A 63,907-nucleotide genomic window follows, 5' to 3' on the forward strand; every position below is an offset into this window, starting at 1 on the left:
TATCGGCGAACTGCATTATATACAGGACACCAGTTAATATCGAATATGGATATTTCGGGTGCTTTGTAGTGTATGCCTGTCTATTGTTTATGCAAAACGATTGACAAAGTTAATTTAGAATAATCGAACTAGAGTTAAATACTGAACATTGTTCAAGAGTGCTTAAAACGAAAGCTACTATGCCAGCTTCCAGTTCTGGCCTCAGAAGATTCTTACTTTGTTGTACAATTTACTGAATTTAGAATTTTGATGTTGTCGGATTGCTGCAAGTTCAGCTCAGCCTCCTGTGCTGTTTCTGCTTTGAAACTACTGTATGCTGCTCCTGGAAATGTGCCTTTTTTCTCCCCACATAATCACTCTTGCAGCTCCATTACTTGTAACCCAGTTAAACGAGGCATCAACTGATATTGCAATTTCATTTTGATATTGGACTGGCAGAAATAGAGTTTTTTTGTAGAAGAGTTTGTTCTGAGTTCGAATTATCCCCTTGACTATCCAAAGCTTGTGCGCGTCTCTCCCATTGTGATTCTCTCCCATTGTGATTTTCTTTCTGAGCATAGAGCACTGTCTGCAAAGCGTCCCACCTTCAAACTCATTAGCATTCCACTGTCAGTCTGAGCGCTCTTTGGTTTACAAGGATGCAGACAAAGTCCTAGTTACAGTTATACATGCTTTACTCAAATAAGTGCATCAGAGGTTAACAAAGTTCCTCTCAACGCATTCACATTAAAAATAGATATTGGGAGATGTTTCTTCAACCATCTGGTAGAATGGGTATTAAAATCACCACTAATTAAGTTTCCTGGATTCCAAGAGATCTATAGTGGCCCAGTGGAGAGACAGTTCAGATAAAGCCTTCTGAAGGGAAAGTTGGCCTCTGGCAGTGCGTTTAGGATACAAATCTTCCCAACAGTTTTGTAATGTAGGGTGCATCCTTATCCATCCCAATTCTGATCTGAAAGTGAATTTGCCTCTGGGCTTTCCAGCCCACACTAATTAACTTACCAGGTAGAACAGAAGGTTTAACTTGAATAGCTCAGATGCTCTCTACCACGGGCCTTGGTAACAATTAGAATTACTAGTTTTCATTCCAACCCTTTTTTGCGGTTCATCAGAGCACTCACCCTAAGCATGGGGTCAAGTGGTCAATATTAGCACTAGTTTACATGGTCAATTAGAACACTAGGTTTTCCAACTGCACAAACCCAGATATCATTGAATTTGACACCAAGTTTCACTCCATCACCAATATTCCACATAAGATCATTCTTAATGAGGTCAAAACTGTTCCAATTCCCTCTTTAGAAAAAAAAAATATATATATATATATGAGAGGGTAGCTTGTTACCTCTACCGTACCTCCTAGGCCACAAATGCTGATAAATTCCTCTAATTATTCTGGCCTAGAGTGAGGTATTCTAGTAAGGAGTCTCCCACTACATTGTTTTGCTAATAAGCATAGTTCATGACTTCATGGCCATAGAATCTCTCAGACCAAGCCCTCCAAGAGCTTTAGGTCTACAGATAGATTGGGAATTCATTCTGTGGATGACTCAATTATCTTCAGTACCATTCCGTCCAAAATTAGAAATACTAAGTAACATATGCTATATATGGTTGAGTCTGGATATTTAAAACTTGGACTTCAAGCTTCTGTTTCTCTTCACATTCAAAGAACAATTATTGAGGTTAGCCTTCCATTTTACTTTCTTTTGTAGAAAGTTGTAGAGACTTTTTAGTGTATAGAGCGCGACTCGCACTCAGATAAAGGTATGATGGAGCGACCCGCGCCTCGGTATTACTGATGTCCAGTACTTTGAGCGCGACCTGCACTCTTCTCCAGTACAAACGTGTTTCTCTATATAAACAATTGTAACCTATTTAGAATTCAATCAAGTAAATATACAACTAAATTGAATTGAATTCTCTGGTTCTACATGGTATCAGAGCCAAACCATTGAAATCCACTATGTATTACAACCTTGAATCCTTGAATCTTTGAATCTCAAACTCAAATTTTTCGTTTTTTTTTCCTACAATGGCTGAATCTGACAACAATTCTTCAAACGTCATTCATCACCACTACACCCTACAAGACAACTCCGTGTTCCCAAAAACTCTTTCATTAGATGAGTCCAACTATACCATATGGGCTCCTCTCATGTGGATGCGTATTGGAGCAAGGGGAAAGACTGGTTTTTTGACTGGCACAAAGGTTGAACCGGATATGAATTCGCCCGAATATGAAGTTTGGGCAACAGATAATGAAAAGGTGAAAAGTTGGCTTATTGATTCTATGGAGATTTCTGTTATGAATCGATATATTCGTCTTCCTACTGCAAGAGACATTTGGGAGGCTGTGGAGAAGACCTTCTATGATGACTCTGATAAAACTCGAATTTTTGAATTGAATACGAAGTGCTTTGAAGCGAAGCAAAATGGGAGACTTATTCCTTCCTATTACAACGAATTGGTGGCCATGTTCCAGGAGATTGATCAAAGGGTGACCTCATAGAATAACAATGTTGCAGTTGTCGTCCATGACACGTCAACAATGTCCAGATTGTGGGTTCATATGTTTCTGCGTGGACTAGATTCGGAGTATGATTAGGTGGGTGGAGAGATTCTTTGCAAGGAACCTAAATTTTCCTTGGAACAAAGCTATGCTTACATTCGCAAGGTGCAATTGGAGAAACAGGCTATGGGGCGCTCTGGATCATCTGAATCCTCTGTCTTGGCTGTTCATAGCAAGACAATTACTTCACTCGGTTTCTCTGGTCCATCACGCCATCCTAAAGGTAAATCCAATCCTTATGCAGATAAAAAGTGCAATGGTTGTGGCGAATTGGGTCATAGCACGGAGAGATGTTATGAAGTGATTGGCTATCTTGATTGGTGGGACTTCGCAAAGAGGCCACAAAAGAATATAAGCAAAGCTGCCATTGCTAATGTTGTGCATGGACATCCAGACCATGCTTCGGCTAATGTAACTCAATCAGGTATGAATGGTAAGGTTATTTCGAATAGTACATGGATAATTGATTCAGGTGCATCTGACCATATGACAAATGACCCGTATTACTCAGGGGGAGTTTCCCAATCCTCCCTTTAGGGGGAGAGTGACGGTGAAGGGAATCCTGATGTCTTTGGGGAATTGGAACAATTGGAGGAACGATTTGAAGTTCCTGAAGCAGAAATTGATCCTGTAGCAGTAGAGACAGAAGCACATGATCCGGATGTATCTGAAGTTGTAGCACACGAGCCGGATGTATCTGAAATGGTAGTATACGACATTTCCCCTTCTACATCAATAACTGAAGATCTCGATCAGCATGATCCACCTCAGGTACCTCCTATAACCGTTAATGAATCTGTTGGGTTAGAAAGTCTTGAACCTAGACAATCACAAAGAGCGAGTAAGGGAGTTCCTAAGAAACAATATGAACCAGACATCAAAGCCAATGCCAAATATCTTATAGCTAACTCTATGTCTAACCATAGCCTTTCTGAGTCACATGCACTTGTCATAAATCAATTATCTACTGTATCTATTCCTAGTAACGTACATGATGCTTTGAAAGATTCAAAATGGAAGAAAGCAATGAATGAAGAATTGGAAGCCCTTCAAAAGGATGTAACATGGGAGGTAGTTGATATGTCTGTTGGAATGAAGACTGTTGGATGGCGTTGGGTGTTTACTGTGAAGCTTAATGCAGATGGAACTATTAATAGATATAAGACGAGATTAGTTGTCAAGGGATACACACAGCGTTATGGAATTGATTATGAGGAGACTTTCACACCTGTGGCAAAAATCAATACGGTCCGAATTTTAATTTCGCTTGCAGCAAATAAAGATTGGCCCTTGCACCCGCTTGATGTGAAGAATGCATTCCTAAATGGGAATTTGGAGGAAGAAGTATACATGGATATGCCTTCAGATGTGAAGAACCATCCTAAAGATGTTGGGAAGGTGTGTAAACTGAATAAGGCTTTGTATGGCTTTAAACAGTCTCCAAGAGCTTGGTTTGGAAGACTTACACAGTCAATGATAGTTTTTGGGTACAAACAGAGTAATTCTGACCATACATTGTTTATCAAATACAAGGATGGTAAGATTACAACTCTAATTGTGTATGTTGATGACATGATCGTTACAGGGGATGATCTGAGGAAATAAATGAATTGCAGAAGTATTTGTTGGCAGAATTTGAAATAAAAGATCTAGGACAACTGAAGTATTTTCTGGGTATTGAAGTTGCAATGTCTAAAAAGGGGATTTCACTCTCACAGAGGAAGTATGTCCTAAATTTGCTTGCTGAAACAAGAATGTTGGATTGCAAACCAATGGAGGCACCCATTGAGATGAATCATGGACTCGCTATTCATCCTGATGAAGTTCCTACTGATAAAAAAAGGTATCAGCGTCTTGTAGGAAGGTTAATTTATCTCTCTTATACGAGACCTGATATTGCTTATACTGTGAGTGTGGTTAGTCAGTTTATGTATTGTCCTAGTGAAGAACATATAGATGCAGTCTCTCGTATCTTAAAGTATTTGAAGAAGACACCGGGCAAAGGTTTACTGTTTGGAAAGTATGATGTATTGGATATTGTCGGATACACAGGTGCAAGTTGGGCTAGTGATAGAACTGATAAACGTTTTACATTAGGATATTTCACTTTTGTTGGTGGAAATCTTGTAACTTGGCGTAGTAAGAAGCAGAAAGTTGTTGCCAGATCGAGTGCAGAAGCTGAATTTCGAGGTTTGGCACAGGGAGTATGTGAATTGCTATGGATCCGTACTGTCTTGATGGAATTGGACTTCAAGCTTCAAAAGCCTATGGATTTACATTGTGATAATCAAGCCGTCATTCAAATTGCACATAACCCAGTTCAGCATGATCGAACAAAACATGTGGAGGTTGATCGTCATTTTATTAAAGAAAATCTTGACAGGAAGGTTATTCGGTTTCCGTTCATAACCTCAGAGGAGCAATTAGCTGATGTTCTTACCAAAGGTGTATCTCACAAGGTGTTTAACAGCTCAGTTGACAAGTTGGGCATGATTGACATCTATGCACCAACTTGAGGGGGAGTGTAGAAAGTTGTATAGACTTTTAGTGTATAAAGCACGACCCACGCTCATATAAAGGCATGATGGAGCGCGACCCGTGCCTCGGTATTACTGATGTCCAGTACTTTGAGCGCGACCTGCGCTCTTCTCCAGTACAAATAGAACGCGGGTCATGCCCCGTGTTTCTGAAGTCAGACCGACTGTTTGTAAACTCTATATAAACAATTGTAACCTATTTAGAATTCAATCAAGTAAATATACAACTAGATTGAATTGAATCCTCTGGTTCTGCACCTTTCAATGCCAATTACAACTTACATGTGTGCCTATGGAACTTAATATAATTCTGAAGGACTTCAAAACCTAGCTATTTGGTATCATATTACATGGAGGTAAATGTTGTTGCCAATTCATTAGCAAACCATGCCGTTGAACCATGTAACAATAAACATTCAAGTATTCAACCGGTCATAAACTTTCAACTGGACCCAAACCCAAACCAAAGTCGGTTTAAATATCTACAACCCGTACCCGACCTAATTACCTGCCCTACTTAAAAAAACACACCGACTCCAAACAAAATAGAATTGACACCGAGGGTTTTTAGTAGTAGGTCTCATATTCTCTCACCAGAAAAAACAAAAAAAAATGTTAGTCGGCCACACATAAAACAACCGAGAACCATGCCCAGACCGAATCCTAGATGATCTAGGTGGAGCCTTTAGCATGGGTTGCATCGGTGGCTCGGTATTTCATTTCATTAAAGGTGTAAAAAACTCCCCAATCGGTAACCGTCTATCCGGTGGATTTCTTTTAACATCTAGAAGTCTTGTTAACAAATCAGACTTATATTTGGGATAGCTTTCATTTCTTCGCTCAAATATGGTCATCTCAGCAAACTCATGAACAACCTGAATCGCCCTCTTTAATTTCCTCTCTGACCCAATGTTGAAAAATTTCATGAGTTTCCACACAAATGGAGGCACTAGGAACCTAAATAAGGTAAACTCAGTAGCCTCTTCAAAGGCCTTAGTGAAAGGAATATCAGGCATTTCAACAGCCAAACAACTTGGATCGACACCAAATGCAGCAATGCATATATTGCCAAACGTAAACCGTAGAAGCATATCTTGAAAATCAACGTTTTTACTTGATTTTACATACTTCTCAATCACTTTTAACAACTTTTGGTGCACCAAATAAATTGTGTATTGTTTGAAAAGAGAACTCAACAAACCGACCACAATGCATCTCTTGAGGAGGAAGAGAATAGTAGAGGTTACGAGAGAGTTAAATATATATATCACAACCATGGCAAGTGGTTTGTACTTCTCTCATCAACTCCATGAAGGTTTATCTTTAGGGGTTTTTTGTAAATGTGATTCTCAATCAGGATGCTAAACTCCTTATGGATAGATTTAGTATCATGGCTACCTATAGACAAAGTACTTATACCAATTGTATCTGGACCGAGCCTGATGGAGGCACAGTCAAGCTCAATTCTGATGTTTCTGTGACAAATGTCATGCTGGAACTAGAGGCACCATTCGAGATTGCAATGGAGATGTTATTCTTCTTTACTTAGGTTCATGAGGTACTAGGTCAGTTTATATCAAGAACTGAAAGTCATCTATGATGGGTTACTTAGTTATGAGATATTGCAAAAAAGGCAGATCTTAGTTACTTCAGACTCTTTGAATGCAATTCATATTTTATTGGGCAAGGAAATGGCTCCTTGGTGTTGTTGGGATCTAATCTTATAATGTAGCTACTTTGTACCTCCCTTGAAGCTAGACTCCAAGCCAGTGTGGGTGAGGACAAAGCAGGTCATATGTATTTTAGATTTTAAACTAATGAACAGGGAGTCTATAACCTCAAGCTTTATTCAAAATGTGTGTGTGTATATATGTGTATGACAGGGCGAATGAGAAGACAATGCTGAAGCAAAGGGGCAAAAAATTAAATTTGTGATAGAGAGCAGCACATATAAGTTAGGAAAGACTAGACCAACAAACAACCATATTTTTTTGGTCATTATATAACCCACCCCAAGTGTGTATACAGCTATTTGACAACAATTGGTTTTCTTGTACTAGCCCTTTATATGAACTCCACCTTATACGAACTCCAAATGAACTCGACCACCAAAAGTGGATTTATAAAATGAATTGAGGGCTGATTTTTTGTGAAGATAGTTTTCTCATAATAGAGAATTTTCCTACAAAAAATCAGCCCAAACGAAAATGTTTAACCTTGTCAAAAGTTGTTTTGAAATTTGAAAAATTTGAACCGTTGGATAATTTAATTTTATAAGACTGTAAGCAAATTTTGATACGTCTAGATATTTTCAAATGTACTGATTTTTTCTAAGGATAATCTATATTGTAGGAAAAATATCTCCAGCCAACATGAAAAGTGTGGAAAATAGGCTTTACAAGTTTACAACAAGGGGGGAGGGGGGTTCAACAAAAATAATTGTACTATCTATTGTTGTTTTGACTTCGGCCAAATCCAAAAGTCCTTTGTAGCACAAAAGTATATTTGGCATGTTTACTAGGATACGCGAACTTTGCATCCTTCCCTCTTCCTCCCATTTTTCTTGGTGATTCCATCGGGCACTCATCAAATTGGATTGGGCAACCCCTAAAAAAATATTTTTTACAAGTTTGCCATATTATAAGTTTGCCATCAAATCCCAAGCCCATCAACCAATTCAACCGGTCTCACCAAAACGATATAGTCACGTCGTTTTGGTATACACTCAAACGATATGGTCACGTCCCATTTTGGTATACACTCAAACAATATGGCCAAGTCGTTTGAGTGTATACACAAACGATATGACCACGTTGTTTTGGTATACACTCAAACGATATGATCACGTCGTTTTGGTATACACTCAAACGAAGTTTTGGTGTATACTCATGGACGTCAGCAACCAATGCTCCTGATAAGAAAATGAAAACCAAGGCTCTACCATCTCCGGTAAAACATGGAGGAGGAACCAGGAGGAAAATGGTTACTAACAAATTTAGAAGATCCCCTCCTCCGGATGATGATCCTATAAGCAGTAAGGACGAAGAAGACGCTTTCTCTTCGCATCAAACATCAGCAGCAGACAAGAGGGTTACTCCCTCTTCTAAGCACAACAAGAAGCAGCAGCTTAAATCACAAGAGGGTACAAATACCAATGATCTCACTGTTGACGACCTTATCGCCATTGCTCAAGAGGTAACTGAATTATAAATTCTACTACCTCTTCCATTAATTATTCTTCTGATTATGATCATGTACTCGACTTTGCAACTTCGTATGCACTGTTCACAAATTCACAGTAGGAAGCACTTTACAATTATTTCAGCAATGCCAAATGCACCTTTCCTTCCCCATTTTGATCAATTTACTTTTCAGGATTTAAGATCACAAGATAAACTACTAGAGATTGAGATTTACCAATTAGAATACGAAAACGTGAACCTACTTGATCCATAATAACACAGCTTACGAGCCTGTACTACTGCCCCCCTTTAATGGTTCACACACACACTCCATATGACCTAGGACCTAACACAATAACTTCCTTTAGGGCCTATTTGGTAGTATGGATAGCCCAACATGTACAATGTGCAAGACCCTTGATAGTATATCTTGTTGTTTGGTCCATTTATTATGTGAGTATGGGCCACAACTTAGTGATTAACCAGCACACATAAAGGCCCGAAACCGGGTTAACGAAATCCATTGGGAAAGCTAAGATACGGTTATACAACCTTATGAAACTACAGGAAATCAATTTAAAAAGGGTAAGTTAGAAAAAGAGGAAAATACTGTTCTTCTTCTTCTCTAGTGAATTTTACTCTACCAAAATTTTTAAAGTATTGATCACAATATTTCTATCTCACCACCCATTTATCTAAAAGCCCATCTCTCACCTTACTCCCACTTCTCACAACATTTTTTAGTTAAGAAGTTTTGAAAATGAATTGTTTAGAATTTGGGGTTCTTGAGCCCATGTATTAGTTTGTTTATCTGATTTCGATTAATTGGAGGATGATTATTCATTTTGAAGCTCTCAATATAAGTACTATTTTCAGTAATAAAGAGTTTTTTTTTTTTTTTTGGGGGATTTAAATTGGGGTTCTACAATACCAATATGCAATTTCAAATGGTGATTTTCTGATAAATTTGTAATACGTGTATTTCTTGATCCTACAGTTATTCAATTTCAGTAGTTAGTTAGTTAGTTAGTTTTTTTTTTTTGGAAAAATAATTATTTTGTGGATTGTTAAGAAGCCACAGTGAAAATGATACCAAACACCTTCCACACTATTTTTTATTTTCTAATACAATCTACACACTTGTTTATACATCTACTGTGTTGGATCACCTAAATTAGTTTGGCTAATACAAAAATTCCTACTACCAAACAGAGCCTTAGTGCTTGCATTTTGGGCCTCTTTGCCCTTAGCCGGTGGTATTCACCTCATGTTTAAACTATCCATAAACTGCACCTGGACACGTGGACTATGGGCTTAAAGGATAATAAAAGGCCTGTGGTGGTGAGCATGATGGTTCTGTTGCATGATCTCTAGTTGTGTGTGTGATTTCAATACCTTGGATGACGAGAGACCATAGTTTCTTCATTTTACTACCTATTTCACTTTACGTATGTCATCTTTTAACTAGATTATTTCATCAAGAAATTGGAATTGCAGCACGTTTGCGTGTGTGATTTTACGTTGCTAGTATGTTTGCAATATGTCAAAGCTAATGATGAAGAAGAATGTCTGAGGGGAGCAACAATAGAACCTGAATCAAGGAAAGCAACAATAGAACCTGAATCAAGGAAAGGAATTGCAGCAACCTTGTTCTCTTGTAGAAATAAGACAGGAGGATCAACCTTGAGTAATGAGGTGTTGCCAACGCATACTTCATTGGGATTCGTATCTACCTTATCTAACTTAGACTAGACTAAATTAATGGATCAGGAGAACTCCGCAAGTGAAGACTTCATCCAGGGTTTCTAGCAGAATGGGGGATCCTGCCGAAGATATGTTGGATCTACTTCTGGGACCCCTGCTAAAAAAACCTTAGATTGAACCGACAATGCATGAAGCTGTTTTAGATGAGATTCCCTTGGACAACAGGTTTCAAGAACGGCATCAAAAGGAGGAGTTTGGTACCCAGGTGTTTCCATTAATGAAGAAGAAGAGCAGTCTTAAAGACAAAGTGGCCATGTTTCTAGATTGAATATTTCCATGAAGGCAGTCAAAGGGTCAAAGACTCTTTACAGTGAAGCTACTTCTAGTATTCACTGTTTTGAACAAGAAAAATAGTGAAATTCTAATTATTTACCTTGAGACTGTAAGGAGGAGGTCCATTATGTTCACTGCAAACAATTTGGAGCATTCTTTTACAATGTACTAGAGTATGCGTCCTCAGTCCTCACTCTCTCTGATATTAGTTGTAATGTCGTGTTGCTCTTATTAAGTTATTTCTATGTAATGGGCGTTAATTGGATTCTTACTGAAATGTTATGGTTTGTTAAATGAGCATGGATGTATTTCAATTGTAGATGGCTAAGATTTGTTTGGTTTTGTGGTTATGACTTATGAGTACTGGTATGGTAGTACTGTTGTAGTAGGTATCTCAATATTCAATAGACATACGGTAGTACTGTGGAAATGTAGAATAGAAGAAACCGAAACCGAAAGAACCGCTAAAAACCGAAACAAGCGAACCCGATAGGAACCGCTAAAAATAGACTCAGAACCGAAACCAATAAGAACCGACCCATAAACACCCCTAGGTTTCACTAAATAAAATGATTTAGAAAGAGAATGAGTTAGATCTTTCTTAATTAGTTAATCAATAGTTTAAAAAGTGAGCGTGTAAGAGCGATTTTTTTTTCTCGTTGGATGCCTATAACTGCTGAGTGTTTAGAATTCTAAGATGACGTAGACTCCCTCCTAGGTGAGAATTAAATTATTATTATTTTTCTGCTCGAATGTATTTAATTTTATAAAATGATATTTCTTGTGATAGTTAATATACTAAAAAGTAGGCCCGTGCATACGCACCGGCTCTTTTGAAAACATGTTCAACAATCATAACTATATACATATAGAAATTTTCTAACAAATCGTGATTCCCGTTTTAATCGCTAACCTATTGTAATTTCATAACAAATCATTTTAATTAAGTTTTAAAAACCTATTTAAATTTTCTAACAAATTGTTTTAATTAAGTTTTATAAACCTATTTTTTAACCCCATTTTAATTGTTGACTTAATTTAGAAATATGATTTCCGTTTTAATAATATAATGATTTTCGTTTTAATTAGATATGCTATATTTTTCCTTTTCAATAGGAAAAGAATTTCCATTTTAATAGAAAAAAGATTCCCATTTTAATTAGAAGTGTTAGATTTTTTTTTTTTCTAATAGAGGAGGAGTTTCTGTTTTAATAGGAAATTGATTCCCATTTTAATTAGAAGTGTCTAATAAATAAAAAAAAAATTCCCGTTTTAATATGAGATGATGATGTGAAATTTTAATAGAGCTCGAAAAATACCCTTCGTGGGAGCTTTAATATTAAGACTAGCATTTCACCCGGCCATGCCGGGATTGTTTCATTGTATGCTTTAAACGTTTGGGTTTACCTGTATTTTAGGCTTAATTTTTATAAAATTATTAGAGTCAACTATACTTAACTGGCTTAGTCCGTTTTGGCGACATGGGGATGTAAAAAACAGGAAGAAAAACAGTGAGATGGAATGATAGATCATTAGAGAACCTTTATAGCTTAAAAAAGGAAGAAAAAGGGAAATCTGAAATTTTTTGAAAAAATATAAAAAATAAATCATCAACCTCACATTTCAACAATCTAAAGGAATAATAACTACATAATATCCGTTTTTAATCTTACTTAATATACTACTCAAATTATGGACAATAGTAATTGGTGGATTTGAACCACCGCCTCTTGGGATGTATTTCACATTCAAGTGCTCTTCCATGGAGCTAAAGATCCACTTTAAAATGCCAATTTGCAACATAACCAAAGCTAAAGATCCACATTCGGTTTTTTAGTTAGGCAATCGGCCTTGGTTTACTTGCTGGGTCTGGTGAAAACCTCCATCACCACAGCAGTTGTGAGTGAACCTTGTTTGTAATATTAGCCCTTTTCTAAAACAAACAAACAACATGAATTAATTGTGAACTCTTATACTGGAGTCCTACCAAAGCATGAAAGCTTACGAAAAGAAAGAATGAAAATTATACGTTCACCTAGTAGTCGAGGACATTCGAAAAAACACTCTTTGAAAACTATACATACATTTACTTCCAAAGGATTATACATGAATGATAAATATATACATTATATGCGCCTCCTTTGAAGACCAACATTATACTTTTATATATAGACTCCATAATATGTACATACAAAGATACCCAAGCTTGATACTGCCTTTGTCCAACTCATTTAAGCACGTGGTTGATACACTCAAAAATTAAGTTCAACATGTTGCTTTCCTCATTCTTGTGGGTGAAGAACGATGGTAGCACATGCCTTTTCCTTCGAGATGAACGATCCTTGCACATATGAAAAACCGATATTGAGTTCAAGGAAGGCTTCTTCTCGGTCGGATCACCCAAGTCATCTTGGTCTTCCGAGATGACTTCCCAATCTTCTTTCAATGAAATTATCTTTTATCGCCTTCTTGGTGCTTAACCATTTCAAAGTTGGTTGGTAAGATTACATAATCGTTCTTGGGTCATAGAAAGGATCCGGATCACCAGCCCTAAGCCGTCTTTTTTTATCTGAAATACATGTCTATCGCAGATTATCCCTCGGTGGTCACCATGGACTCCGACTCTAGCAACCGCATTAAGCCCATCTGCACCGCAAATATGGGGAAACCAACTCGTTTTATAATGTTCAAGCCGCTAACGGAAGACAATTCTATTTACCTAAAAGTAGCAAATAATTCAAATTTCATTAAACCATGTAGATGTCATCTAAGAAGGTTTACTTGGAAAAGAATATAGCATACCTTTGTTTGTTCCATGAAGCATTCCCATCACCATCAACATATATGTAATTAGCCCGAATGAAATAACAACACTTTAACATGTTGAGAATTGACAATGCCAAACATGAAATGGGACCTAAAATATTAAACACGACAAAAATTTCAATGAGTCAACACTTGTAGGAGAACAAAAGAATGGAATGATATTATACTATGGATTCAAAATGATAGTATACAAATGAGTCCTTGAGGCTAGTGTATAAATAAACAAATGAATAATAAATAATAGATTACTAAACTCACAAAGACCATTAGTTTTCCAACAACTTATGTTCTTAGCGGCTTCAACATGCTTGGTACTCTCTCAAAAGAACCAACTTCAGTTCTAGCAATGATCAATGTAACCTTTTCGCAAAACAAACCAACATCAGTCCTCCTAGAATAAGATAACCTTTCCGCCGAATCCAAAACCACTTTCGATTGGTGATCAAGCATTGAAGGCATCACCCTCATCAGACGTAATTTGTATTGATGGAGAAGAAAACGAATACCCTTCCGCCTTCTTAGATATAAATCACGCTCCATAGCTAACTTGGTCCTCACCTCTCGCTTCAAGTTCTCGCCTTTGAATAATCTCTTGAGCAATAATCTCTTCTCTTATTCTTTCTTTCTCTACTTCTCTTTGTATTGCTTCTCTTAATGATGGATCGAATTCATCATATATTCTCGATCTCTTAACTTCACCTCCTATAAAACCCCCAAAGAAGAAACAAAACAATAAATCTGAAAACCGGAAAAAACAGTAACACAAAAGTGACACCCTTCTTCGGAGAATCAATACCTGTAAAACTCTACATGACCTGCGATTTCCTTGCAAAGCAACTTTGCCTCCGCTGCCAACTTCAGACTCTTCGCAATAATCGTCATAACAATCATATGGAAACTAAAAATTTCATGATACCATGGCAACGAAAAAGGTGAATGTTCAAATAGTAAACCTGCCCCTGCCAAACCTACAGGAAATGCCTAAGAAGGATTAATGACGACAAATAAACTATCTATCGATCGATTATCGATTTTCCGGGAAAAAAACGTTCTACTATCTATCTATTATGCTTGCAGCCACAATCTTAAATATTATCACATCATCGATGAACCGAGCAAAACAACTATCAATGAGAGAGAATCAATTATAAATGCCTTGAACCCATATAAAAGGCTTTAAAATCCATCAAAAACGTCAACTCTATTAGTAACAGGTGCACACTATTGTTAATTGATATTGAAGAAGAATCAATATGATATGCTAGCCAGATGTTCATCAACCAAAACAATCTTTTCCTGTGATTAAGACCAGACAGAAATGAACATATTTCAAATTCATGAATAACTTTGCAAAGTATATATTATTGTATCAACAGAAGGATTACCTTTTTAGCAATTTTGGCTTCGGGCTTTCCTGCTCCCACAACAGTCCATAAGTTCATTAGAAACAACACACCACGTCTAATGTTAAACACATGAATATAAACTTGTAAGAATTATTAATGCTCCAAACATTGTACCTGTTTCAGATGTAGAACTAATATGATTTTCTCCAATTTCAGTAACAGAAGTGTTGGCCTTCTTCGAATTGTTCTTTTTTGGATTCTGTGTTGGTATCTTTGAAGCCTTCCTGCCCCCTTTGTTATTCACCTCCCCTCCAGCATCGACTTCTGACTTGACGCAGCTTCTTCTTCATCTTGTTTATGGAGAATTACAAAACAATGAATATCAGATCAGCGAAGAACTCGTGGGTTTTGGATTTTGGGTGTTTTTATTTATTTGGTTAATAGTAGTCCAAGGTATTTTGGGTTTTAAGGATTCCTAGTTGAAGTCGAAGAGGTTTAAGGATTCCTAGTTGAAGTCGAAGAGGTTTTTTTTTTTAAGATTCAAATTTTGTGTTTGAATGATTCGTAGTTATTGCGAATTGGTTTAGAGATCGGGCGTGTAATTGTTTTGTTCTTATAATATGTATCTCGATAACATCTAGATAATCTCGAGCAAATCCAACGTCAGATGTAATTTGTAGTAGGGACCGATTTACAAATAATTAAAATATTGTCCTGACTTTTAATTAATTTTGTGTACCTACTTAAAAATACTGCTGACGTGGCCTTCTGAAATCCATTATGAGCATTTTCGCCCACTGTGCAATAATGGTTTTAGATATAGATATGTTGAGACAATTATAATCCAATTTTCTTATACCATTTAGAAGCACATGTACACTGTATTATAAAACCTCATATGTATTATTTCTTTTTTTCGTCTTCGATTAAAAATACTAATTTTCTTTGTGATGACATTGAAGATTGCAAACAACCAACAAACTAGAAAGATTACACTGTAACTATTCCTTAAAGCTTCGTCCACAATCATCCATTGATCAAAGAGATATTGAATGTTTTTTTAATTGGAAACATAAAGTAGATTGAATTGTTTCTTTCCTCATTGAAAAAGATATATATTGAATAAATTTTTATCGAGTTATCTTAATTTTTGTTTACTTCAATTAATACTCACCATGTGATTTTCGTAGGCTAGATAAAATCACTAGTAAGTTGTTTGATATTGATTACATAGACAGGAATAATAACAAATAAATACACAAATAATGCAATGTGAAAAGATTTTTGTTCGAGAGATGTTTGCGTATATAAAAAAATGAAAGTCGAATGGAACTAACTTTGTTGAAAATATTTTTGGGCGGGAGGTATGTGATTTTCGTAGGCTAGACAAATCAATATTAAATTGTTTGATCTTGATTATATAAAAAATAATAAAAATAGATAAATAATGTGATGCGGAAATATTTTTTGTTGGAGAGGTATTTGTGTACACAAAAAAATAAAGTCGAATGGAACTAACTTTGTTGGAAAAAAATTGTGGTGGGAGATTTTGTGGATCCAAATATATTTGAAATTAACAAAATAATAAAAATAAAAATATATCTTATATCAAATAGATTTCATAAATTTGTCGTGAGAGTTCATCAGCTCATTGTTTATATTTAGCATATTTTATACCTTTTATTGTCTTTGTGTAAATGAAGATATTATGCCCATACATAAAAGAAATTGAAAGATCATTCCACTAGTTTTTTTTATCTTGTTAGTGCGACACACACTTTTTGCTCGAGAAGAATCACTCAATTGCTTGTACCCTAGCTGCCATGATACCTTTGTACAGGGTTTTCATGGTCTTTGGGGAGCTTGATAATTCTCTATACCCTACCAATGTTTTTGCTAATTTGGTGAACGAGTACTCTATTGAAAAATTTGAGGTTTGTATAAATGAAGTTTGTTTTGCTTAAAATTTATCGTGACACTTCTTTCTAACTTTGGATTCAACAATTTTCTCACATATGTAGCACTCAGCTATGGAAGTTGAGTCAACGTTCAACAAGCTGAGCGCCCATATGGATGTGCAGACATTGGAAATGTTCTATAAACAAGGAATTCGGATGTCGGTAAACTTCTTTTCTCAACAACTTATGTTGTAGCCGACTATTGCTCCTGTATGGAAATCCGGAAGTCACTTCACCATGTCAATCTTTTCTGAATTTGGTACCGCTTGCACATCACTTCCTCAAACTTACAATGAACTATATAATGCTTGTGCAGAAAACACTCTCCCAAGTGAGAAAGGTAAAGTTGTTTGGTGCATTTTACTTTTTTAGATTTATGATAGAATATAAATGTCTAACGTGCGTGCATTGAATCTTTTGATCGTTTGATCGTGATGGACTATATATAACACTTGAAGAACTTGGAAAAAATCTTAAAGAAGCCAATGAAGAGATGGTATAATCACAAAAGTTAGAGGGTATTTCTTTGGAGAATCAACAGGATTGTCAAAGAGTCCTAGTTCATGACCATTGTCAAGAATTCTATAAGAATATTACGAGGAGTGAAAAGCTAAAGGTACACATAATATCCTCAAACTGGTTTTCTGATCTCATTAGTTCAACACTTTCTTTACTTTTTATTTTTATTGTTTTTTTAAAAATTATTATTTATATATTTTTGCCAAATTAAAGCTAGAAAAAAAAAAATGAGGGAATTGAAAACGAGGGATAGAAGGATATACTGGAGTCTCACAAGATATACAATTTTGATGGGAAAAAAAATGCAATGTTTGTGAACAAAAAATAAAATGATTTAGAAAAATGAGTTAGATTTTTATTAATTAATTAGTTAATGAATCAATAGGTTAAAAGATGTTAGAAATGAAGTGAGCGCGTAAGAGCTCTCCCCAGTTCCCAACACATGCTCAACGCGGATCAGGCAATCAGCAGCACAACAAACAACAAATATGAGAAACGGTCTCTCACACCACACCAGAGACCAGACCGCCCCATGTTCCTAAACCCAACACCAACTACTCCCCACCATTCCCACTTCCCACTCTCTAGTCCCCCGAAAACCCTATTAAAAATTTCCTCAAACCCCCAAACCATGAAAGAGAAATCCCCTTCAGCCACTCTCTACGTTCCACCTCACCAACGTCTTAAGTCCATCGTCGTTTCTTCTAAATCAAATGCCACGTCATCACCTACTCATTCCCCCCTCCACTTAAATAATAATAATTCTGTTATAAAACCTTCTCCTTGTATTCCTCTACCTCATTTTCCACAACAAGAAAAGCAGCAGAGGAAGAGGAGTTGGGAGGACGATAATAATAATGTGGAAAAGGAGTATGATATTTTCATGGTTAGTTATTTATTTATTGTATAGTAAATTTGTATGTTGGGAAATGTTAAGTTTGGTGTTTGTTTTTTTTTTTTCAGGAAACTTCCAACTTTGTCAGCCCTCGTGAGTGGAAGTGCAAGATAAACATGCTGGATCGCAACGAAAATGAACAGGAGGTTGTATTGAAAGATAAAAAGGACAGAAACGATTTTGAGGAAATTGCATTGTTCGCAACTAAATTGGGTTTGTATAGGTATATATTCCTTTTGTGAGCACAAATTGTTTATGATTTACTGTTTGCATTATGAAGAAATGAAGTTTTTTGCAGCCAGAAATATCCGAAAGCTGTTGTTGTGAGTAAAGTACAACTGGCAAACTATAGATTTGATTTGGATGATAGACGCCCACAGAGAGAGGTTATTCCTTTTAACTTCACATCTCACTCATGTAATGAGCAACATATGTTGGAACTTGAAATAATCTCTGCTTATGGACAATGTAGTAGCGTAAGGGACTTGAATAATCTTTGAACATTGGTATCAACTAAAAAAAAATCCCCAGCATGTAAAAGTTTATCGGCCCTCCTTTTTTAAAAAGGATGCTGTATACAATTTTTGAAGCAGTGCTTTTTTTTGGTGACCATTTTCACAGCATACTTTCTGTAGAATTATTGACAATATCAAGAATTGTCAGGTGATCACAAAGCTTGGTCTACAAAGAAGGGTTGATGCTTTACTTATAGAATACATGCGTAAGGCGCCTAGAACAGGAACTCTTCCAGACAGTTCCTTTGCAAGATCAAGCAGTGGTGGCAGTATTTCCAATTATGAAGGATTATTTGAGCAGCAGGAGCCCCAAACGAGTTTTGGGATGGAGAAAATCCTTAGGAGGAGAAATTTGCAGTTGCTTGATCAGCAACAAGCTTGGCAGGTATATTCAAGAAATAGGAAGAAACCCAATTTATCTCAGGATTTCCTTTGTCTATTTTTGTTAGTCTACGTGTCTATTTTTGTTGGATTGTGTTATCCTTGTTTCCAAAATTTGCACGCCCTAGTTATTCTGTTATGTTTCAAATGTTACTTTGCTTGTTGGAGATTTATCACTTGATAAATAACGTGTGACCATCGGTGGCCTCAGTTTGACCTTTTTACCCTCCAGGACTCTCATTCATTTTGTGAAACCTCCTTTTTCGAGGACGTTGGCATCAGAAGAAAATTCTATGGTTTAATTTGCTTGTAAATGGGGTTGTACTGTCACCCCCTCTGTCACACTTAATTGGTAAAAAAAATAAGATAATTCTATGGATTATTAGCCTAGGGAAGTTCTTAAATGTTTGTTATTATTTCCAATATTACTTACTAGTCAAATCTGATATCAGTGCTGGGTTTGTCATCCAACCTTTTATTTTAATTGCTTTTATCTTTGTGGTGTGGGTCCCCATTACTACCATCTTCATAGGTGTCGTGTTTTCAACTTATCAATGCCGCTTTAGGACTTAATGCTTAGAGCTGATTAGTCAAAGGCAGCATAGGTGATGACTAACTCTATGCTCTAGTCTCACCTTTGGGCTTGAGTGGAATATGCCTAGGCTTTCCGCTTGCCCCTAGGCTCACCGAAACATATAGCCTGTGCCTGCATCTATGGAAGAAAGTTCCCCTCTATTTCATTCTTTCCCACTTCACCATATAATAATATTTGTGAAAGTTACAACTATATCTATCAGACAGACACACACACATTTAGTCTAAATAAAGTTAGACATATATAGATAAATGTACTAGTAATACAACACTACCTGCAAGTGGTCCAAAGGTTTTTTCGACGTTCCTCAGTGAGTACACCAATCAATTGCTATCTTGTATTCTTGAGCATATTGTATTCACTAGGTACAACATGTCTTCATTTTTTTAATTATTTTTTCAATTGTGCATTATTGGAAACTTTCCTTTCCCATCTGCTACTATTGCTGTAATTGTCACTATTTGATAGGAATCTGAAGAAGGTGAAAAAATGCAAAGATTTCGTAGAAGTTTACCGTCATACAATGAGAGGGATGCATTATTGACAACGATTTCACGAAATCAGGTAATTTCTTGATGGCTGAAATTGCTGTATTCTGTTTCATCATTTTTTGAATTCCCTTCTATTGTTTTGTTTAAATTTCAAGAGATTACAAAGATGATACATGTGTAACTTTGAACTATTACTGATACCTAATGATGGGCACAAAGACGTAATGTCCATTCTCAAATAATGTTGCTAAATATAGCCTAACTATAATGAAAATGATGGTGAAAACTGATCCCCCCTCCCTCCTCGTTTTGTAAGGACCAGCTTATTATCCCAAGTAAAAAATGTCGATAAAGTTTGGCTTCCTTGACTGGTTCTTGTAAGAAAGAATTTGTTGTAATAACTATCAGTCTATCACCTTCATTACCTCAAAGCGAGAAATGGAATGATTTAGGATACATGATATTCATAACCATTTCCTTCCCAAGAAATAGTCTTCACTTCTCATTTCTCTGGATGTTCTTGAGGAAGGGTGAAGACTCAAGAGCAGTCCCAAGTGGCCAGGCTTAGTTCGAGGAAACTTTCCTTCAGTTTGGTCTTCCCTTGGCCACGACAACTTCTGGTCCATTTTCTGAAAGAAGAAGAAGGCAAATATTTTTGATGTGCCATATCACCGCCTATCATTTCTTTTGTTCTTATGGTGGAAGGGTTTCGTTACTTTTCTTGATAAGTAATATGTAGTGATGGTTGGCTACTTTCTGATGTTTTCAGGTCGTTGTCATCACAGGTGAAACTGGTTGTGGTAAGACCACACAGGTTCCTCAATACATTTTAGAAGCTGCAATCAAAGCTGAACGTGGAGCCGCCTGTAGTATTATTTGCACACAACCAAGACGAATATCTGCTATGGCTGTTTCTGAAAGAGTAGCTGTAGAAAGAGGGGAAAATCTGGGTGAATCTGTCAGTTTCTGCTTCATGATTTCTTAGAGAGACAAAGTAATTTTTATCTCTCAATAAATTAAATGTGTATTCTTTGTTTTTCTTTTAAAAGGTTGGTTATAAAGTTCGTCTAGAGGGTATAAAAGGAAGGGATACAAGGCTTCTTTTTTGCACCACAGGCATTTTATTAAGAAGATTACTAGTAGACAGAAATTTGAAAGGTGTATCTCATATTATTGTGGATGAGATTCATGAACGGGGAACTAATGAAGGTAGATCCCTGACACAATTCACGTTTAATGCTCGAGTATTTTATCGTGAATTCTTACTCTGTCTTTGCTTGATGTCAGATTTTCTTCTTGTTGTCCTAAAAGACCTCCTTCCTCGTCGACCAGAACTGAGATTGATTTTGATGAGTGCAACTTTAAATGCTGAACTATTCTCATCCTACTTCGGTGGTGCTCCGATGGTATACATCCCTGTAAGTTTTAGATGCTTTGATAAAATGACAAGTATAATTTATGTGCAGAAGTAACCGAATATTTATTCCTCAGAAATCTCAGTAATTAATATGGTTTGAATTCTTCTATTACCATTTGTGTGATAGGTCACTATGATGATGTATATATTCATTGTAACTGGATGGACATGGGTTGTGCTTTCTTTCTAGTTATCCTTCTCTTTTTTAGTGTCGTTGCTCTTTTCACAGGTTACTATCTGAGACAAAGGAGAGATGAGTATTTTCTGTGTGCTAGGCTGGTAATAGGTTCATATTGGAGAAGAACACTAGATAGTATAATACATCGTGGCTGGTGAAAGATAGAGATTGGATAGGGGTTTTATAGATGCAATTGACCTTACCACGAAGCTGTTACTAGTGAACTGATTTTTGGAGGTTATATTTTGAAATGTGTCTGAGATGTCTGGAAACTTGGAAAGCATCATCTTGAAGTTGTAGGGCTGTCCCACTCACTTTACATTTAATGGCATCAGATACATATATACAAATAATGTTAGAAGAAAGCAAAAAAGGCACACTGCAGCACGTGAGGAGACAAAATTTCTTTTTAACCCCAGTTGATTGACTCAATAGAGCAGTAACTTTTGACGGTTGTAGCTATTACTTCAAATAGAGTCCACTTGTCTTTTTTCGGTCTGTTAAATGCATAGCTAGCTTCAACATAATGGAAAATATATTGAACTTTAGTTTTCTGCTTCATTTCAGGGATTTACATATCCTGTTCAAACTCATTTTCTGGAGGATGTTCTGGAAGTGACTAGGTATGATTTGACTCCATATAATCAAACTGATGATTATGGTCAAGATAAGTCATGGAAGACGCAGAAGCAAACTCTTCGGAAGAGGAAGAGCCAAATCACATTTATTGTTGAGGTATGGTAAACATTTAAGGAAACATGTTTTCCATTATCTGAATCTTTTGTTTTTAAAATAACTAAAAACAATTATACTCTTTTAAACTTTTGAACAGGATGCACTTGAAGTTGCGAATTTCAAGGACTACAGCCCACAGACCCAGGATTCTTTATCCTGTTGGAATCCAGATTCTATTGGCTTCAATCTTATAGAAAATGTTTTATGCCATATATGTAGCAATGAAACGCCTGGAGCCATTTTGGTTTTTATGACTGGGTGGGATGACATAAATGCTCTGAAGGATCAGCTCCAGGCCCACCCACTTTTGGGAGATCCAAGCAGAGTTCTGTTGCTTTCATGTCATGGTTCAATGGCCAGCTCCGAACAGGTAACATAGTTGTTTAATTGGTGATTGCATCGGCAATCATCATCAGTAGTTACTTATCCCTTCAATTGTCGAGTTTTTGTACGTTAACTCCAGTGACGAGTTTTTGTGTGGATATGTCGAGTCCACTTGAAGATACAGATGTTGGTATTTGGAGGAGATGGTCTCCACATGTGAAGATCTATCCTCTCCAGTAAGATCAGTCAATTTTATGTTTTCAGGGATTTGAAAACTGATCTCTAAGTTAAAACAATCTAAGTAGTCCACGCCATAAACGTCCTTGTTAAATTCTACCGTCCTAGCAGCAGCTCTTCACTTTTTTCTGAATGATTTCTCTACATCTCATGCCTCAAAAAACCTCCTGTATATGCTTGCATCAAAATGTATGGAAAACAATTCACAACCTCGAAATATACATGCTTTAAACCACACAGCCTCTAGATAAGGGCATGCGTGATGTGCAAATCCCACCTGGCCTGTGCAGTTTCCTGTGGATGGAGTATAAGTATGCAGGATGACACATCACACAGCCTCTAGATAAGGGCATGTGTGATGTGTAAATGCCTCCTGGCCTGTGCGGTTTCCTGTGGATGGAGTATAAGTATGCAGTGTGTGCATTCTGTTTGTATCTTTGTCATTTGTCAAGCTATATCATCCTCTTCCTTCCCCTGAACCTGAAGAAGAGGATGACACTGGGTGGCAGGGTCGTTTGTTAATATAAGGATAATGTTGGTATTGTCAACATACTAATGCATGGTTAACAGTTGCGACGGAATGGGGTGTCAAATTTTATTATATGACCATTTTTTTTGGGGGGGGGGGGGGTGAGGTTATAAACGTCTTCATCCAATATTGGGGGTAAAACCCATAAACAGGGTGGGAGATTAAGAAAATAACTACCACTTAACTATTATTTTATTTTTTATATATGTATAATCAATGGGGAACTTTACTAGTATTTTAATATGTGAAAAAGTCCACCTAGTGACCTAGACAGGGAGGGGGGTGGGGGTGTAACGAGCCCGACCTTTCATTAAGTATAAGCCTCCAAGGACTAATGCCTGAAAAGAGGACCATAAAAATCACACTGACAAAGTTAGATCTGAATAATCCCAGTAGGCGAGTACCAGTTCTCTCGTGGGACGGGCCAAGGCAGATTGATGACTTTATAAAACCGAGACACGTGAGTCTCTGAATCATCAGAGATTTATAGATCTCTATGATTTAAGCAAATATCATACCAATCCTAAAATTTAAAAAACAACAAATGTGAGGAAGACCATGTGGATGGCAAAAGCCCTGCAAGTGAACATCTGAAGAGTATCATTGAACACCTCTACAACTCCACCGCGTCCCAGCCTCTGATATAAGTAGTGCTGTCAAATGGGCCGGGCCAGCCCGGCCCTCAAAACTTACAACCCTCACGAATTGAGGGCCGGGCCAAAACGGGCTAATAGAAAATGTATTAAGCCCTTGCCCGCCCTTCAGCCCATTATAGAGGGCTGAGGGCCGGGTTAGAGATCTTTTTTTCCTCATTGTAATCTTTGGAGCAGACTAGCAGTCTTCATTCAATATTGAAATACTGATTTTATCCCATACTACAATACAAACACTTAGACCCAAAATAGAGTATTGATTTCTGGTTACAAATACATGTTTAATGTTTGGGATCCAACCATACAAAATGAGGAACAAATACATAATTCTAAGTCTCAAGTGGTTTATGGCCCATCCACTGTCATGACTGGCCAGTGGGAACCCATTCTATCAATAACGAAGAACCTGAACCACCTATAGATCGACCTAAGACAATATAAACTTGTTATATATCTTATGAAAATTGAGACATCCTTTTTCTGATAAGATCAGGAAAATGAACGAATCTATATAATTAAAATGAAATGAAAATATGGTTGTGGACTTTACCCAATTTATAAAAGGATAGATACTATAACCCTAAGGGTATTTTAAGTAAAACAAAACTTTGATATGGTAATAAGGTAATTATAGATGAGGGCTTACTGCAGGCCTGAATGAGGGCCTAATTAGGGTTGGATTGTGGGCTGGGCTTAAGGTTTGAACTCTAGGCCCTTACCCTCCCCTCATATGTTTGAGGGTCGGGCCGGCCCTACCCTCAAATCAATACGGGTCTTGTTTTGAGGGCTTTTTCAGCCCATGGGCCGGGTCAGGCGGAGGGCTTGAGGGCTGTTTTGACAGCACTAGATATAAGTATAGTTTATAAATTAGAAATTTTTGTTTTCAGTTTATGTTCAATTTCATCGTGGAGCAGATTATCATTCTATTGAAATTGGTTTCAAACATCTACAGTGCGACTTGTTATTTGCCTTCTAATGCTTTGTACTTGTTGTATTTCTCATAATTAGTTATTCCAATGACATGCAGAGGTTAATATTCCATAAGCCTGAAGGTGGAGTGAGGAAGATAGTGCTATCTACAAACATAGCAGAGACAAGCATTACCATTGATGATGTTGTCTTTGTAATTGATTGTGGAAAAGCAAAAGAGACGTCATACGATGCCTTAAATAATACTCCTTGTTTGCTCCCTTCTTGGATCTCGAAGGCTTCTGCTGGACAAGTAAGATTGCTTGAATGATCTCCAGGATCTACTTTAGTATTACGAGATACCTTGAAGTATACTTTATATCCATCCGTGACTGTTCTCTGACTCTTGAAGTTCCATGAAGTTTGATGTTGAATATATATAGATTAATAAGCGTATCAATATAAATCAATATTCATTTACCTCACCCTCCTCCCTCAATCTCTTGCATTCGATGTTTCTCACTTTACTTCTTGAGGCTATTTTTTTTTTTTTTTTTTCTTGTTGTACTTGTAGGGTTTTTTGACCTACTTATTTCTAACGAAAAATTTCGCTTTAGCGATAAAAAAGAAATCAAGATAAATGGCTCTTTATAAGCCAGACAAGTCTCTTACTTTCACATTGGCCTAAATTGCCTTGGGTATGGCTGACTTTTTTTTTGGTGATGTGATATGTTTTCTGTTCGTTTAGAGAAGAGGAAGAGCTGGTCGTGTTCAACCAGGTGTATGTTTCCGTCTCTATCCCAGATGTGTATATGATGCCTTTGCAGATAACCAGTTGCCTGAACTCTTAAGGACACCTTTGCAATCTATTTGTCTACAAATTAAGAGTCTGCAGCTTGGAAGTATATCAGAGTTCCTTTCTAGAGCCTTGCAGTCTCCAGAGCTGTTATCTGTAAGTTAGTATAATCCTCAAATTTTTACATGAGTCTGGTCCTCTTGTTACTTGTAAGCATTAGAACAAAATGCATACAATTCTCTGTATCAGCTGAAAATTTGAGAAAATCAATATTTGGAATTTCTGTAAAAGTTTGCGAGATACCGGTGTTTTATCTGTCACTGTCCAAGTGTTGTAATTATGAAAATTTCGCTTTTTACTTTTTTAGGGTGCCGATGTTTCACCCCAGAACGGCATTTTGTACTATTTTCATATTTGTTTCATTATGTTCAGATAAAAAAGGGTTGTCTCATTATGAAGCTTTGTTTTATAAAACTTATAGTTGCCAATTATTTTCCCGGACGTGAAATTGTCACAATTCCATCATATTTTTCTTTTAATAATCTTTCTTTTAGATTCAAAATGCTATTGATTATTTGAAAATTATTGGAGCTTTGGATGAAGAGGAAAAACTTACTATTTTAGGTATGAGACTCTTTCTTTTATCTCTCCAAGTTCATCATTCAATGCATAACATCACGTATAGTCCCCCCCCAAAAGAATCTACCTTATCCCATCTAACTTCTGTAACAGGACGCCATTTGTCCATACTTCCTGTTGAGCCAAGACTTGGAAAGATGCTTATAATGGGGGCTATATTCAATTGCCTGGACCCTATCTTGACCGTTGTAGCTGGTTTAAGTGTCAGAGATCCATTCTTAATGCCAACTGACAAGAAGGATGTAAGTAAAGCATTCATACATACATCTTAGTGTATTCATTTGATGTCTGTCAACCAGCTATTTATCTATTGCTATCTATTTGTTTTTACTTTTTACTGTGTGTGGCTGGGGTAGGGGGAGAGGGAGTAGGTTACCTTTTAAATTCATTTGTAAGTTTTATTCAGCAACTGAATTTTACCTGTCAGAAAGGGTTTGCTGTTTGCTTAGTGTGGTTACCATCCAATCAGGCGCTGGCACGTTTACACCAGTACAAGACAAAAAAGCTCTTTCAAATTTGGTAATGCCCCCTTTCAGTTGTTTCTTCTGTCCTGTTCTAGACGTTTCTGCACCTAATTGGGTCTTAAACAAACCCTCCTGTCAACAATACATTCCCCCCCCGTCATGTCCGGAAAAACATTTGGCAAAATGATGTTCTTAAAGAGTCAAAACTCAAAACTTAGCTGTTGAAGTGGGATAAGTTTCGATGTGGGTGCACAAAGCTGTATTTTGAAGACAGGCTTAATGCATCTTAAAGTGTTCTATAGAGAGCGTACACGCTAAAACAAAACAGTGTCTGAAGGAAAGAGGAATAGGGCCAGAGATGTAAATCTGGTGTAGGAGAGAGAAGATAATGACGGGTGTGAGGTTTAAATCCTGAAATGGCACACTATAACTATCAGAAAAGGATTAAGCAAAAAAAACTGAAGAATACAACCTGAAAATATTGTGTTTGATAACTTTGATTCAGTTTATATGCATAATGCAATGTATTGTACAAATATGGAGGATGTCAACGTTTAAATGTATTCTGCACGGGTGGAAAAGTGAGATGGTATAATGTCATGTGGAGAGAACTATGTTACTTTTTGAATACCAAATGCGCGAAACTTGGGATCCTGAATTTTTATCAGTATACCGTTTTCCTTGTTATTGACTCCCCTTCATCTAGGATTTATAGGTACCAGATTCATAAACCAATGCCTAGTGTGTGGACTGTGGATTGTCCCTGGAGATGCTTGTCTCGGTTCCAAGGGTGTTGAAGCAAGGCCCAATATTTCGATATCGGAAGATATATCGGACCCCCCAAAACCGATATATATCTATCGATATATCGGTTGATATATATCTTTTAGTTGATTTGTCAATTTTTTTAATATGTCAATATATTGTAAAATATCAGAAATATCAATGATATAAACTTATATATTTCGGAAATATTGGAGATATTAACAAAAAATCGGTCAAAGTCAATGATATATATCAGATATATCGATGGATATATCGATATATCAGAAAATCCGATATATATATCGGTTCAAAATTGTGTCAATATATCCCACCGATATATCGGAATATATCCATATTGCGTACCCCAAACACCGATATATTGCCGATATATCGATATATCGGTCGATATTTTCGGCCTTGTGTTGAAGTGCATTCATCTGGAGAGCATTAGTAGCTTGTACATGTTTGATTCTCTAGTAATGTGTGGTTGGTTGCGTCGTTGTATTTTCACTTTTTCAGCACAGTATAAAATAAGTAGGAGTGGTGTTGATTCTTGTCACAATCTTTCTTTGTAATCTCATTTCTTCTTTTCTTTCATTTCATTTGAAATTGCTATAGTCAAGCTATCAGGGACTCTGTTAAAATTCACTTTTGCAATCTTTCCCTCTTTTAATTTGTTCCATTAGTGCACTTTGTGTCATACTGTATTTAGTGGAGTCATATAGAAGTTGCCTTTTTTTTAGAGTAGTTTATTTTTGAGGGTTTCTTTTGAGGATATTACATTATCTTCTATAATAGGATAGTTTGAGTTGGGTTTTCGATTGCTACAAAAAGAAATATTGATGGTGAGTTTGTAATGATTCTGTCTTTGGGATGGTTGTTTGCTTTAAATTTGAGTTATGCAATGGTGCTCTCATAAAAGCCAATCCACTAAAATTTTATGCTTGAGCAATAAAGATTCCTTATGTTAATGGTACAATAAACAAGTTGTTACCTCTTCTCTTCAGCTTGCAGAACATGCGAAGGCCCAGTTTGCTGCAGGGGACAACAGTGATCACCTTGCACTAATTCGTGCCTATGAAGGCTGGAAAAATGCTGAAAGAGAGTATTCTGGACCTGATTATTGTTGGAAGAACTTCCTATCATCTCCAACGTTAAAAGCTATTGATTCCCTTAGGAAAGAATTCATTTGTATCCTCAAGGATACTGGCGTGGTAGACGACGATCTTCACATCTACAATTTGTGGAGCAATGATGGGTCTCTCATCCGTGCTATTATATGTGCTGGTCTTTTTCCAGGAATATGCTCAGTTGTGGTGGGTCTCTCCCTGTAAGTTTTTACTTTTTGTCTGTTTGTTCTTGCCTGCTGTGTGTCGATACTGTTTACTGACTGTGGCAAATGGCAATGCATTTACTTTAGTGAGCTTTTAGATGCTTTATTACGTTTTCTTAAGTTACATGAATACATGATGGGTACTTTTTTAATAATTTTCTGTGGTTTCATCTTCCACAAAGGTAGCTTTAGTGAGTGTAACATCAAAGAAAAGTATTCAACTGACTTGGGTTCTTGCACATCATTAGACTGCTATATGAAAATAGGAATTTGGATTTCATTTGATGGAAAAATACCTGTTATATTCAAGCAATAGCATTTTGACTTATGCTCCAAACTGGAAGAGTGGAAGTAATGAATGATGGGTGGTTTATTTCTCTTAAAACCGAAGTTCCATGTGCAAATGTCTTGTTCATGATCTTAGACTTTTCTAGGCATTGTAGTTAAGGATTGTGTTTGAAACCAACTTCTGGAGTTGGGATTTTTAGGTACATTTTTAGCTCTTTTTAACTTGCTCAAGTTCAAGTTACATCCTAACTCTACCTCTACTCCCTACTTTTAGGATTTGAAACTTACCATATTTCTACTGATGAGCTGGAACTGCTCAAGATTAGGGAGTTGGAGTGCGAAACCAGTCCTATCAACTCCTAAATCAGCTTGAAAGTCTCATATATTTTGGGAGTATACAGAAAGAATATGGAGACACTTTATGAAAGTTGAACTTCCGGCTTCAAACACGTGCTAAGAAATATTGGGTTCATTTGAAGAGACTCATAATAGACCATTCAAAAAGTAATAAAATAAGTCAGTACGTCAAGTTACTAGTTCAATTCATAGATAAACAGCAAACTTGGTGAATTATATCTGTCTCAGTTTCTTGCATGCCTTGTTAAAAAAAAAGAAAAGAAAACGGAATTTGCTGCATCTAAATTAATTTTCTATTTCCTCATCCAATCCATATTTTTTTTCTATACACTCATTTGAAAATCTGCTGCAATAAAATTCTGATGTGGTATTTTTTACAGAACAAGGAAACTTCAGTATCATTGAAGACAATGGAGGATGGGCGTGTGCTTCTCTATTCAGTACGTTTCTTTTCCATATTTTCTTCCAGCTGTACTGTTTTTCTTTTCCTGTGTGTTTATCCAAGGCACATTGTGTGCTTTGATACTTGGGACATTCATTTTTTGGTGGTTACTCAGAAATAGGTACGATTAAGAATCGATGGAAAGAAATTCTATGTATGACTATTTTGTTATGTCAAGCTGCAATTGTTTATTTATTTATTTCTGCATGCTTATCTCAAGTGCATTACTGCATCTCTTAGATATTCCTCTATCTTCTCTTGCCTAAAGTACTTAAATGCAAAAAAGTGGGTTCTTTTTTTCTCAAGTTCTTAATTTTGAATGCCTTCTTTTATTTAGTAGAACTCAGTTAATGGTCGGGAGTCGAACATTCCATATCCCTGGCTAGTATTTAATGAGAAAGTGAAAGTAAACTCAGTCTTCCTGCGGGATTCAACTGCAATATCTGATTCTATGCTGCTACTATTTGGAGGAAAACTTTCCAGAGGAGACAATGTGAGTTAACTTCTAGGAGAACTCTTTATTGCTGTCCTGTGATATATTGTGCATGTTTGTCTTCGTTCTTCTTTTATCATTTCTTTTCTGAAATTCTTACATTTATACAGGATGGGCACCTGAAAATGTTGGGTGGATATCTAGAATTCTTCATGAAACCTACCTTGGCAGAAACTTATACAAACTTAAAGAGAGGGCTTGAGAAGATCATTCAAATCAAAGTATGTGAAACCATGCACTAAGAGATGGACATTCAGGAACTAAATAAGTCTTTTAATCGTTACATTGCATATTTGCATAATGCCCTAATCTGTTAATGCCAAGTCAAGACTTTGCAGTTTCGGGCTAGCTGTCTTTACTGGATTTTCATGTTAAGTATATGTTTATCGTGTTCTATCTAAATGGTAATTGCTCACTTCAGATTCAAAGAAAGAAGAAAAAACAAAACGGGTATATTAAATAGGTCTACCAGAGCTATTGCTCATGGACTACCAGAAGAAAGAGCTATTCCACATGTAAAGAGTGCAAGTCTGTTGACGTATACCTTTTGTATGTCCCTAAGACACCACACGGTGATAGGTTGTCACTTTGTGATTGGCCTGTTTCAACATTTTACTTTATTTATTTGTTTGAAAACTTAAACCAAGCAATTTCTTAGAGACATTAAAATGTATGTCATAAAATCTAATCTCCATGTCACACTGTAGTGTCAGTTTGCCCCTCCTTCTCTTCCCATTTTGAATCACGCTAGTAACTTGGTATGATGAATTCCTGCAAACTTTCTTCGCCAGTGTCCTTATCTAGTATTGAATTTTTATTTGATACAGAATATTTACTGATGTTTCAACTATTTTATACAGCATATTTACTTTGATGATAATATTTATGCAGCTTTTGAATCCCAAGATGAAAATCGAAATCCACAGAGAGCTGTTGTCAGCAGTGCGGTTACTGATAACTGAAGACCAATGTGATGGTAGGTTTGTCTTTGGTCATCAAATCTTGAAACCCTCCAAGGTGACTCCGGCAGCAGCACCATTGCCACCAGTTGTGATTTCGAGAAATGGCTATGGTACTGGCGGTGGCGGTGACAATGCTAAGAACCAGTTGCAAACATTGGTCACACGGGCTGGACATGAAAACCCAGTTTACAAGGCTTATCTAGTTAAGAACAACCAGTTCCAAGCAATGGTGGAGATCAATGGGATGCAGTTCACAGGACAGCCTTGCAACAATAGGAAGCTTGCAGAGAAAGATGCGGCAGCTCAGGCTCTGCTGTCACTAACTGGTCGTCTACAAGCTTGTCCTGTTGACATTGAGCGTATATCATTGTTGCTGAAGCAGAAAAGGAAACACCATCAAAGCACTTAATTTATTCCTGACTAAGCCGTGGTCTAGGGGGCTTACTGGATCCTTTTCACCAAGGACACAGTTTCAGATGCAAATCTACATATGTTGACTTCAGTGCTGTCCTGCTTTCTCTCAGACTTCTTAATACAACTATACAAGTCCCACTCAGTTATTTGTTTTTTTTTTTTTTTATTTTTGTGAAAGAAATAGAAGTGGGATTTCTATGAGGCCAATGATACAGATATAAACTGAAATTGGGATGATACGTATATCTCGTGGCATCACGTTGGTTGTAGCCTGCTTTATCAGGCCGCTTTTATGTATCAGTCGTTACTGATTGTGAATACTTAAGTTCTCATGAAATCAAGAGATAGATACAATATTACCTATTAAAATGAAATTGCCTAATCCTAGATTGTTTGCCATTCTTTTTTCTCGCACTATGAAACAGAAGTTTTACCATCACAGAAGAAGTAAAAAAATTAGACTATTGTTTTTGGAGAGGGATAAATGTGGACTAGAAGTTTTTCCTAGCCACCTGATCCCCTCCTTAGTATGAAGTTTGAATAGAATCAACTGAATGAGTTGCAAATTGTTGATTTAAGTGGGCACTGATAATCAACCTTTGGTTTATGAAAACATGTGGAGAGCAGCACTTCCAGGGAGAAAATTGAATGAAACTAACTTAACTAGCAAGTAATATGTTATCTTTGAATTCATTAGTGAAATCACTTCAGTGGTTCATAGAACCTCTGAGGAGAATATGGGATCTCTATCCTGCATCGTGGTTTGACGTGTTAAGAACTCCAAAAGATAATGGATGTTCCTTTTAGTGTAAAAGTACTTCATTGTTGGTGTCTCTTGGCCTCTTCGAGCCAAAAACGTTCTATTTAGATGGTAGTTTGGTGCGCATTATGCCTAGAAGAGTTGAAGACTTATGACTTATGAGAGAAAAGTTGAGCTTTTTGATGTTTTTAAAGTACGCTAAACTGGTAAAGTACCTCGTTGGTAAGAACAAGACAAGATGCACAAAGAAAAGATTGAAAGAGAATAGATAGAGAATGCAACTTGTACTCTCTAGTCTTTACTTCTTCTGCACTTGCATGGAACAAAGCTGAGTAGAGAGGCTTTGTCCCTAAGAAGAATACAAGTGGGGGTAATAGTAGTTAACCCGAAGGGAGCCTAAGAAGAATTCCACAGCACACTCACAAACCACAATCGAGTAGAAAAGGAAGAGCCAAAAAAATCCACCAATAAGGATCCACTACCAAAACCAGAGCTACAAAGTTTGTTGAGAATCCAAACTTTAGTAATATGCTTGTTCTACTTAAATTAATAACACCTTTTCACAAACTTATAAAATGGAGAGACATGAAGGGATAAAAAGATAGTTGAAGACCAAGCCCGAGAGCCAATTGGTAAAATGTGGTACTTGTGAAAAATTCTACCAAATATCATCACGCTTCAGATGAAAATTCATGTTTACAATTGGACAGTTGGTAGTTGAATACATAACAAGTGCCGGCGCCGAGCCGACCTCTACGTCTCTAACTAGGGTCCAATCTTTTTAGTCAAATGTCACTCGACTTTCTGCAACTCATCTATGTTAGATATTGATTACTGCACTATGGTCCCTTATTTCTAATTTTCCATCACCATATCCTAAAGATCACTCTTTATCAATAGCCTTCAATAATGCATTCTCATTGCTAACTACCAACAAAAACCTAAATGGCTGAACGGGCACAAAAAGTCATTGCAAGATCCCTGTGTCAAGATCTCCAAAACATGTGGAAATGTATAATGGTTTTATGGTAAATATAGGGAGAGTAAAGCTTACCCAAAAAAAGACAAATGTATAAAAACAAGAGAAGGCAAGACTTTCTAAGACTAACAACAATCACTTCTTATTTCCATGGGAAATTCAATTCACATTATCACTATTTTCTCATTGGTACATTGTTCACATTCTTTCAACATCCTCAATCTCTAGAAATACCAGAATTTCTTGGTGGCCATGGCAACTTTGTAACTTGTTTCTATGTTACATTCAACACAACAATGTATAGCGGGTCTTACATGACACATCTCGATCAAATAAAATTCTGAAATAAAGTAAAAACAAAAGACATGCATGAACTCCATGCTTAAGTCATGCCAGGAGACTCAATATTCTTACCTAAATAAATTAAGATGGTGGCTATCTAATTATTTAGAGGCCATCAAAAAATCTCATGTAGTCATCAAAAGTCTCCCCATGCCTAATTTTTTCCACTGATCCATCTTCTTCCACCTGCATAAATTCCAAAAAGAAAATGTAAGTACGCATTAAGAATAAATATCTTTTATGTATCTACGGAGATATACCAACTCTAACTGAAATAGAAGAAATTTAAAGGCAACTTATAAACATCATGCAGATGGAAGAGCATAAAAGGAGAAATGTATCAAGGGGCATCAATTTAAATAAATAAAAGAACAGTAAGTGTAAAGAGAGCAAAATGCCATACCCAATACTCAGGTGGCCGCATTTTGAGATGCGCATCAATTTAAATAAATAAAAGAACAGTAAGTGTAAAGAGAGCAGAATGCCATACCCAATACTCAGGTGGCCGCATTTTGAGATTGTAAGTGGACGCCATGCTCATGCAATAGGCTCCCGCGTCATGAACCACCAAACCAGCTCCCTAAAGAATCACTGCCTCATGAGCACCGAATGAAATTTTCTTTCTTTTCTATCAGTAGAAGCTAAATAAAACAAGAAGGTAATAGCTAACCTTTCCTGGTGTTGGCAATTCTCTATCCTTCCCCAAGAAATCTGCTGACTCGCAAACAGGGCCAACGACATCAAAGGTAGAAACCTCAGCATCAGGCATCGAGGGGGAGATCAGCTCTATGTGCTGCACCATATACCAAGTTTGAGAATCAAAGAATAAAGAATTTTTTTAAGCAAAGGTCTTCTCTTCTAGATCGGTAAAAATAAAAGAAAGATGGACTTTCATGTACTTGACTCTGGATTTTGGGCGAGAAAACTTTCAAGAGCATAAATATAAGCTGTCTATTTCAAAAAAAAAAAAAAAAAAATAGAACAACATCAAAGCAATGGACTTTAAACAATTGACTTTTTGCTCTTATAGAGGAACCTTTAATTTTTCTGCATGTAAGTAAATCTGAAAACTCTTCACCTCATTCCGACTTATGAGAGAGCTACTAAATCATGTCACGGTGCATTTACAAAGTTTGCAGAGCTGACTTGAGCTCTTCCTTTTTCTTTCTACTTTTTTTAATTTTATTTCTTGGTCTTTTTTATTTGTGACAGAACTACATAAGTAGGATTGACCCAGCTAAAACATATAAAATAATACATCCAAATTCTTGGACCTTACAATTATACTAATCTGATAAAACTTTCCAACAACCAAAGAATTTCATAATGAGTAAATGACATAGCTCCTTAGGCTTCGGTAACTTACTTGATATGCTCCGTAAAGACTTGGTCTAATGAGTTCAGCCATGCTCCCATCAATAACAACAAAATTTTTCGTTCCATTTGTCTTGACCCCAGTGACTCGATTGACCAGGCAACAAGTGTTGGCAATTAGCGACCTTCCAGGTTCAATGATTAGATGAAGATTACGAGAAATAACTAACTCTCGGACCTGCAACAACACTGATATATCAAATGCCAATCACCAAGATACCAAAAAACAAGAAACAGGAAATTTCAATTTCAAGGTACAATTACCGACTACCCTACCAATTTAATACAGGGGGCGGGAAATAAATTGGCAGAATGTAAACACCATATCTAAGTGATCTCATCTATGAAGCACAGACACAGACACTTAACTAGTTATACGCTTTGAAGTTTGAACTAGGAATATAAATTAATATCGTTGTGTATCGCAGGCATAAAAACAGAAAAGAGTGCATATTAAATGAAATATAGCTCACAGTATTGATGAGATCCATAGGCGTAGGAAGGACTGCGCCAGTGTGATGATAATCTATCCCAAGACCACCTCCAATGTTCAAGTATTCAATTTCAAAACCTTGGGCTCGGATCTGATCAATATAGTTCACCATAAGAACTGCGGCATCCCTGAAGATGTCCACCTAGACAAAAGACAAGTACCAAACAGTAAAAAAATCATAAAAATAAGTGCTGAAAAATGGAATTAGGTGCAAGCCCAAAATGTAAACTATTTGATCATCTCATGGCCCCATATCTATATAATAAGCTAGGGTTTTTTGGGTACTAGAAGACAAAATAACAAATAGGCAAATACAAACAACGGCCTAGATTAATTTTAACACCCATCGGATGGCCAATAAGTTTTTTAATTTCCTGAGATGTTTGTTTGTAGATACTAATTTAATGTGTGCCGTCAAATTTCATGAAGTGTAATGAGGCCGGCCCGTTTGCATGTTTCTGTATTCGTCAAGTTGGTCAATGGTTCAAACCATCCCATTGTCCATTTTGTTTGTTTTATTGTTTTAAGTTGCAGAAGCTTAAAATCAAAATAAAAAACTGCTGATAATAGCCTCTATATGAAACTGTGGTGACTTGAACCTAAACTCAAATTGTTACTGATGCATGGTCATTCCAGTTTGCACAATTTTTTCAAAGTTAAGGTATTAGTGTATTACGCAATAAAATATAATACAATGGAGTTTATAGGCCATTTTCTTCTTGGAGCCTAGGTAGCTCTGGTGCATGCCAAAGCATGAGCGCCCTAGGGAAACAAAGTGGAAATCATAAAGACCATTCCTCTATGCAACTTTGTTCAGAAACTGTGCCAATGAGTGCCTTAAGGCACGGGGACATTATCTAGTTTATATAATAAGGGATAAAAATTTGTAAGTGGTGCTTGAAGGTTGACGTATGAGTGGCATCAACTCTCCCAGTCGCCCAATCAGTCCCGTAAGCAAAAAACAAGTTATAGGTGCTAATGAAGAAAATAAGATAGCAATAACCGCAATATGCACAAGGGGTAGAGAAAATATGTGCATTTGTCGAGATAAAAATGTCCTTTTTTGTTCTCAAATTTAAAATATAGCACCATTTTTATAGACAAGTTTTTTTCCATCAAATTGTGAAATAGAATTTGAAGAGGAATATCCTTTTATTACCAGAATATGTACTTGTTCAATTGTATACCACAGATGAATGCAGTATAAAATCTTAAACAAGGGAATACTTTCAGTCATTCTTTCCCAGCAAAGATAATTAGTTTGAGTCTATTATTACACACAAAAGCAGATAACAGTAAATACACTAAGGGACAAGATGGTATAAACATAATGTCCTCGAGTTACCTTTGTAATTGTAGACCCAAGATGGCAATGTGCGCCCACAAGTTTTAGCTCATTGGGATGTGCCTTCACTTCATTTAAAAACCATTGCAACTTCTCATTTCTGATACCAAACTTCGAGTTCTTGTTCCCGGTTGCAACATATGCATGTACCTTAATAGTAAAACCCAGAATAACAATATATTACACGATAAGTCAATAACAAATGAACTCTTACATAACATCATATAAAAAACGGCATTATACCTGTGGATCGACATCAGGATTGATTCGAAGTAATATATTAATCTTCTTTCCAGTAACCCTTGCAGCAGTCACAATATTCTCCAAGTCAAATTCGCTATCCACGTTAACAAACACGCCTTCTTGGGCAGCTAATACCAAGTCCTCCAACAGCTTCCCATTTCCATTAAATATACACCTAGTTTTCAAACACTCAATTAAAACACACTAAACTAAAACTCAATTTCTAGCATTGTACTATAATACCTCGTGGGATCGAACCCGGCCCGAAGAGCTAACCGCAACTCGTTCCCACTGACAAGAACAGCACCACAGCCCAATGATCTCAAATGCTCTAATATTTTCAAATTATTATTCGCTTTTATTGCGTAGCCAATAATTGAGTCCAGTCCCAAGTAATGCCTCTTGATACGCGTCAAAGTTACGCGTAATTTGTGGTTTACTGTATAGATAAAATGGACGTTTTTCCACTGATTCTAAAATGTCTTGCACTTTAAGACTCTCACAATATAGATACCCATCCTCATATTTCTTGAAACAATGGTCGAAATTGTTAGGGGTAGTTTTGGTGATTTGGGTGGATTCTGAGAGAACTGCTTTGACTGTGAGGGGTTTGTTGGAAAGTGGTTTGAAGAGGAGTGAAGAGTTGGAATTTGAGGAGAAGTTGAGGGTTGTTTTGGAAAATGATGTGGGTGAGATAGTGAGGTAGTGAGTGGAAGTTGCCATTGCTTGGCGGCTCTGGTGGTGCTAGTTTACTAGTTTTTAGGTTGGGGATACAAAGTTTAAGGCTTTTCTTTGCCCAGCCCAGAACACATATCTGGGCCAATATGAAAAACCCATATTAAAGGGCCAATTTTTTTTTCATTAGTACCAAAAACTTGTTGAAAGAGAAAAAGATGGCGGAAACAAATGGTGTTTCTACATATACCAAGACTGGAAAACGTGAAGGGGGTTCTTGTGAAGAAGATTTGGTTGTAAAGAAGTCAAAAACAACTAAAGGTGGTGATGGAAAAGCCCAAGAAAAGAAATGTGAAGAAGAAGAAGAAGAAGAAGGGCTAATAGTAGTTAGTATTGAAGCTGATGCAGCTGAAGATAAAGGTTCTAGACATACTATGGAAGATGCTTGGGTTGTTCTTCCAGATGCAAGATTGGATTTTTCTGGAAAATTAAGGTGTGTGTCATTCTCATCTTTCTTCTACTTGTTTTACAATTTTAAGACTTGTTATTTACTGTGATATGTTTACAATTCAATACTTAATTGTTATTGGGGCTGATTTTGACCTGTGAGTCTTAACACCTGAGATATATTTTCTTGGGCCTTAATACAAGTTGTGCAGAAGACATTATCTAGGTGTTATTCTCGCTAATTTCATACTTTGAAATGATCTCGCTAATTTCATACTTTGAAATGATCGAACTTCTCTTATGTGAATGACATCAGTATCCCTGATTGAGTCTTTTTGTTTCCTTTATCTGTAATATCAATCATCCCACTATCCTTTATCTTTCCCAAACATTACATGTTCCTCTTCTTTAGTTTCACAGGGTCGACGGCTTTTACTTATATCCTTCAAAGGACAAGGGTTTCCAAATGATCTCATCCTCCAAAATGAGGGGAGTTGGAATATTATATGGAAGTGATTTCCTCAAGTCACTGTCTTAGCCAAAGATTTAAAAATGAGCTGTTTCTGTTTCCGTCTCTCTCTTGGCTGAGTGTTCTTTAGAGCCGCATATTTCTTTTCTAGTTCTTTTCCTTTCTTAATTAGCATGGTGTACAGGCATGCACATTTACATGGTAGTGGCTGAAAAATTAGTACTAGTATAACTGCATGGCTGTGGGGAGTGAGCAGAGCCCTTGCGTATGCCATGGTTAGGCGACAAAATTTACAAATGGCTGGAAGAGTGAGAGAAAAAGCAAAGAATCATAAGAAATCGTAATATGAACTAAAACAATCACAACATATGAGAATCATAAAGCCCAAATGGCAAAGAAAACTGCTATCCAAGAGAACCATTCAAGCGGAAGAGATACATAATACATATGCATACAAGTTGAGCATCCTGAAGGCTCAACTTGAAGTACAAACAACTATCAATTACCATCCATCAAGACTATGATGCAAATAACCACAATATGCACATCACTCACTACCAAATTAGACTACTAGTGGAAGAAAAATGCTACTGTCATCACACTCACATTTGCATGACCTATACCAATTCACACCACCAAATTGAAGTGCTATTCAACCAATCTATCCCTACACTACACAAAATACTTAGTGTAAATGCTATTGTAAACATTTCATCAAACAACTTGCAACCAAGTTTCACAGACTAACTTCCATTCATTCTCAAGCAAAACAAATATCTCAACAAAAGCCCAATATGAACTTACTATATTGACCCCAAAATAAAATGCAAATCAATAAGAGAGCAAACAAACCAATACAATTTTCTTCACAAATAACAAACCCAGGTAGTATCTTGTTGCTCCAAAGGAACAAGTCTTCGTACAAACAAAGTGAATGAGACTGAATCAAATTTTTTTAGCAATTTTTTTGCAATTCCAATCAAGTGCGCTATTCCCTTTGCAATTGCAATTACCAGGACCAAAACTTATGCTCTTGATACCATGTTGGGGCGTTTTTGCATGAGATAAAACAAAACTGAGTAGTTGAGAGAGATGGGGTGTTAAAGAGACGGGAGATGAGATGTAGTCAAGAGCGAGAGAGAGAGAGGAGTTTTTTAGGAGTGTTGTGTGAGTTTGGGTAGAGGAGGCGGAATTGGAGAGGAGGCGGAATTGGAGAGGAGTCAGGACAGACAGACAAAAACCTACCAAATAATATTTTTGGCCACATACCCCCCACCCGGCCAAGAACGTTCGCTCCGCTCACTTGAAAATTACAGTAGTAATCTCTTTGTCTTCATTGTGGTTCTGAAGCAGCACTAAACTATTTTGAATCTGTGAATATTTAGAATGAGGCACTTATATTTTCTGGTTTATATGTCAGATGTGCTCATTTTGCAATTTATGATGGACATGGAGGTCGTTTGGCTGCTGAGTATGCAAAGAAGCATTTGCATGCAAATGTTCTTTCATCAGGATTACCACGTGAGTTGGTGTGTTTTGCATGGTCTTATACTTTCATATATGTGCTCGTATAGAACACTGCAGTTCATTTTTTTGCTAATTCTGAATGAAGTATAGATTCTATTTTCAACTTGGATATGCATGTTCAGACTTTCTTGTGAACTTTTTATGTATTTGAGATGCAATGTGGGAAATCTATTTTTAGGAAAAGATAGGAATTTATGGTCTTTGGGGTTTTGTATACTTCTTTAAAGGTTTCATTTTCTGGCATGGTTACAAAGTGTCGAGCACACTGACCACTTAAACATGACAAAATTATTTTTACTAAAGGATTCAAGGTTATCCATGAAACCATGAGTAACACGACGGAGTGGAAATTGTCCAATCCTAGAATACTGGATGTGGTTGTTACATAAGATTATTTTTACGCTTTTCATTTCACAAAAGCATGGATCAATTTACATGGAAGATTTTAAGGTTAGAAATCATCAACCAAATTTCAAATAAGTTTCAAATGAAAAAAAAAATAAAAAAATACATGGAAGATTTCAGGGCTAGAAATCATCAACCAAATTTACAATGAGGTTTGAAAGGCTTACACTTTACTCTAATAAATATATTGCTTTGCTTGCCACACACACACAAACAGCTATTTTAAATCCAACTTTACCTTCAACTTTACCTTCCAAAGAAAAACTAGTGGCATGACATAATTGAGTGATTCAGTAAAACGGCATACTAGATGAAGAAGTTGATCTGATAACTAGAAGAAATGATGATTCATTTAGGCAAAACAATATAAATTTAGCAAGAAAGAGATGATGGAAACCTGTAGAATAGAAATTAGATCGCTGTTCAATTTGCTTCCACTACTTCATATAAGTAATCGAAGTGTTTCTTATTCCTATAGCCTTATCTACGATTTGTGTATACCTCTTTGTGCTTGTTAAAACTGGCAAATTATTAGTTTTGAATTATACTTCTTTTGATATATTAGCTATTTTACGTGGTGCTTGCAGATGGATGTAAAAACTGCTAAGAAGGCAATTATTGACGGTATGTTGATAAACTTTGTAGATTTATCTATTCTATAGATATTGAACATAATTTGGGTAGGAGTGTAGGACCTTCAGATGTAACTTGTTTAATACTGTTTAATAGTGCATTTTTCAATACTCGTTTTAATGTTCAATTGATCATTGAAATCATGAAATGCTTTGCTGCATTCTTTACTGTATGAAAAACCAGTGCTTTTTCATTGAGGGCTTCAGGGAAGCTGAGAGTGCAGGAATGTATATCCCGGATGGAAGTTTCTTTAGGGTGTTCCTCGTGTTCCTCTCCATGCTTTCTGTTGGAGAGTATGGCAGGGAAAGGATCCATAGGTTCTTTGAGTATCGATTTTCCATTGCATACAGATCATGTGCATCACCCAAGTTTCTATGTGGGATTAGGGCTGATTGTATTTGGTGTTTGCAGCTTTGATATTCTTTGTGAGAGCTTTATTGTATGTTCTTTTGTGTTACTGAGGACAGACAGAAAAGTTAAAAAGCAAAAAGAAAAAAGGATGTGTTCATGCTTTTGCTATTCCTCCTCTTACATCTATTTTCTAAATTTGTGTTCTTATCCGATCAGAGGAGATATGAATTGATTTATTAGATTTGAATGATGGTTTAGTTGTAGAGTCGAAGTAGGTTCCGAACCCACTCACAAGGTTGAGTAACACCCCCCTCTTCTTTTCTTCTCTGGTTGAATCACACCGAAGTAACCATATCTGACAAGTCAAAATAGATGGTTGGCATCAGTCTGATCAACTCTGGCAGAACATTGTTTAAAATAAAAGGATCAAAGTCGGCCTTTAAATATTTCTTTCACCACAAGATATTAAGTTCCATTGCTCATGGATTTTTATCAGATTATCTAAAATTACATATTGAGTCTTTTTGAATGAATGTATTTCTGGTATATTTAAAGCAATTACTATTTTGTTGGCCACATGCACCATGTAGAAGCATAATCCTGTGTTAAATTGAAGCACCACACACTAGACTTGGAATTGGGATATAGAATTTGTTTGATACTAAATTGAAGCACTCAAGCAAATATCTTTAACCTTCAAACTTGTCTATGAATTCTACAATCATTGTATCCGTTCTTGAGCTTTTGTTGTTATAGATCGCAATGAGCCAAAAAAAAAAATGAGAGAGATTACAGATTCATGAAATAGCTTATGCTAACTAGTTTTGCTTGTGAATAAGACATCTGTTTTATTGTTTCAATTGGTTTCTTTGTGTTAATTGAGGTTGTTGCTTGATGTGCTCAATTCTTTAGGTTTCCGGAGAACTGATGAGTCTCTTCTTCAAGAAAGTGCCACAGGTTTGACTATATCCCAAGATGACTGTAATATTGCATACTCTTGATATCTGTGAAATGTATGTCTATTTTCTGAAAGATTCGCATGTGATCTGTATTTTCATCCTTATACTTTGATATTTACTATTTAGACTAGTGAGCTTAAATTAATTTTAATAGTATATACAAGGTAGCTGTTAATTAAATCGGGTAAAGAATATTATTGCAGAATGACAATTTGCTAAAGAATACATTTTAAGTCTAATTAGAAAAGTAAGTTTGTGGATGATGAAGCGTTGTTACTCTTGTTGATGTTGAAGACATCTTTCAAGCTTGAGGTTTCATCCATAATGTGGAGGTTGATAGATTATAAAGATAAATAATAGATATAATAGAAGACCTTAACATTGCCTTGTTTTATCTTTGAAAGTTATGGAAGGGACCAAGAAGCAGGGTGAGTGTTGTCCATACCAAAGTAAATCACGCCATTTTGTCAGTCTGGATGGTGTAACAGAATTCATCATAGGTCGAGTATGTTTGAGAAGTTATGGCTCCAAGCCTCCAACCAATGCAAGTATGACATATTGAGTCAATACATACTCAGTGAAGAGAGCTGTCCATTTTTGAAAGTGCGTAGTATAAAATATCTTGCTTACAGTTTACACCATCAAGGAGCCGATTTTACATTGGGCTGTGGGAAGTGCATTAGAAATTAAATTTTATAGGGATATATTGTCATGAGCTGTTGGGTTCACTTTCCTTAGCGCCTTCTGTTAGAAGCTCCTCTTCTATTCATATACTTTTTGTCTATGTTCAATAAACATTAGTGGGGTCCCAACATTAGTATATTGAAAAAAGAATAAATGTTTTTAGATGGAGGGATGTTATGTAATCTGTAATTATGGGTTGTTGCTGTGTGTATTGGTCTTCTATTCTTTAGTTTACTTATTTGTTTCTCCTTGATATATTTACATTAATTTTATCTGATAATAATATGAGGTGCTCAATGTATGCGTTATCTGTTCTTTTCCATTTGGAGAACTACAGGGAATTCCGATAGATCACATTTGTTTGGCTAAGTTTTGGCAACCTATATCCTATTTCTTAATAAAAACTTGGAACTGAGATGGATGTTGTAATTCTAGTTGAAATTAAATCCCTGTTTTGGTGTAGGGGTTAAGGTAGGGAGTCAAGTGTTTGCAATATATAATAAAAGAAATGAAAAATGAAAAATAGCACTAAATTAGACACAGAATGAACAATAGGAAAAAAAAATGATGGGAAAACTTTGTGTGAGAGATAGAGTGATCTCATACAATAACAAGAATAATGAGATCAGAACCAATGTCCACAATGACTTTGTGCAGTACTTACAAGGTCAAGTAATGGTTTCACACGTTCACGTTCACTTTCACTTAGTATAATATGTGTTCTGTTTTCTTCTCTCGTTGACTATTCAATTCGTAAGACACTATTAAGTAATCCTGTTCACATAAATCTAATTAGTACGTTTGGGCTCTTGAATATAATTCTTTTCAGGGGGATGGCAAGATGGTGCTACAGCTGTATGCATCTGGGTTTTGGGCAGAACAGTTAGTCTTCAACCATTTCCTTTTATCTCACTTCTATTCCAGTTTAGCCATACATAAGAGTCATTTCATAAGAGAGAGCTGATTTTGGAGTTTGGCCTCACTTCATTCTGGTAATGTTTAGTTCCTAATCTCACAGATTGTCAACACCGATCTGAAGAATACTCGATAAGCCTTTTTTTTTTGCACACAAGTAGGGATTTTATTAAGAATAGAACCAGAAAAGAGTTACAGAGAGGTGAATTTGTTACATGCCATTAAAACACTACCAATGTCGTGTTTATGAGCTGCCATTCATATAAAACACTTACAGTCTTACACCTGAGGGCATACAAATGCAATGCTATCATTAGCTGTTAAAACCAGGCTTAGTGGCATATAGGCACTTGTAGACAATTTAAATGAAGTCATAGAGAGTCTACGTATCGGGGTGGGTTTTCAGGTCCTGGGACCAGAATTCTTAATGTTGGTCTTACTTGGCCCCCACCTGAAAACCATGTATTCAAATACAAGGACTTTCCATGCATTTATAGGCTTCCCCCGTTAGTGGGAGACATCTGTGCCAAGAAGACCTGTATTCAAAAGCTTGGTCCGTGAATCAGGTGTTTCTTTTCCTTTTCCATGGGGTTATTCATGTTAAACCAAATTTATTGTTGCCATATTATCAAGGTTTTCATTGCTAACATTGGAGATGCAAAAGCGGTAGTAGCTCGATCAAGTGCTTCTGATGAATCACTAAGTCAATCAGATTGCACCAGTCTGCTAAAGGCTATTGTTTTGACAAGAGAACACAAAGCTATCTATCCACAAGAACGCGCTCGTATTATGAAGGTAAGACGAATTTGCATTGTGGGTTTGATGATTACAATTGTTATTTTTTGTATTATGTACCTTAGAAAGTTGTGTTTTGGCTTCTACTTTTCACCTTGTGTGTTAATTCTTCAGGCTGGTGGATCTGTGACAAACGGACGATTGCAGGGACGCCTTGAGGTATCCAGGGCTTTTGGAGATCGCCAATTCAAGAAGGTCAGTAACGCCTAAGCCATGACAATTTGTATGCTTCATTTTCAATTATAAACCCTTCATACCTCATGCGCACACCTATGATGTTTGTCTTTATCCTGGTGGGAAATATTTATGATGCTCATCTTTGTATACATACTAACTTCATGTTCAAATGTGTTGACACAACAATCCTTCTTGCATATGGATAGCATAGAGTGACATATTTTTTGAGTCATTCTCATGGTTTCACCGTAGTGATTCCATGAAATACTAGTGTGTCTTGTTTGTTTGGTCATTGTATGGGAGTATGACAATAGCATGCAAATTTCAGGTTGGTGTTTCTGCAAACCCAGATGTCCATTCGTTTGATCTTACCAAAAGAGAGCACTTCATAATTCTTGGCTGTGATGGTTTATGGGGGGTATGTATTATGTTACCAATACTTAAATTAGGCTTCTTCACACTTTTGTTGATTTGTCATTTTATGCAGTTTAACTTATTCATTCTCTTGATGTTGTGGATGAGTAACAGGTGTTTGGACCAAGTGATGCTGTTGATTTTGTCCAAAAGCTGTTGAAGGTATTATTATATTTTTAAGTCATACAATTTACGCACTTATGATTTTTGTTCCACTCTGACACTCCAACATTCGATTCAAAAATTCAATTGAAATCTTAGAATTAAACCAAATTTTCGGGAAGCTAAAGTTACCATACATCCATACGTAGTGGACCTTTTAGACTTAGTTGGGAAGGATGATAGGGATAATTTTTCTTTTTAAGATGTTAGGAATAACTTCCCATCACTAAGATACACTTTGTAACGGAGCAAAAAATCAAAAATTTACTAAGATTCCTAGATTCGCATATAATCCCTTTTGTTTTTATCCACATTTATAAAGCCGATATTCACCGAGTTGTCTCATTCAACCATCTTGAGTATGACATTCTGAAGTCATTCGCCACTTAAGGGAATTTGGAGCCTTGGCCTGTCCGTCCTGCTGTAGCTGAGGGTGATACAGCAGTTTGAGTAAAGATTTATTTGTTTTAGGATATCGTGTCTTAGATTTGTGATTGTTCCGAAGAAAGAGGTGAAGTTGAACATAAACAATCAGTGTCCTGTAATGAGTTTCAATATATGTTAAATGAACAGCCAGTAATGCTCTTTTAAAGCTAAAACAATCTTTTATTTGTTTTATTATGAGCAAAACACAATGAAGTTTTTAACTGAAGCGACACAAACATTTTGTTTTTCTTGGCAGGAGGGTTTATCTGTTGCGACTGTTAGTCGCCGACTTGTAAGGGAAGCTGTTCGTGAGCGACGTTGCAAAGATAATTGCACCGCTATTATTATTGTTTTCAAGCATAACTGACTGCCGTCTTTCCCTATACCTTTGTCATGAAAGTAACACTGGTACTGAATATTAAGGTGAAATGAACTGTGGTCCGGGAATTGTTTTTTCTACCCTGACCTCGACTGAAGAAACAAGGTTACAAGTTTACAACTTTCAAGTTATAGCTTTTTGAGGTCTATTCACATAAATGGGTTTCTTTTTAAGTCTGTTGAAATGCTATTAGTTCGACACTGTAAACTTGGTATCAGCTCAGCCCATTGAAGAAAAGCATTTCACTTCGACGGGAGGGTTTGAATTCATAATAATCAAGAGGAAGCTTGAACTTGAACTTAGAGCATTCACCCTGGAATCCAATGGATAAAAATATATAGGTATATGATGGCGATGTGAAAATCTATTAGGTTTTGGATCTTGTGTCTCGGACCACCTCCAAACTAAGTACTTGGATCACTGGATTGGCTACTTTTTGAGAATGGAGAGGAAAAGGAAAAGAAAAGATTAGGGTTATTTGAAGGAGTATTCACAATTCACAAGTACTAGATGGGGAAATAAAAACAGATTTGGGATGAGCTTATCAAGAAATTAATCGTCCTATATAAAGATAACTACATTATAGTAATCTGTAAATTTAAACTATTCTTTTAAAATGATCTGCAGCTAGAAGATTATAGACCTAACATCAATCATACTTGAAAATTTCTGAAATAATACGAGAACATTGTCTAGCGTAAAACTAATACAAGAACGTTAACGTACAAAATTACAAATGCAATCTACCACACTGAGTATGTTTCATTAATTTATAGTTTTCGTTTTTTTTATATCTCTAGTTGTTATACATCCTTTATCAAAACAAAAACTTATTATATATACATCAGATAAGTCGGGCATGCTGTCCATAAGTATGATTTTCAAGATTCTTTAGAGAAAACACTAAAATGGTTACTATTACTTGTTAGATATAGTCCCAAAGATTAAGAGACATCCCCATGTATTTTAATACTCACTGAGTGGGAATGATAAGGACTCCCTTAATCCAAGGCCAAGTATGAAGTTATGAATTATGCATAGTTAATCTTGTCCAAGACGTAGTCCTACTGCAGCCGCCAAAAATCAAGTTTAGGCATTTGATGCTACATTTGCTTTTGTCCAATGATTATTAGCTTCTTTAAGGTTTCCTATTGTCTGGTAAAGAATGGTAAGGACTCATGACCAAGTACAGTTATCAGCAAAAGATTGCAGCTAGTGCGTATATGGTGAGACCTAAATTCTGTTTAAGGTCTTTTCTGAAGGAAAGTTGCAAGGGATTTCACTTTCATCAATTTAGCAAGACTGATCCCTAATGAACGTCAATATCCTCATATTTCTACAAAACTGGGCCTAAAAGGTGAGGTTGATATCAACTATTCACAAATTAGTAGGTGAGGTTGCTGGTCCTAATCATTTATTTAGATAGTGGTTTAGAAGCATTTGTCAGGAATGTCGCAACTCTCAAATTAATGCAGCATACTGATCAAGGGAGATGAATTTGATTGGGGTCTGTGATACTACCAAATAATGCTGTATTATATTTTTTGATCTACATGTGCTGAATTAACTCACCAATTAATCTCAATCATATAAATCACATGCCAACTTGATCCTTTGCAGTTTTCTAGTGAACACCCATTCCTTCATCTACCTTTCTATCCTGCCGTTTTTCACATTTGGATGACATATTTGCACTTTTGAGATTTCATCAAGTTCTTAACTTTCAATATGGCAATTAAGATTTTTACATAAATACTTTCATGGCCAGAAAACCGATCGGATACAATGACTAGGAATCTGTAGTTGTTCTTGGTTTGTACATGTGTACTCATGCAGAAGACTGGGATTTGGGTGCATGTTGTATGTAGGCCTATCAAATAAATCAATAGGCAATAAGCGAACTTGGGGATATCCTTTCTCAAACTACCTGGCGAACATGTTCTTGTCCCCCCAACAAAATTCAATTCACAAGTCAACAATTAATTGGTTATATCTGTATGGAAAGCTATAATTAAAATAACTGTGATGATTCATACAAAAAAGAAGATTTATACCAATCGCATAATAATACATGCATGCATCCATACATTAGTACATTATTAGTACATATTTGTCTGGCACTTGGTACAAAATTATATGAAGCACGCTCTAGCTTCCTGACTATATATATGCATCTTGCCCGGCCTGTAACTGTATCTGATCAACATTAGGAAGGTCAAGCTAAGAGTGTAAAATGACAAGACAGAGTTTTGTATCTGAAAAGATGAAATTTTTCCTAGCACTGGTTGCTCTACAGTTCTTTTATGCAGGGTTTCATATTGTTTCTAGACTTGCACTCAACATGGGGATTAGCAAAGTCGTTTATCCAATCTATAGGAACATTATTGCAATTCTTTTGTTGGGACCTTTTGCTTATTTTCTAGAGAAGTGAGTCTAGCTTTTCGACAGATTTTTCAGCTAAAATATTTTTTGATTCTTTCTTTAGTAGTAATGTTATGGATGGTTTCTTTGATCAGAAAAGAAAGGCCACCACTTACTTTCTCTTTGCTGGTTCAGTTTTTCCTTCTTGCACTATGCGGGTAAGCAAAACAGAATGCGTTACCTTTGCTTCGTTAATATCTGCTACTATACCTTCTGATGAAATGACAATATGTTCATTTCCTTGCTTGATCCATAACTTGTCCCTTGATTATTCTTTTTTAAATCTTTGATTCCAGTATAACTGCTAATCAAGGATTTTACCTATTGGGTCTGTATTATGCATCTCCAACTTTTGCATCTGCCATGCAAAATTTAGTTCCTGCAATTACTTTTCTAATGGCTGCAGCTCTTAGGTAAGTTGATGGTGTTCTTAAGAACCACATGAGTTTAATTTTCTGTAAACTTGATCGACTGTTTCTCATTATAACAAGATCTACATACTTTCTCACTGATCAGGCTGGAGAAGGTTCACATCTCAAGGAAGGATGGGTTGGCAAAGGTGTTAGGTACCATTGCAAGTATAGGAGGTGCAACAATTATTACTCTCTACAAAGGCCCTCTTCTTCTGCATTTAAATACACAACCACCTTCGGGAAACTCAGTGGAACACATGGTTTCTACTTCCTTGACAAAACAGAACTGGACTTGGGGTTGTGTTTACCTGTTTGGCCATTGCTTGTCCTGGGCTGGCTGGCTGGTGTTCCAGGTCAGCAATCATTTTGAGTACATGTTTAGATGCACCATCTAACTGACCGAATCAACAAGGATGCCTAGTATGCTTGTATACATACGTTCATTTTATTGATCACACTAGTAGGATGCTGGATTAGTACGTAGCCAAAAACTTGACTGACTGACTGAAAATCCATCGTCAGTCTATTACTAATTCCAGAGTAAAAGTGATAGATGCATTGAATGATTAAGCTATATTTTTAAACTAAATTTGCACAAATTTCACATATTTAATTTTTTTTTGCAGGCTCCAGTGTTGAAAAAGTATCCCGCTAAATTGTCACTCACTTCATTTACATGCTTCTTTGGAGTGATACAATTCTTGATTATAGCAGCCTTTGTAGAAAGAGATGCTGAACGCTGGAAAATTCAATCAACTGAGGAGCTTTTAACCGTCCTATATGCGGTAAAGATCCTTTAAATAAGACAGCATTATGTTTTCGTTATTTACCAAGTAAATTAAAACTGTCCTTAAATTGTACATTCGCCAGAGCATTGTGATAATGAGGTGAGTTATTCTAGTTGAACTGAAATTTTTATGGTTTGAATGAGCATCAGAACACACAAATTTGCATAACATCCAATGCTTTCAATACACAAGCTCACCCTACTATAGCGATATCTTTGTTGTTAATCATTTCTCTATTTATGAAGGCAGTAAATATAGAAATATATAACATCCTCATCAGAGTATTCTTTTTGAGTTCAATTCTTACTAAGATGCTAATTTAGCTTTGGTCTCATTTGATTTACAGGGACTTGTGGCTTCTGGGCTCGTTTTTTCTCTTCAAACATGGTGCATTCACAAAGGAAGGACCTGTTTCTGTTGCTGTTTTCCAACCATTGCAAACAGTTCTAGTCGCCGTCATGGCATCTCTAGTACTTGGTGATCAATTATACTCTGGAAGGTACGTGGAAAATTCAAAAGTTATAACATCAACATGCAATTTACAAGGCCAACCACTATATTTTACGTTTTTCATTTTGTTCTGAAGCATCTTTAAGTTGACATTGATATTTTTTTTTATGTCTTATTGCAGTATCGTAGGTTCAATTTTCATCATGTCTGGTCTTTACTCAGTTCTGTGGGGGAAAAGTGAGGAGAAGAGAATGGACGATCAAGAGAAGGAAGACATGTTAACCACACATCTCCTTGATGAGGAGATTGGAAAAACCGAATGTCCAACACTTTTATCTAACTCTTCTCCACAAATCAACACCATTAGCTAATAGATTAAAGACAATCCTGATACAAAATATCAGCATTAAAATTGAATACAAGATTAATGGACAAGATATATGTATATTCCTTCGATAAAAGCTCAGCATTCCAACATGAAGATGTTAGTTTCGTGTTATTTTTTCGTTATCCAATTATGTACATGCCAAATCCTTATGCTACTCTAGTGATGGGCTTTCATAATTGAGCTCTTATACAGACATGACGAAGTTTTTTTGAGTCCTGTATTGTGCGCCACATGAATTGGATTGGGCAGCCTCCAGCCCAAGCCCAAATAGTGAAGTCCAAAACAAGCCCAATACACCTCCCACACCCTCAACCCATACCGGTTATTCAACCTTTTCTAACCGACATCTCTCTCACGAGTCTAACTGCAGAAAACCCAAAACCAAAAAAAACAAACCAAAAACAAAACTTGATTTTGTGCATTCTAACCGCCATTGTTAATACTCATTGTAGACATTGAGTTTGGGCGACATTGTGGAGTGGAGTTGAGTTTGAGAGTTGGAGTTAGAGTTGGAGTTTTGAGATTTTGACTTTATTGATTCAATTAGGTTGTTGTGGAGTGCAAACAAGGATATAGTTTCGTTGGTGCAAACAAGGATTTCTTAAGTTTTGAATATCAATTTTTGTGAGTGCATTTTGTTTAATTTTTTTTAATTCAACTCTAGTTTCTCAATTTGTGGTTTCTATTGTTGAATAATAAGTATGGTTGTTATTGTTGAATAATTTGTGGTTTATATTGTTGATTATTATACAATGCAAGTTGTTTGGACTCCAAAACGAAATATTGCTTGAAAAACATTGAAACTACCCAGTGAAGTCGTTTTGAAGATGCCCCAAACGACTCAGGGAGGTCGTTTTGGAAATTCAATCTTGCTACTCGATTTTCCTTAGCATACTCCGACTTTTCAATTACCACAACCACATTAACTTGTTTTTCCTCTAGTGGTTGCCCAACCAATTGCCTCGCTACGTTTATGAAAGACCTAAACATATAAAAAACAACAACTATTATTAATACACTAATAAAATTACATTTAGAAAAAAAAATAAAAAATCAATGCCTACTCCATCATACCTCTTCCGTAGTAAATAATTCTGTTGTATCACTTAAAATCGGTTGACAATCCACGTCATTCGAGTTTGCAGAGGATCGGTTCGTGGATCGCAGCAAAAGGATCCTACATATATAATAAAACAAGAGTCTAAAACAATTTGTGTAATGAGGGATTTCAAAGTCACAAAAAAAAAATGAACTTCTCACTAAGCCACATTGGATAATAAGGTTCATAAACGACCCAGTCATGTAGTTCCATAGAGGGTCCAAACGACCCAGCCATATTAGTTGCTAGAGTCCCCAAACGACCTAGAGGTGTCGTTTGGGCTCGGGTTCTAAATGTTGTTGATTCATTCATTCAAGTGTTTTGCATTCATTCATTCAATCAATCAATCAAGTGTACATTTTGCATTCATTCTAATAAATGCTCTCTTATAGATTCATTCATTCAATCAGGTGTTTTGTATTCATTCTAATTAAGTGTTACCTCATTATTTAGGTTTGTTTGTCTTTGTCGTTAACGATTTCTCGGTTTCTCATTTGCTCGACTGGTCGCATCTTCTATTTCTTCAACTTCTTCAACTTTACCTTCAACATTTTTTGCCACTTCTTCACTTTCTCTTGGTTGTTCTTCACCTTCAACATTTCTTCTATTTTCTCCTTCTCTAATTTGTTGTTGCACTCCAAGTATTACCTCAAATGATTCTTCTTCGTCTTCGTGTTCCATTTAGGATTTTGATTGGGTTTTGATTGAGTATGAAAATAGTAAGGAGTAAATAAGTAAGAAACTTGAGTATTTGATTGAGTATGAAAAAAAGGAGTAAGGAGTAAATAAGAAACTTGAGTATTTTATGTAGAGATATTTGAAATTTTGATATATTTCGAATAATTGAGTGAAATATGTTTGTAAGCCCTAAACCCTAAATCCTAAACCCTAAACTCCAAACTAGTTTATTATTCACAATTGAAAAAAAAAATGGAAAATAACAAGTTTAGATATAAAACAAATTATTATTTTAGCTTTGGATAATTGAGTGAAATATGTTTGAAATTAATTTTTTTTTATGTTGATACGAAATTTGTAAACCCTAAACCTTAAACCCCAAACCCCAAACTAGTTTATGATTCACAATTTGAAAAAGAAAATGGAAAATAACAAGTTTAGATATAAAACAAATTATTATTTCGAATAATTAAGTATAATATGTTGGTACGAAATTTGTAAACCCTAAACCCTAAACCCCCCAAACTAGTTTATGATTCACAATTTGAAAAGGAAAATAAAAAATAACAAGTTTAGATATAAAACAAATTATTATTTCGAATAATTGAGTGAAATATTTTGGTACGAAATTTGTAAATCCTAAACCCTAAACCCTAAATCTCAAACCCCAAACCCCAAACTCTAAACTAGTTTATGATTCACAATTGAAAAAAAATAACAAGTTTAGATATAAAACAAATTATTTTTTTAGATTTTGGCATGTTTGATTACATGTTTTAACTTGGTTATATAGATACTATGTGTTGGTGCAACTAATTGTGTTGTTCCTAACCCAATTTTTTAAATCGGATTTCAATTTTGCTAATTCAATTGAGATGTGTTGATAATTGATCATTACTAATTCAATTTTGCATATCATTGTTTAAATAAATTATTGTATAATTATGATCGATTAATGATTTTGTATTATAAGAAAAGTGTTCGGTGTTTATGTATAAGAAAAGTGTAATTGGTGTTTATGTAATGAATTTTTATTGGTTAATCAGGCTAATCATTGGTTAATCAGGAATTTCCATAGTTTAGAACTTTTTAATTATTTTAGTCCAAACGACTCCCCCAGGTCGCCCTATAGAAGCCCCAAACGACCCAGTCATACCGCTTGCATGTGATACCAAACGACATAGTCAGACCGTTTTATGGAAAAAACAGAGAGCTCTGTCTCAAACGATATTTTTAAGTCATACACTCAAACGCACGACGATCAGATCGTTCCATGGAGATTCCAGAGAGCCAATTCTCAAACAACAAGCTCATACCGCGTGAATGTACACTAGAATGACATAATGGTATCGTTTGAGTGTATATTCAAACGACATGGCGAGACCGTTTACGACCCGAGGGTTTCGTTGTGGACGAGACCAATTGAATTGGTTATTGGGCCGGGCTTTGATGGCAAATTTGTAAATTTTTATTTTTTGGGATGCCCAATCCAATTTGATGAGTGCCCACTTAAACTACCTTTCTGAAATCGTGCCGTGTCCCAAAATTCTTTAGAAAAACGGGCAATTTCAGAAGTTTGAGTTCCTCCAAAATTCCTTTCGCTGGGAAAATTGGGTATAGGTACACAGACACAAATTTCTTAAGTTAATAGGAAATAGCAAATTTTTTTTTTCGTTTTTCCTCCATAAAAACTGAAATTTGACATCTGTCTCAAATTTCAGATTGAATTTTACTATTTTGACCTTTTATATTAGTCCCAACTAAAAAAAACTACCGACAAAAAAAAAACTACGGACTAAACCAGTTACCAAAAGAGTAGTGGGCTAATTAAAATAACTAAAATTAATCCGAAATCTACAAAATTCCAATTAAAAGTGCGATGAATTTCTGGGGAAACCAAAACAATGTGGAAAACATCAAATTCAAAAATGGAAAAAAGGTATGTTAATTACAACTAATTTCAATACAGTTTTGTTTGATGTAATTCAAATTGTGAAATTGTGAAATGACAAATTGGAAGTTTTTTTTTAATAAGACAATTATATTATTTGACAGAGAAGAGGAAAGCAATTCTGACTCTGATTTTGAAGAATGTGTTGGAAAAAAAAAAAGAAACAAAAGATTAAGGTTGAAGAGCATAGAAAGAAAGGAGATGTTAAAAAGGAAGGAGAGGCAACAAAAGAAGACAGTGACAATCGAGATATTGAAGAACTGAAACTTACTATTGGAAAACTGCAATTCCAAAAGCATGTGTTGATAGAACGACTTAAATTGTGTCATGAGGAAATAATGGAGCTGAAAGACAAACAAGGTGCAATGAGCGATAAAGGAAGTGTAACTGAAAATATGATTGGAATGGGGAAGAAGCGGCAAGAAATAGACTATATTTATCTAGGCTTTGAGTGTCAAACATGTAGAAAAGAGTATACAAATGACAACCTTGCAAATGCAGAGGGAAAAGGAAAGAAAAGTACAATCAAAGTTGATTCAGAATCGATGCCATTGGAGAATCTAACAAAAGACAAGTTGAGAGACGTTGCTACAAGCCCACTATGGAAATTTCTGGATGATGACCAAAAGGCTGTGGTGCAAACTTTCTTCAATCAAGCTTCTAAAAGGTATTTGATAATAGTTTATGGAATAAGAATGGCATACCCTTTTATTATTTCAGCTAGTAATACAATATTATGTAGAAGGTTTTTATTTTTTTCTAGGTTGGCTTTATATATTTTAAAGATCTACCTTGCCGTCGTGATTTTTTGTTTGGTTATGATGCTTTAACCGCTTTTGCTTAAGTCGTAATTCTTTCATTTATTTTAGCTTGTGTCAGAAATGAGTCCAAAACAAATTAAGAGTAGTAAACAAAAGAGAACCGAGAGCCTTAGAGGTATAGCAATTGGCCTAGGTTGGTTGCATATATAGTCAAATCTTAAGCAATAATAAAAGAAGGATAATATGGACAAAGAAAATAAAGAGTACCATGTTCAGTTTCTGCGTTGCCATTTTTGGGTTATTGGCTTTGTTTTCCTTTGTTTATAAATAGTTTTCTAACATTATATTGAACAATCATTATGGCAGCACAATAGCATGGACAGGAGATGATTTCAACATTAAAGGAATTGTACTTGAAGATCTAATGTTTAATAAATTTTTAAGTAACGAGGTAATGTTTGACAATGCATTATAGTAACACTTCCCATAAAATGATTAGCATTTAATCGCAAAAGCACTAACTATTGTTGACCTGTTTTTGTTTTCATGAATCATGTAGATCATTGACTGGTTCATGTCATATTTGAGAGAAAACAACCAAAATACTGCAAAGAGCAAATTCTTCCATTCAATGTGTAAGGTAAATGTTATCTACCAATCCCATATTTCTTTTTTATCTATGTTATCTTCTTCTTTTCCTTTTTTTTTGGGGTAAACTAAAATAGTTACATCTTGTTTCTAGACATTTATAACAGATGAGAACCAAAAAAATGTGAGATCCTTTCTAGAAGATGTTTTGGAAGAAGTTGAAGAAGATGTCATGTTCTGTTTCTTTCCGATTAACACACCCAAAACAAAAAGTTCAAGGGACAACTACCATTGGACACTTCTGAGATTGGACTATGACACTTGGGAGTGGATTTATTTCAATGCGTTGCTGCCAGGAAAGACCTCAAAAGACAAATACAAAAAAGACGCTAAACTAATGGTTAGTGACCTTATTAAATGCATCTCTACTTGCTTCTTTTGCGTGGTTTAACATTGTAATTAAACACATTGTTATGTTTCATTGTGTTAACCTTAAAGCATTGCATTCAAAACTTATCTTCACAAAGTCCAAATAGTTTGTTTTTGGCCTCTACTTGCAAATCATGTGACCAAGTCCTTCCTACTTGAACCCATTAGATAGAGACTCACTTATTTGTTTCTTGTATTATTTAATCTTCTAACTAAATAATTGAATTTATAGAGAGATAAAGTGACTGAGTTGGTGAACAAACGACGCTATAGAGAAGGCAAAAAATTGTTGCCAACAGATTCCCCAATTCAAGTTATGGACTGTCCACAACAATGTTCACCGTAAGAGAAAAAACTCAACAACTTTATAATTAAAATATATTTATCCTAATTTGAACTTAATATCAATTTCTTCGCAGGGAAGACAATGCAGTTTATGTATGCAAGTTCATGCAATGGTCATACAAGGAAAAAAACCAGTTCTTGTTCCAAGAAGGCAACTTTGAAGAAAAAATCCAAAAGACTCGTGCAAAATTTGCCTATAAGATCTTGTCTGACAAGTACAGAAGTTGGCCTTCAAAGTCAAATAAAAGCAATGAGACTTGAAAAGAAGGATGTAGCTGAATTTTTTTTCTTGTTATCATTTGTGTGTCTAGAGGAATAGGGGATTGGACAGATATATGCATTTGGACGTAATAATTTTCTTAGAATTTCTTCACTTCGTCTGCAGGTTCTTTACGTTTATAGGAATCAACGGAGTTTACTTTCGATTGATTTATATATCTATACCGGATAACTTTTTAACATTTCACTTGGACTCGAAATATAAGTTGTGATAGGTGTTTGTAGATAGAGAGAACAGATGAAAAACATAAATGCCCCATCTATGTAATGTGCTCTCTACCCAAATAAGAATGGAAATTCAGATGGGCGATGGTCGCATGGGTGGAAATGACTAACTTTTCTCGGCAGACGTGAAGCTTTTTGAAACTCAACACAATGTTACACTTGTTAAAACCATGGTATCCAAGGGATATGTATTGAGCAAAGATGCATTGACCAAGGCCAAGGCTTTTGATGACTCCTATAAAATTTCAGCGATAAGAGCCAAAGCTTATGAGGCCGACAAAATATGTCATATCTCGTGGATGGGAAAAAACAAATTATGAAGCAACGATTGCATTTTATAACAAGAGCTACTTTTCTAAAGGAGCTCTTTCGGTGTCCGATGCTCTCACTAGAGCAGCCAAAGTTGCTGTTGATTTGGGTACTCACGCTGGAAAAAAGTGATCTTTAGAGTTAGATAACAATTCTTGATGCAGTTCCTGCAACATCCTACAGTAAACAATAACCCTGAACAATTATCCTACACCCTAAACATTAACCCCTAAACCCTTAGAAACTCAACCCAAATGACTAACTTTTCTACAGACGCTGATGCTCTTTTTTAAACTCTGAACATATGTTACACTTGTTAAAACCATGGTATCCAAGGGATATGTATTGAGCAAAGATGCATTGACCAAGGCCAAGGCTTTTGATGACTCCAACAAAATTTCAAATACATGCGGGAGCCAAAGCTTATGAGGCCAACAAATATGTCGATCTGTGGATAGAAAAAACAGCTTAAAGCAACATTGGATTTTATAGCAAGAGCTACTTTTCTAAAGGAGCTATTTGGGTGTCCGATGCTCTCACTAGAGCGACCAAAGTTGTTGCTGATTTGGGTACTCACCAAAAAAGTGATCTTTAGAGTTAGATAACAGCTTCTTGATGTAGTTCCCAACATCCTAGAGTAAACAATAACCCCAACAATTATCCTACACCCTAAGCATTAACCCCTAAACCCTTAGAAATTCAATCCTAACCCCTAAGCCCCTAAATTAATTAGGCAATGAGAGTGTGAATAAGGGATCATGGAATAATTCTGGCAGAGATGTTTGGTCCAACACACCATATCACATATCACATCTCAAAGATTAAAGATTGTTTTAAATTACAAGATAGATTGAGACTCTGTAATTATAGCAGTCTCATCAAGTGCTTGCAAAATATCTTTCATGGAGTTGGTTTTCTTCTATTAATTTTCTTCCCATCTTTGAAGCATGCTTAATGAAAATTCTAGCAGACTAGCACAATCATGCCTTAGTACGTGATGCTTTGGAGTTTGGACAAACTGGAATAAGACAAATCTTTACAAACAAGTGGTCACAAGTTTTACTTTGTTTAGCTAGTAGAACGCACGTTCATGACACAGGCCCATCAAAAACATAACAAACAACGTCAAAATTGAAAGTCTAAAATATGAAAAGGAAATGAAATTTATAAATAAATAAGAATCACTTGTTCAACAACACAAATCCATACTAAAAAGAAATATAAAAAGAAAAAAAAAAAGTAAAGGAAATGAAAATTTCAACAAACTATGGTTGTCTTTAGCACCCCGCAGTGCAAGTTGCGCGATTACGGTACCCATACAAATTGCACCTACTACACTTACGCAATTTTCTCTCTCTCGCACCCATACTCTCTTTCCTTTTATTCCTCCTGCGTCCTGGAGTACGTTTAGTATCAGGTGGTAGTATAAATGACCCTTCAGGCTTCCCTTTTGGTTTCTCAATATCAGGAACATGATTAATCGAATGTGAGTAAGAATCACGAAAAGCACTAACAACAAGATATGGGTCACAGAACTTGTGCACGTCTTCACCAATACTGAGTATACATTGTAATTAAAGCATGCTCACAAGGAAAAGATTCAATGGTCCACACATTGCAACTGCAGAAGAAACACTTTAAATCAACGCAAAAGATATTGTCAGAGTGAACCTCGAACACATCATCAGCTGACTTTGTCACTTTCCAAGTCCGACCAAGTTGAATTCTCTTGACCAACCTTTTCTCCATTTTCGGACACATCAATGATTTCCATTTGTTACATTTATCCCGTCGCCTCATCATCATGTCCATTATCTTAACACGAATCGCATCCAACATTGATGTAATCGGCATGTATCGTTCTTTCCCTATCCAAGAATTAAAGCTCTCAGCAATATTTGAACACATCTCCCCAAACCTAAGTCAAAATAACCGGAACAAAGCGAAACAACTTCAGTTGCTGACAAAAACAAATTAAATGAAAAAGGTCATATGTACAACTAACAAGTTTTCTCAGTAAGGATACTATGTCTAACACCATGTCAGACTTATATGTGAATAAGAACTAGTACATTACAAGCCTACACCAACAAACATTATACCACCAAATCTATATACATCTATATATATTAAAAAAAAAACATTTAGAAAGGATAGAGTACATATTCCCCTGAAAATATACATTTTCCCAATGCTTATAAGGCACTCTCTCCAAAAATTTATCGACTTTATCTCCACCAACAAGTCTCACCACCCATAGCTTTGTCAAATTCAGTGTTAACCACGGTGTTCTTTGTGTTTCTGTTTTTCTTTTTTATTTTTCTGCCAAGTATTTTTTTTCCTTTCATTTCCCCTAGTCTCGTCTTAATTGCAAATGCTACATATTTGATTCGCCTGCCCACGCTTGTAAGGCATCTTGGTTGTAAATGTCTGTTAAATGTCCTTTTGTCACCATTACCTTAGAGGGTTAGACTAACCACTACATGTGTTTCTAGTCCTGTTTATCATTACTTGTTACACTAACAGGTATTGCACATGCAGGTCAGAACATTACATGAGGAGAAGAGGCTGGAAGATCTAGTTAATAGGGACCTAAATGGTTGTTTCTTGGTAGAAGAGCTGGGAAAGACAGTAGAGCTGGATGGGTGGATATGGTGGAGTTGGTTTCGGTGCTGCACCAACGAGTCCTTGGAATGGCCCTGGGGTTGTTGGTCTTAGGCGAGGTTTGGTGCCTTATGTAAATGCTCCATTTCATCCTGGCTACTTAAATGGTGGAGTTGAGGTTATGTAGGCATGACAACTGGCGATTATCATGGGATCATGGGGCCCGACACCAATGGCAAATGGAATCGGCGGCGGATGGGTGATATGCAACTTTCAGCGATCCACATCGCCAATGAGGTTAGATGGTGGAATATCGAGAAGATGATACTTCGGTCTTATGGGAAGTTATAAGGCTCGCAGTTGGCAAAGCAAAATCGAGGGCACCCGGTTGGACGATTTAAACCATACCAAGTTGGTCTCGACTTCATTACATGTCATGTGAGGTCGACTAATTCATACAAATCAAGTTGTAGTCCTTACTTTCAGATTTATGCTCTTGTTTAAAGTCCATCATTGTGTCATTGGTCTTTTAATTCATTATAAGTATCATATACGGTCTTCGCTTGTAATATAGTTCCCTTTGAATTAAAAAAAAAAAAAAAAAAAAATCTCAGTAAGGATACTATGTCTAACACCATGTCTGACTTATATGTGAATAAGAATTAGTACATTACAAGCCTACACCAACAAACAGTATACCACCAAATCTATATACATCTATATATATAAAAAAAAACATTTAGAAAGGATAGAGTACATATTCCCTGAAAATATACATTTGCCCAATGCTTATAAGGCACTCTCTCCAAAAATTTATCGACTTCATCTCTACCAACAAGTCTCAAACCACCCATAGCCTCAAAATTCAGGTGTTAGTTGCACAGATGCACAATCGAGAGCAACTTCTGCATAAGAACATTTGGAACTTTTACTAGACAGAGCCGTCTTTATATTATTCTTTAAATGCCAAAGACAAAAGCTATGGTAGGAATTAGGAAACAAGATTGGGATATAGGTCACCAGCCCATGATGCCTATCAGTAATAAATGTAAGCCTTCTATCGAAATAAACAACTTTCTTCAAATTTTTCGGAACCAAGCCCAATTGCCATCATCCTCGGACACAACTACAAAGAAATGCCACAGAAATAAACCTACAAATACAACAAAAGTGTCTATGAAGAATAACATTTTCATTGAAAAACAAAAACATTATACTAAAGATCCATCAAAATCTATGAATATAGAATAAAATACAAATTATAATTTATTTTAGGTTTCATTTTCTCTAAAAACATGAAACCTAGGTAATCGCACAAATGTACAAAAAACTTACCTTGATTGGCATTTTTGGCTGTTGCAGATAACAAACACCCTTTGTATTTTGCTTTCAAAAAAGTACCATCCAAGCAAAGCATGGGCCGGCAATAATTAAACCCATTATAGCACGCCTCAAATGAAATAAAAATCCTCTCAAACTTACGAGTCACTTTGTTCACCTCCAAGTCTATATAAGTACCCGGATTGGTTCTCGTCAAGTTATCCTCATACCAGTTCAAAAGTGCATAAGACAAAGCATCATCACCATATATCTCCTTCATAGCAAGTTCTTTCCCAGTGTAAGCATAATAGTAACCCAAATTCAACTTATAATCACGTTTGAATTCTTTTACAATATCTATAGGTTTCAAGACAGTATTTTAGTAACGTAGTCTTGAATTCAACAGAACCACCACGAAACCTCTGACCAACTCCAGTTATCAATGTTGCCCATACAGAAGGACTTCGAAGGCTGCTGAATTTGAGTAGACACATCACGCATATGTGTAACACTACTACTACCACTACCATGAGACAACATTCTAAGTGGTTGTTCAACAAAACCAACATACAATTCCACAAAACCATATCCTTTAGCATAAACAAAACATGCTAGAGATTGTAGATCAGAATCAGTGTCAATTAACATTTTTTTTTCTTCACGAAACACATATAAGTTACATGTCGTTGGAGTAAAATCAAGCCATCTCGTACATATAATGCTTTTAACTTCACTAATCCTAGAATCCAATCCAATTCGAATAGAAAAATTTTCATTCTTATACAATGTCACCGCAACCACCGAAAAGTTCATTAACAAACAACAAGAAAAAGTCTGAGAAAAAAAAAGAAATTGTAAACAATAGTAATTGAAAACATTAAAATCAAACAATAGTAGATTGAATTCTAACAATTTACCTCCTTTTTTACAGCAATTAGATCGTATATGATATCTCAAGAAGAATTCATGTACTCGATGAAATAAAAAATATATATGAAATTCTGTGAAACTCCAGCAGTATAATGGGAAAATAAACTGCCAAATGTGAAATTTTGGTTTGAATTCATTTTGGGAGGGACAAAAAAGCATCGTGCTTACGGTTTAGAGTTTTCTTTCTTAGTGTGCGAAAGAAATTGGCAGTAATGAGGACAGGGGTAAAAAAGAGAAATAAGATTTCTTTAGTATACTAAAGTCTGACGTGTCACAAAAATTTGGAGTAATATCAAAATAAAATTTTGGCGTTTCTCAAAAAAAAAAAAAGAGAACAATATAGAAAGTGTCTAGAGCCCAATTTCTTGAAATAATAATTGCGGAAGAAACAAGAAGTAATAAGAAGACTTTCCTTATCTTCGTTCGCTTTTTCTTCTCACTTATTAGTTAAGGTTGTAGGGTTTTTAGAAAGATGTCTAGTAAGGTATACTTGCACTTGTGCCTCCGTATTTCCACTAATCACGAGTTAAAGTGGTATAGGATAGATCCATTCATCAATACCCGAGAGAAAAAAAAATTATCAATCAATTTTAATATGTATTGTAAGTCGGGAAAGGGCTGTTTTGCTGATGTGGGAAGTGATATAATTTGTATTGGTAGTGTATGGCCCGCATTTGATCCTCCAAATTCGGGTCATAATTTGATTTATGAGCAACCACCCTCCCAACACGATGAGGACGATATATCTTCTGTAGTTGCAAACGATAGAGTGTTTGTGTTTGGTTGTAACGAGTCATCTTCTTGGTTTCAATTCTATGATCCTGAAATCAAATCCTGGTTTTTATTACCTCCTCCTCCTATAGAAAGCAAGATAATAGGCACTTGTGTGAATGAGAATAAAATTCTTCTACGATCGCGAGACTCCCTCTTTTCGTTTGATGTGACAAATTACACATGGAGGCACTCAATACACCACTCCATTCCAATAATTGGGATACTTCTTTGAGAACTACAATTATTGACGATATACTATTTGTCTATTTCCCTGGCAATGTATTTGGATATAGCCTATCAACAAATAGTTGGTTTCGAAGGCCAGTGAATGGTTTAAACATTCTTGAGCAGAGCTGTAATTGGTGCATCAATGGTTCGGTCTTTGATGTAGGAAATGGTTACATGTCTG

The 63,907-nt window shown here is 36.0% G+C and overlaps 4 protein-coding genes and 2 long non-coding RNA genes across 11 annotated transcripts; 4 read left to right on the forward strand and 2 right to left on the reverse strand.

Annotated features, from left to right (window-relative positions):
• Window positions 1-8,000: 8,000 nt before the first annotated feature.
• LOC147479280 (uncharacterized) lies at window positions 8,001-10,645 on the forward strand. The gene is made up of 2 exons (XR_015204737.1): window positions 8,001-8,307; window positions 9,792-10,645. It is a non-coding gene; the product is annotated as an uncharacterized LOC147479280 (long non-coding RNA).
• Window positions 10,646-17,339: 6,694 nt separating this feature from the next.
• Window positions 17,340-32,161, forward strand: LOC147479281 (DExH-box ATP-dependent RNA helicase DExH5, mitochondrial-like). 6 transcript variants are annotated; one of them, XR_015203679.1, is made up of 19 exons: window positions 17,340-17,866; window positions 17,944-18,098; window positions 18,174-18,261; window positions 18,539-18,775; window positions 19,835-19,930; window positions 20,627-20,815; window positions 20,907-21,066; window positions 21,145-21,275; window positions 22,020-22,187; window positions 22,285-22,557; window positions 24,958-25,152; window positions 25,588-25,791; window positions 26,190-26,259; window positions 26,368-26,516; window positions 28,511-28,833; window positions 29,862-29,921; window positions 30,261-30,416; window positions 30,527-30,637; window positions 31,308-32,161. XR_015203679.1 is itself a non-coding variant. In XM_086575762.1 (19 exons), exons 1-19 carry the CDS (start codon window positions 17,423-17,425, stop codon window positions 31,785-31,787), a joined length of 3,672 nt encoding a protein of 1,223 aa, XP_086431888.1. In that variant the 5' UTR covers window positions 17,346-17,422; the 3' UTR covers window positions 31,788-32,161. The 6 variants fall into 6 exon arrangements, 3 of the variants coding, with proteins under 3 accessions (XP_086431889.1, XP_086431890.1, XP_086431888.1); XR_015203678.1 differs by having other exon boundaries at window positions 30,264-30,416; XR_015203677.1 differs by having other exon boundaries at window positions 28,511-28,819.
• A 1,696-nt stretch (window positions 32,162-33,857) lies between these two features.
• LOC147479282 (uncharacterized) lies at window positions 33,858-34,306 on the reverse strand. The gene is made up of 2 exons (XR_015206743.1): window positions 34,277-34,306; window positions 33,858-34,059 (listed from the first exon to the last, which is right to left on the reverse strand). It is a non-coding gene; the product is annotated as an uncharacterized LOC147479282 (long non-coding RNA).
• Window positions 34,307-34,315: 9 nt separating this feature from the next.
• Window positions 34,316-38,051, reverse strand: LOC147479283 (diaminopimelate decarboxylase 2, chloroplastic-like). Its single transcript, XM_086578397.1, is given in 8 exon segments — window positions 34,316-34,453; window positions 34,544-34,666; window positions 35,240-35,425; window positions 35,721-35,882; window positions 37,086-37,235; window positions 37,329-37,503; window positions 37,572-37,720; window positions 37,722-38,051. Coding segments are annotated over 8 exon segments (1,413 nt in total).
• A 136-nt stretch (window positions 38,052-38,187) lies between these two features.
• LOC147479284 (Protein phosphatase 2C family protein) lies at window positions 38,188-46,919 on the forward strand. Its single transcript, XM_086581220.1, has 10 exons — window positions 38,188-38,496; window positions 40,340-40,448; window positions 41,439-41,475; window positions 42,748-42,792; window positions 44,308-44,360; window positions 45,027-45,188; window positions 45,303-45,383; window positions 45,694-45,783; window positions 45,894-45,941; window positions 46,624-46,919. The coding sequence occupies exons 1-10, from the start codon at window positions 38,222-38,224 to the stop codon at window positions 46,732-46,734; spliced, it is 1,011 nt and encodes a 336-aa protein (XP_086437346.1). The 5' UTR covers window positions 38,188-38,221; the 3' UTR covers window positions 46,735-46,919.
• Window positions 46,920-48,834: 1,915 nt separating this feature from the next.
• LOC147479285 (WAT1-related protein At3g18200-like) lies at window positions 48,835-51,317 on the forward strand. The gene is given in 8 exon segments (XM_086581219.1): window positions 48,835-49,173; window positions 49,263-49,325; window positions 49,464-49,580; window positions 49,684-49,933; window positions 50,207-50,365; window positions 50,715-50,771; window positions 50,773-50,867; window positions 51,000-51,317. Coding segments are annotated over 8 exon segments (1,125 nt in total). The 5' UTR covers window positions 48,835-48,979; the 3' UTR covers window positions 51,190-51,317.
• The last annotated feature ends 12,590 nt before the right edge of the window (window positions 51,318-63,907 follow it).

The sequence above is a fragment of the Coptis chinensis genome, chromosome 8 (assembly GCF_015680905.1).
Source record: "Coptis chinensis isolate HL-2020 chromosome 8, ASM1568090v1, whole genome shotgun sequence".
NCBI lineage: Eukaryota > Viridiplantae > Streptophyta > Magnoliopsida > Ranunculales > Ranunculaceae > Coptis > Coptis chinensis.

What these genes read in the sequence shown, in the direction of transcription:
- LOC147479281 (XM_086575762.1), top strand. Translation starts at nt 17,423, where the DNA reads ATGCTCAACGCGGATCAGGCAATCAGCAGCACAACAAACAACAAATAT. An exon ending in ACTAAATTGGGTTTGTATAG is followed by an intron (nt 18,099 to 18,173) that starts GTATATATTCCT and finishes AGTTTTTTGCAG; the next exon opens with CCAGAAATATCCGAAAGCTG. An exon ending in CGAAGGCTTCTGCTGGACAA is followed by an intron (nt 25,153 to 25,587) that starts GTAAGATTGCTT and finishes CTGTTCGTTTAG; the next exon opens with AGAAGAGGAAGAGCTGGTCG.
- LOC147479284 (XM_086581220.1), top strand. Translation starts at nt 38,222, where the DNA reads ATGGCGGAAACAAATGGTGTTTCTACATATACCAAGACTGGAAAACGT. An exon ending in TAAGAAGGCAATTATTGACG is followed by an intron (nt 41,476 to 42,747) that starts GTATGTTGATAA and finishes TCAATTCTTTAG; the next exon opens with GTTTCCGGAGAACTGATGAG. An exon ending in AACGCGCTCGTATTATGAAG is followed by an intron (nt 45,189 to 45,302) that starts GTAAGACGAATT and finishes TTAATTCTTCAG; the next exon opens with GCTGGTGGATCTGTGACAAA.